This window comes from Sabethes cyaneus, chromosome 1 (genome assembly GCF_943734655.1).
Source record: "Sabethes cyaneus chromosome 1, idSabCyanKW18_F2, whole genome shotgun sequence".
Lineage (NCBI taxonomy): Eukaryota > Metazoa > Arthropoda > Insecta > Diptera > Culicidae > Sabethes > Sabethes cyaneus.
Genome location: NC_071353.1, coordinates 105,027,001 through 105,099,089, shown reverse-complemented (window position 1 = coordinate 105,099,089; position 72,089 = coordinate 105,027,001). Strand labels below are relative to the sequence as shown.

Below are 72,089 nucleotides of genomic sequence, written 5' to 3'. Positions count from 1 at the left end.
AGCTGAAAAGGCTGTTAATCCAATTTCAAAAAGCGCATTACTTGGATATACGCTGACTTTTTTTAGTTTACAGAAGATGTAATTTCCATCGTCGATGTCTTCCACTTGGGCTTTAAGTTTTTTCAGGCATTTTCGGTGCTTCAATTTAGCAGCGGCTGCTCCAGTAATGTACACAAGGCCATTTAAATCCCGAGTTGTGTAAGACCCTGGACTAATACTTTTCAAATCAACAAACTTGTAAGTGAAATTAGTTGGAACGTCGGTGAACTGTGTGGGATCTTCAACGTGTAAGTCGTCATGATTTAGCAGTGGCATAGCATCATCTACTTCGCAGTTGGACCCGAGACACAACTTCTCGTTCGCAGATAATGCTGCCTGCCGGAAAGCTGATGCAAAATGATATGCGTTAGGCGCATCATTGCGACCACATCGACGTCGAATTTCAGAAAATAGGTTTTCGACGCAGTCCTGACATAAAAAATTCGTACATAAATGAGTGCAACCAAACTCAGTTTTTAACTTGTTGTATAACCAAGTTAAAGCAGAGATGTTGCCGATCAATCCATCTACGTAGTTTGGCCTTCTTTGCTTTGAAGTTAGCTTTTTTGAATCACCACGAGCCTAGATAAATGAAGTGTTTATAATATATTTAAATCTTTTATGTATGTTATGTTTAAATTATTTGCCTTTTTAATATTGAAGCAAGTGTTTTTTGTGAAGTACATGGATTCTAAGGTTTCTGTAGCCGCTGCTAAAAAATGCCAATGGCAGGAGTCTTCTACTAATGCTTCACGATATGGCTGGGAATCGCAAGATAATTCAAATTATTTTATTAAATACTAATTAATATACAAATACCTTAGCTTTACTGCCAAATGGCTTAGCATTAAAAATATCAAACAGCTGGTCATGAAATTCTGCATATTCTGCAGTATTTAGCGCAGATTTTGGCATATCGGATTCCTTTACGTAAAATTGTATGCCTTTCGCAACTGAGAGGCTTAGAGTACGAGTTGCTTGTGCCACGTTCATCGCTCTGAAGGGAGCATTGTAGATGCATTTATCAGACAGCTTCGGAACGAGCCGTGGCACTGCATCTCGATCTACGTTGAATAATTTCACAATATCATTAAATGAGCAAATTTTTTTTTTAAAAACCGCGTTGTGCTTCATTAGCATACTCTTTGCATTTTTTATTAAATGCGGTGTATCATACATTATCACGAGTTCAGCTCCATCGATGTTGACTACAGGGTTCGATCGTGTGGCGCCTGCTTCTTTAAACATTTTAACGTTTGTGGTACATTGGTCCATTGTCAGAACTAATGGATACATAGTACGAAGCCTAAGTTCATGGACAGTATCCTTTATCAATTGAAGCTGAATTTTACTTCCTAATGTATGATGAGCAAGAAAGTATCCTACAGCCTGAAATTTTTTATTTTGTTTGTTTATTAAATTAAATGTATTAATAAACAATATTTATTTTACCTGCTTGAATCGTTTACCATTTTTACCTAATGTTGTGGATGCTTCCCAGTGACTATCTGCCAACGTACTGATTCCAGCTATCATTATTACTACTGCCTCAGTCGCCAGTACCATAGGATCGTTTTTTTCAATTTTCTTCTTTTTGCCATGGCTTGGAAAACCAATGAACAAATCAGTCTTAGCGTTGTACATAAGCTCTGGTTTAATAGACATTCCATCAATTGAAATTGTAACAGCTTTTTCTTTTTTGGAAAACTTTTTTATCTTCATTGCCAATTGGTTTAGAATAGTTATATTAAGACCAGGTTCTAACGAAACATCTGAATTCCATCTTCCGATGCTCATCTTTGTGGGCAGACTCAATACATTTGATCGACGCAAATAACGGAAAGCAGATGGTCCATATAAATAGACTCTTCGTGCGAACTTTTTGGTTGCCTCGTTGTAACGACGTGCTTTGGGCTTTTTTGTGGAATTTAGTATACTGTTGAATAATACAGGATTTTTTTTCAGCGCTTGACCAAGTTGTACATCATGATTTTTTTCTTTCTTTAGTAGTTTGACCGTATGTTTCAAAGTAGCTATTTTAGTGTTCTTGTGCATTATAGATTTCATTCTCCAGTTATTTTTACGCACAGAATGTCGCAAAGAACGCTTTACGTTACATAGTTCATCCCGTAGCTCAAAATTACGTTGAAGTTGTGCATGGTACATAGCCTTGTAATCCACCATCGAATTGTTTTCATCTTCTAATCTATTAATATTGTTATTTTCATCGGCGCATTTTGTAATGTATTCGCTACTATTGTAGTTATTTGTATCATATGGAGGATCACTCTCGATTTGTGCTATTTCCTCTTTGATTTTCCGATTTGTATGCAACATGCAAACTGAGGTAGATTTTTTTTCAAGGTCGCAGTGAGGTGCAGTTCTTTCATCATAGTTAATCGAATATGAATTATCGTGCTCAAACTTTGGTATTTGGTCACCGACATTTACTACATCATTTAAGTCATCTCCTATATCAAGTACTTTCGGTTCCGGTAAATATGTTGCGTGTCCATTGAAGTCCCAAGTATTGTCTACTACTTCTAGCTTAAGCCAATTCGAATTAAATATCCTCGCCTGTGACTGCCCAATCGTTTCATCGAGCCTAAAATACAAAGGTATTGCTTAATGTGGTTTGTGAATTGATTGTCGATATTACCACTCTGTGTTATATTCAGAATCACTTTGGACGTGTTGGACCTCTAGGGCGATAGTTTGGTATTTATCCCAAATTTGTTCCTTAATGTTGTGGGAATCAGATTCTACATGGCCATCTGGCCTGAGCACTGATGCATCTTCTCCAGCTTCAGATACCTCCGAAAAATTCCCCTCGGTCGGCGTGTCCCACACATCGTCTATAGCTTCAAGTTTCAGCCAGTTGTTGTCATACTCTCCGGATCTTGATGGAACCGCTGTTTTTTTGAGTCTATAGAAGATAATAAAATGGTTAATTTTGTTTTCAAATTCGCTTTAATCAGTTCTTGTTACTGTTTTTTCAGGAGCGAAGGGTTTTCGTAGCACGTTGAAGCAAAGTGATCAGAGCAAACTTTTAATTTCCGAACAGATTCTATTCCTTCTTTTGCGAAAATTTCGGATAACTGTTCCGAATTGCAAAACTGTACCCAAATTGCACAACTATAAAATAATATTGTTTATTTTCCGTAGCTTATTTAGAAAGAGCATTTTACCTATTTTCATCGCGAGGGAAACCGTGAAAAACTTTATTTAGTTGTTTTGAATCGTTATTTTTACAGCAATAATATTCACATTTTCTTCCCATGATGAGCTTTCTATATACGATTTATAAACAAATTGAACAGGCGGAAAAAATCGTGATTCGCGTGTACGAAGCAAGAAGAAATTTTGCTGGCTGCTCGCACTTAGAAGAAAACTCGTTCAGAACTGTCAACGATGGCGTGATGGCAAAACCAAAAATATTTCCCTCTCTTTTTTTCACACATAAATCTATAAACAAATATCAGCAACTTCGTATTCGCGAATAAACGTCAAATATTTTATACTAGCAGCGCCACTAACGACGTTTTCGCGCGGCGATGGTTTTATGAATGCAGGTTTGAAATGAACGTTTTTCTTGGCGATGGAACGAACCTTCAGTGTTACGTCTGTTAGTCTGTGGGATAACTTTTGCTATTATTCTCACAAACAATTTTACAGTTTAGCATGGAATGTCGTGTGAGTGCAAGGAGGTTTCGAAATTTCTTTTAATGCGTACTTAAGGGATAGATGAGATAGACAATGAATTTCTCAATCGCTTTGCGCGGCGCGATAGCTGCACCAGATGGTGCTAGTGTTATTTGCAAAATGTAGCATTACCATTAGTACGACGTTTTTCTGAAAAATTTGTTCGAGGTGTTACGTCTGTTAGTCTGTGGTTATCCTTTCTCTTTTCTCCTCACACGAAAACCGTAATTCTCGACACGCTCGACCCTCACGTCGATTTCAGCAGGGATAGCAGAAGCTTGCATTTGTCAGCCAATTGAAGATTTTAGCAGTTCGTGACATCGTGGATCGTGCGCATAGATTCCAATGAAAAGCAATGGAAACTTTTGGGAAAATTCATTTTTATGGATTCGTGATAGCATTCTACAAAATATGTGGGTTTTTTCAGATCACGTCACGATAGAAGCAAAAATGTTTACGCTTGTCGCTTCAATTTTCAAAAAGCGCTTATTACTTCAAAATTTCTGGCAACACGAATTTTCAATTTGTAATGTATATAAACAAAAGTTTGACATGCTGGATGCTGGTGAATTTATTTCGATTTGCTTGCATTTTAGTTAAATTTATTAAAAGTGATAGTTGCTCGTAATACAAGTAATAGTACAGTCGAATAATCTTTTCTTGAAGTTTTCGCCAACTAAGTAAACCAAGGAATTGCCTTCCTTTAATCGCGAAAATATAAACAGCTTTTCGATCTGGAAAAAAACAGGTGCGATGGAACGAAAAGTAATTTTCGACTATTTATAGTCATTCAACTTTCCCACTCGTACGACAACCCTTACCTTTTGGTCCTGGAAAAACACGTTTTTTGCCGGCAGGTAAGGAGCGATACCGGCATTTGCGTGTTTTGCTAAATATTATGACCGATGAAACGCCGTGTTGGACCGCCGCTCGGCGTCTTGATGGCCTTGATAGCATCAGTGTATCCGGAATTGTCAAGGCGAGTAAGTTGTTGCAATACAAATTTCAAACCGTTCGCTGTATAAATTTGTGCTATATTTTTTCAGAAACTTCGTCAATTGGTTTCACTTGTTAAGTTGTTTAAAACGGCTTGGCTGCACGAGACTTCTATAAAACTGAACTGGAAGTTTTCAGCATTTTTTTTCGGTACCAATTCAATAGCTTTTTCACCCACGGCTGTGAAATACGACATCGGCCCATAATACATTATGGGTCTTCCAGTCATTCCAGGATGTATACAGCTACACTTGCGCTTTATCAAATCGAGATTGGAATACCTCGATTCCTAACATCCGTAACAGTGTCTTCAGCATGATGAAACATTAGACAGAAGTTTAAGCACCTCAACCGGACGTTAACGATAATGGTGCTAAAAATATAACAACAAGCTCAAGCGTAACGTTTACGAAATTACATTGAAAACAATCGAACTAAAATAAATCGTTCACCTACAAGTTTGAATGATTGTTAAAATAAAGTTTGAAAGAGATACGACTAATACTTTAATAGTTTTCTTACAGATGGCTAGTTTTTGTTCATTAGCAATATTGCATTTAGTTCTAACCAGTGTGTTTAGGAGTGAATTAGGGATGAATGACAAAGTTTTTTCACATTTGATTTATTAGGACTGCATAAACTTTACATCGGGAGATTCATCCGCAGTGCTTTTCGATTGCGTTTACCTTCATTAAATTTGCGCGTAGAAGCGATTTGCAGTTTTTGTTTGATTTTCACGTCGCGCAAAAAGCACTGTATCAATGTATTAAATATCTTGTCTATAAGTAATTCGAAACATTGGCGGCAAACAGACATTTCAAAGGAATCATATTTTATATATTCTTTTAAACGAGTTTTAACGTTTCTTCTATTTTGGTATAAGAATCGGGAAAATTTTTGCTTGAAAGCTGAAAAGGCTGTTAATCCAATTTCAAAAAGCGCATTACTTGGATATACGCTGACTTTTTTTAGTTTACAGAAGATGTAATTTCCATCGTCGATGTCTTCCACTTGGGCTTTAAGTTTTTTCAGGCATTTTCGGTGCTTCAATTTAGCAGCGGCTGCTCCAGTAATGTACACAAGGCCATTTAAATCCCGAGTTGTGTAAGACCCTGGACTAATACTTTTCAAATCAACAAACTTGTAAGTGAAATTAGTTGGAACGTCGGTGAACTGTGTGGGATCTTCAACGTGTAAGTCGTCATGATTTAGCAGTGGCATAGCATCATCTACTTCGCAGTTGGACCCGAGACACAACTTCTCGTTCGCAGATAATGCTGCCTGCCGGAAAGCTGATGCAAAATGATATGCGTTAGGCGCATCATTGCGACCACATCGACGTCGAATTTCAGAAAATAGGTTTTCGACGCAGTCCTGACATAAAAAATTCGTACATAAATGAGTGCAACCAAACTCAGTTTTTAACTTGTTGTATAACCAAGTTAAAGCAGAGATGTTGCCGATCAATCCATCTACGTAGTTTGGCCTTCTTTGCTTTGAAGTTAGCTTTTTTGAATCACCACGAGCCTAGATAAATGAAGTGTTTATAATATATTTAAATCTTTTATGTATGTTATGTTTAAATTATTTGCCTTTTTAATATTGAAGCAAGTGTTTTTTGTGAAGTACATGGATTCTAAGGTTTCTGTAGCCGCTGCTAAAAAATGCCAATGGCAGGAGTCTTCTACTAATGCTTCACGATATGGCTGGGAATCGCAAGATAATTCAAATTATTTTATTAAATACTAATTAATATACAAATACCTTAGCTTTACTGCCAAATGGCTTAGCATTAAAAATATCAAACAGCTGGTCATGAAATTCTGCATATTCTGCAGTATTTAGCGCAGATTTTGGCATATCGGATTCCTTTACGTAAAATTGTATGCCTTTCGCAACTGAGAGGCTTAGAGTACGAGTTGCTTGTGCCACGTTCATCGCTCTGAAGGGAGCATTGTAGATGCATTTATCAGACAGCTTCGGAACGAGCCGTGGCACTGCATCTCGATCTACGTTGAATAATTTCACAATATCATTAAATGAGCAAATTTTTTTTTTAAAAACCGCGTTGTGCTTCATTAGCATACTCTTTGCATTTTTTATTAAATGCGGTGTATCATACATTATCACGAGTTCAGCTCCATCGATGTTGACTACAGGGTTCGATCGTGTGGCGCCTGCTTCTTTAAACATTTTAACGTTTGTGGTACATTGGTCCATTGTCAGAACTAATGGATACATAGTACGAAGCCTAAGTTCATGGACAGTATCCTTTATCAATTGAAGCTGAATTTTACTTCCTAATGTATGATGAGCAAGAAAGTATCCTACAGCCTGAAATTTTTTATTTTGTTTGTTTATTAAATTAAATGTATTAATAAACAATATTTATTTTACCTGCTTGAATCGTTTACCATTTTTACCTAATGTTGTGGATGCTTCCCAGTGACTATCTGCCAACGTACTGATTCCAGCTATCATTATTACTACTGCCTCAGTCGCCAGTACCATAGGATCGTTTTTTTCAATTTTCTTCTTTTTGCCATGGCTTGGAAAACCAATGAACAAATCAGTCTTAGCGTTGTACATAAGCTCTGGTTTAATAGACATTCCATCAATTGAAATTGTAACAGCTTTTTCTTTTTTGGAAAACTTTTTTATCTTCATTGCCAATTGGTTTAGAATAGTTATATTAAGACCAGGTTCTAACGAAACATCTGAATTCCATCTTCCGATGCTCATCTTTGTGGGCAGACTCAATACATTTGATCGACGCAAATAACGGAAAGCAGATGGTCCATATAAATAGACTCTTCGTGCGAACTTTTTGGTTGCCTCGTTGTAACGACGTGCTTTGGGCTTTTTTGTGGAATTTAGTATACTGTTGAATAATACAGGATTTTTTTTCAGCGCTTGACCAAGTTGTACATCATGATTTTTTTCTTTCTTTAGTAGTTTGACCGTATGTTTCAAAGTAGCTATTTTAGTGTTCTTGTGCATTATAGATTTCATTCTCCAGTTATTTTTACGCACAGAATGTCGCAAAGAACGCTTTACGTTACATAGTTCATCCCGTAGCTCAAAATTACGTTGAAGTTGTGCATGGTACATAGCCTTGTAATCCACCATCGAATTGTTTTCATCTTCTAATCTATTAATATTGTTATTTTCATCGGCGCATTTTGTAATGTATTCGCTACTATTGTAGTTATTTGTATCATATGGAGGATCACTCTCGATTTGTGCTATTTCCTCTTTGATTTTCCGATTTGTATGCAACATGCAAACTGAGGTAGATTTTTTTTCAAGGTCGCAGTGAGGTGCAGTTCTTTCATCATAGTTAATCGAATATGAATTATCGTGCTCAAACTTTGGTATTTGGTCACCGACATTTACTACATCATTTAAGTCATCTCCTATATCAAGTACTTTCGGTTCCGGTAAATATGTTGCGTGTCCATTGAAGTCCCAAGTATTGTCTACTACTTCTAGCTTAAGCCAATTCGAATTAAATATCCTCGCCTGTGACTGCCCAATCGTTTCATCGAGCCTAAAATACAAAGGTATTGCTTAATGTGGTTTGTGAATTGATTGTCGATATTACCACTCTGTGTTATATTCAGAATCACTTTGGACGTGTTGGACCTCTAGGGCGATAGTTTGGTATTTATCCCAAATTTGTTCCTTAATGTTGTGGGAATCAGATTCTACATGGCCATCTGGCCTGAGCACTGATGCATCTTCTCCAGCTTCAGATACCTCCGAAAAATTCCCCTCGGTCGGCGTGTCCCACACATCGTCTATAGCTTCAAGTTTCAGCCAGTTGTTGTCATACTCTCCGGATCTTGATGGAACCGCTGTTTTTTTGAGTCTATAGAAGATAATAAAATGGTTAATTTTGTTTTCAAATTCGCTTTAATCAGTTCTTGTTACTGTTTTTTCAGGAGCGAAGGGTTTTCGTAGCACGTTGAAGCAAAGTGATCAGAGCAAACTTTTAATTTCCGAACAGATTCTATTCCTTCTTTTGCGAAAATTTCGGATAACTGTTCCGAATTGCAAAACTGTACCCAAATTGCACAACTATAAAATAATATTGTTTATTTTCCGTAGCTTATTTAGAAAGAGCATTTTACCTATTTTCATCGCGAGGGAAACCGTGAAAAACTTTATTTAGTTGTTTTGAATCGTTATTTTTACAGCAATAATATTCACATTTTCTTCCCATGATGAGCTTTCTATATACGATTTATAAACAAATTGAACAGGCGGAAAAAATCGTGATTCGCGTGTACGAAGCAAGAAGAAATTTTGCTGGCTGCTCGCACTTAGAAGAAAACTCGTTCAGAACTGTCAACGATGGCGTGATGGCAAAACCAAAAATATTTCCCTCTCTTTTTTTCACACATAAATCTATAAACAAATATCAGCAACTTCGTATTCGCGAATAAACGTCAAATATTTTATACTAGCAGCGCCACTAACGACGTTTTCGCGCGGCGATGGTTTTATGAATGCAGGTTTGAAATGAACGTTTTTCTTGGCGATGGAACGAACCTTCAGTGTTACGTCTGTTAGTCTGTGGTTGCGCTTTGGGAGAATTACCTACCTTTTATTTTCTTTTTATGTGATGGCATACATGTATATAGAAATATTTCTTGCATATTATCCGTATGCATATGCCCTATAGATTCGTGTTGATGTTTATTCAATCGGCGGTGCAGGATTTTGCGTAAGACAAAAAGAGAGGGAAGCATTTTTTCTGTTATCACGCGTACGTTCGCAAGGAGATTTCCTGCAAGTGTGAGCAGTGTTCAAAATCTCTTTTGATGCCGGTAACCGCAATAAAGCCTGCTTAGAGCATCTAATCAGCTTTCCATAGTGCTTCAAGTAAATATTTATTCAGCATTGAGAATGCCATTTTAAAGCTGCTATGCTTTGACAATGCTGAATTATATCTGGCAGCATGTAACTTGCAAATATAGAGCAGCTTTCAAGCTTAATTCAGTGCTTAGCGGTTACCTGGGTTGTATTTATATTTGTATATATTGTGCTTCCCGAGAAAATATTTCGTTTTTCAGCTTCATATAGTTGTGCGCAAAGGTAAATCATGTATTATTGACAGTGTAAGCACGTGTAAGTTTTCTATGTTTATGCTCTTCCCAAGCAACCAAAAGTTCGAATATTACTTGACACGCGAACTCGAAAGTTCATAATTAGTTCAGATTCAGTTCCGTGGAACTTTCACGCTGATTAGTAGTGTATATCAAGTATATGTGGAACTAAATGCTTTAAGAAGTGCTGCGAGTACTTCATAGATACTTCAAAGCTATTAGGATGCTACATGAAGTTCTGAAGTAACTTTAGTTGCTAACAAGTTCTGCGTGTTGCTTTTTTGTTTATATTTCTGGTGATCAAACCAGCAGAACCTGAAACTATTGGAGATTAATTTTTATTTCACTTGAATAAATTTAATCCTCGCACATTTCTAATTACAAATATAAATTAGAATGTAATGCTCTTCATTATTGTGTTATGTAGCATATGCTGTCGGTATCTCACTACTACAGTTAATTGCCTGGTTCCAAACTTTATGTTCTATAATTAACTCGCGCTGCATAAAGCTGCTGCAAGTTCCAAATCAAACTTTTACTTAACAACTCATTGGCAAAATTCACATCGCTTGTATACGACAAAGGTGACGCAGTGGATCGGTATAGGTTTACAACGCGGAGCACCCGGGTTCAAACCCAACAGCAGGCAAATGCAACGAATATAGAAGTTAGGTAGAAGTATAAAAATAGAACATAGAAGTGCTGCTAAATTTGTTTTTTCTTAGTTTTTGACAGTTTATTTCGAAGCTGCTTAGCGTTCTATGCAGTGAACCCAAGACAGCTTGAAAGTTCGGTTAATTACTTAAAAGTGACGCTGCTTAGCAAGTTATAGATTGATATACATAAAGCTGTTTAACCCTTGTTAGACACCATTATTCGAACTCTTGGTTACTTGGGTTATTCTTTGCTTAGATAACATTTGTTTTGTTCTATTACGTACAGACTTACAAACAACATAGTTACAATGTCTTACGTTAACCGAAAATGATAAAATTTAAATGCTGATTGCGTTTGTAAAAAATTTGTCCATGTTTGAACGGACAAACACGAAGCAAGCTACCCTAGCATTCAGCTGATGAGCGAGAGAGAAATATTGTTGCTTTTCTCATCACTCTTCCGTTGACAGTTTCTTACGAGATTTCGTGTGAGTGTAAAAGAGATACTTTGACTGCGAGCAACCAGAACAGAGCTGCGCGCAACTGTTAGGCGCACAACTAAACCTACGAAAGAAAAATTATAGATAATAATCGCAATAGTCACTCTAGATTTTCCTATTGAGATTGCAGACCAATGAGGCTTAAAAAGGTGAGGCAGATGAAGACATTTGATGGTATTAGTAGCGAAAAATCAGAAAACGACGTCAAACTACAAAAACGAACCGCGTCGGAGGTCGGACAATGGGGTTTGTTTTTGAAGTTTGACGTCACGCTTCATTGTGATTGGTCGAGTTACGATTCCACCCACACCATGATGAAATTTCTTGATTGCATTAACACCACTTAACCAACTTTACCACACCTGTATATATCACAGTGATTGCTGACAGCTACCGCCCGCTTATGAAAATTTCGGATGCCTGGCAGAAATCGAACAGAATCAATATGGTGCCGGTGGAATTTAACATTCTTAACCGGTTCGTCTACTTCGTTTTTCGCTCGATTTTCTTTATGTCTAGAATGACATTTTTAAGCAAGAGAAACAAGGAGCATCACTTTAGCAGTTTCGGACAAAAGGTAAGAATGTTTACTTTATTTACGATTGAACCTGTCTGCTTTACGCTAAACAGGGCAAGTATTTCGCTTTCGAAATCTGACGCTGACTGTTTGTTTTTATTTGACAGACTTCTTAGGCAACCGTTGTGGGACCAGTACTGCAGGACGATTGCGAAACCAACGGCAATGATGCTTCAGTCTGTACATTTATTTATAGAAGGTGTTAAAATATGCTTGAATTTAAGTTACTATATTTATAATTGATGACATTCTATCCACTTCTATCCTTAAACAAATAATAACGCAAAAGAGGAAGACCAGCTGAATCGGTACGAAACCGATTCTTTATTCGACACGCCTGGCAGAAATCGAACAGAAATCCGGCAGAAAAATCAAAACAAAACCGTTAGGCGAAATTTCTGCCAGAATCGGTTGTTGCATTTCTGCCAGTTTTCACGGGTGACGGCGGCTAGAAATCCGGTAGAATGTCTGGGCAGAAAAAGTTTATCGCTGCCAGATTTTTGTTCGATTTCTGCCGGACGCGCACATGCGGGATTGAGTCGTCGGATTATTGGGTGTCGGATTAGCGGGGGGAAACTGTAAAAGCTGTAAACGGCTTCAGTTTTGTTTTCGTGTGTAAAGTTCGTCGATATTTTTGACACATGTCAAACCATTTTTATGAAAGTCATTGCATTACGTGTGATTTGTTTCGTAAATTTGGGAAGCAAAACTCTTTTAAAATACTCCAATTCCTGCTCATATTCTGGTAAGATATATTTCATTTGATTTTTGCATTAGATTTGAAACAGTAGATCTTACAGAGCACGTTGTGTGAAACAAAAAAATGATGTTAAAGATTACTTCCGCTGCCGGCGTCATCTGTCTGCTGGATGAACCGATCCAGGAGCTAAAGGTGTTTGCGCTGAAGAAATTAGACTCTATTGTTGACGAGTTTTGGCCGGAGATTTCGGAAGCTGTAGAGAAGATAGAAATTCTTCACGAAGACAAAGCATTTGCGCAACATGATTTGGCAGCTCTTGTCGCATCTAAAGTTTACTATCATTTGGGATCTTTCGAAGATTCTTTGACCTACGCCCTAGGCGCTGGGGAACTATTTGATGTGAATGCTCGTAATGAATACGTTGACACAATAATCGCGAAGTGCATCGATCATTACACTCAGTTAAGAGTTCAACTTGCTGAAAATCCCAGCAAGGCTAAACCAATTGATTCCCGTTTGGAGGCTATTGTAAATCGGATGATTCAACGTTGCCTGGAAGACGGACAGTATCGACAGGCGCTAGGAATTGCACTGGAAACTCGACGAATGGATGTTGTAGAGTCGTCTATAATGAAAGCAGACGATATTCCTGGAATGCTGGCCTACGCTTTCCAGGTTAGTGTGATCAATAATTTATTCAGGGAGAGGAATATTTTATGTTTTTTTTTGCAGGTCACTATGAGTCTAATCCAGAATCGTGCTTTTCGCAATACAGTACTACGCTGTCTGGTTGGCTTGTATCGTAATCTAGGTGTTCCCGATTACGTCAACATGTGCCAATGCCTCATTTTCCTAGAAGATCCATTGGCAGTGGCAGAGTTGTTGGACAATTTAACAAAGGGTGGTGAACATTTAGTACTTATGGCCTATCAAATTGCTTTCGACTTGTATGAGTCGGCGACTCAACAATTTTTAGGACAAGTACTACAGGCTTTGAAAGCCACTGCGCCGATTCCTTCTGCTCTCATTTCAAATCTGAAGCCGCAAGGAACTGCAACTGCATCTGCCGGAGGAAGCTCGGTATCAACCGTAACGGAAGTTAAGCAAGAACCGAAGGAGAGTGACGGAGATGGGGATGTTAAAGTAGAGCGCACAGTTGATAGTTTAAACGAGGCAGAGAAGACCCACCAAGCTAACATAGAAAAACTAGCTGGCATTCTTTCCGGGGAGGTTTCCATTGATTTGCAGTTGCAATTTTTAATACGCAGCAATCATGCTGATTTGCAGATTTTACGAGCTACAAAAGAAGCTGTACGAGTGTCGATTTGTCACACTGCAACTGTGATTGCAAATGCTTTCATGCACAGCGGGACTACTAGCGATCAGTTTTTGCGTGATAACTTGGAATGGCTGGCGAGGGCAACGAATTGGGCCAAATTGACGGCAACTGCATCCTTGGGAGTAATCCATCGTGGTCATGAAACTGAATCGTTGGCTCTCATGCAAAGTTATCTACCCAAAGAAAGTGGACCGAGCTCTGGTTATTCCGAGGGTGGTGGCTTGTATGCTTTGGGTCTGATTCATGCTAATCACGGGGCGAATATAATCGATTATCTCCTACAGCAGTTGAAGGATGCTCAAAATGAGAACGTGCGCCATGGCGGCTGCCTTGGTTTGGGATTGGCTGCTATGGGAACACATCGACAGGATGTGTATGAACAGTTGAAGTTTAATTTGTACCAGGACGATGCAGTCACCGGAGAAGCTGCCGGAATTGCCATGGGAATGGTTATGCTTGGTTCTAAGCACGCTCCAGCGATTGAGGATATGGTTGCTTATGCTCAGGAAACTCAGCATGAAAAAATTTTACGCGGATTGGCTGTAGGTATTTCTTTGACCATGTACGCACGGCTGGAGGAGTCTGACTCATTGGTCACAAGCTTATCCAACGACAAAGATCCTGTCTTACGTCGCAGCGGTATGTATACTATCGCAATGGCCTACTGCGGAACCGGAAATAATCAAGCTATTAGAAAGTTGCTGCATGTTGCTGTTAGTGACGTTAACGACGATGTACGCCGTGCCGCTGTCACTGCAATTGGATTTATTCTATTCCGTACACCGGAACAGTGTCCCTCGGTCGTTTCACTATTAGCCGAATCTTACAATCCGCACGTTAGGTACGGAGCAGCAATGGCCCTCGGCATAGCCTGTGCTGGAACAGGTCTACGTGAAGCAATCGCTCTGTTGGAACCGATGGCCAAATTTGATCCGGTTAATTTCGTTCGCCAGGGTGCGCTCATCGCTTCCGCTATGATTTTGATTCAACAAACCGATCAAACTTGCCCAAAGGTTACTTTCTTCCGGCAGTTATACAATCAGGTCATAACTAACAAGCACGAAGATGTAATGGCTAAATATGGTGCCATTTTGGCACAGGGAATTATCGATGCGGGTGGACGCAATGTGACCGTTAGTTTGCAATCCCGCACCGGGCATACAAACTTGCAAGCTGTAGTAGGCATGCTGGTGTTCACTCAATACTGGTACTGGTTCCCACTTGCCCATTGTCTTTCACTGGCCTTTACTCCAACTAGTTTGATTGCATTAAATTCGGATTTGAAAATGCCGAAAATCGATTTCAAATCTGCTGCTCGTCCGTCTTTGTACAGCTATCCTGCTCCTTTAGAAGAGAAGAAACGCGAGGAACGCGATAAAGTTGCAACCGCCGTTCTTTCATTAGCTGCTCGAGCCAAACGTCGCACTGGCGACAAGAAGAAGGATTCTAAGGATGGATCTAGCGACTCAAAGATGGAGGTAGATGAAGAGGTTTCCACTGTCAAAGATGAACTTTCTGCAACGGTCAAGGCTAAAGAGGAAGCAAAAACCACTCCCGTTAAGGAGGATAAAAAGGAAAAGGTGTCTAAGGACAAATCCAAAGACGGAAGCGTTCCATCACCAGCAGCACCGGCAACCGGGGAAGATTCATCGTCGGGAACTACATCTGCATCAGCAACTAAAACTCCAAAAGAACCGGAACCTAGTTTTGAGATCTTGCACAACCCGGCGCGAGTTATGCGCCAGCAATTAAAGGTTATTAGTATTGCCGAGGGAAGCCCATACAACCCATTGAAGGATGTGACTATCGGTGGAATTATCATGATGCAACACAACGCAACCAGCGAACAAGTCTTGGTTGAACGCGTTACCGCATACGGTCCGAAAAATGACGATTTAAAGGAACCGGAAGCACCAGAGCCATTTGAATACATTGAAGATTAAAACTATATGTTGAAAATGAATTTCAAAATATACCTTATAGCATTTTTTCATAATTGTATGGCATAATAACAATAAATAGTTCTTCGCCGTATTTGTTTTGAATTTTCCTTTTTTGTACTTTTGCCGTTGCGAGAAATCTAAGCAGTTTATTTTGTGTGAATATCATGAACAGTCAAACCGAACTAAATAAAATGGAAGCCATGATTCAACTGCGTGATTAATGGCATTAACATCGTTACCGACGACGGCGTTCAGCACTATTTACAATTGTCGTTTGTTCGCTACCACACACGCAAAGCTACCCAAAATTCTCACTCGTCAGCGAATCGCATCGACGTACTAAACCATCACTAAGATCATTTGTCCAGTTTCCCAAATCTGCGAGAGGATTGATCCTTTACACGAAAGCTGATCCATGGAGTACCCTGGATCACGTGATATGCTACGTGCGTGTTTCGGAGGCACCCTCGAATGGTGCATAGGGTTGCGACAGGGGGATAGATTGTCCTGTATGTTATTCAACATCGCTATTGGAGATGTGATCCGGCGAGCGAGTATCAAAACGCGTTCCACTCGTTTCTTCAGAAATAGTAGCCAACTCCTAGGCCTTCATAGCCGTACTAGACTATCATAGACTTTGTATCACCTTCTCATTTTACATTAGTGACAGATGATATAGTCACACGTTGTGCCTATGAAAACGCTCTACGAACACTATGCCAGATTAGTAAACCTTCTTGTCGTCAGGAGCCACTTTATTGACGATTGAATCTGCGAAAAGTGGCGTATCTAAGGTAATAGTCTAAGGATGAAGGAATATTTGTACATGAGACGTGATGCAGCAATTCTCAAAGCGAAGAAAATCAACGACTGTTTTATCCGAGAACAACTGTTTTTGACCGTTTCAGTTTCTGCTTTGGGTCAGTTAGTACCCTGCAATTTTTTGACGTAGGACTACGTCTTTGTTTACTATACTGGGACTGGGTAGCACTTTGTAAAAACGAGAAATAGAAGTGTAACGTTTGAATGAAATATTTCAAACGCTAATAGCTACTATACTACTGAACGAAACATAACAGTTAATATGTCGTTGGATAGATAAAATGTCCAGCAATTTTATAGTAACATACTAATAATAATTTTTTATACGCTAAATAGTGAAAATGTGTGTAAAGATTCAAGGTCGAATTTTTCCATACATTTCCCTTGTTATCGCCTAGCTTCACAGGCACGGACGACAATTAGATACACCAAAGGATTTGGATCCAAATGATAACCTTGAGACCACTTTGTAAGCCACACCCCTTTTCCAATCCAATCGGCAACATCGATGGCTATTGACGGCAACACCGGTCCCAAAGACAAGCAAAATCAGAGGGCAATGGCCAACGTGAATCCCACACGATGCACTTAACATTACATTTTGCATTATCCCCATCGCAGACATGCGAAATTGTTCGATAGCTTGCTCAATCAGTGTCGGACAATCATTTAAGCAGCAGCAGCCGATATGGTTTCCCCCACCACCTACACTAGCTTACAAGCAGCAGCGGCAGTGCCAGTGACTATAAAATGGTACTCTTGGTTCGCCGTCTGCACATTCATCGCACAATCGCACTGACGGACGGTCAGCATTTACCATCGACAGCTATTGGTGGCGAAAGCAACGGCGTTTGGCGGCAAACACCAGCGATCGGAGCCAACAACGATAGCAATCGGGAGGTAACGATAGCATTTTTGGCGGCTATTGGAGGCAAATCCAAGAACCTTTGCGGCATCTAATGTCATTTTCGATGACAATTCGAGGCACCCAATAGCATTTTGGCGGTTATTTTCGCAAACCAACAGCAAATGGAAGCAAATCGACTGACGGGCAGCAGCAAATTCAGCAGTAGGCCGTTGTGGTCTTAAACAGTTCTTATAAGAACTAGAGTAATTGAAGAATCAAAAGAATTTTCTTCACTTTTCTAAATGGTTAACGTTTCAACGTTCCATGGAAAATGCTTGCTCATTCAGCGTCGGATAATCATTCGAGCAGCAGCAGCAGCCGATATGGTTTCCCCCACCACCTACACTAGCTTACAAGCAGCAGCGGCAGTGCCAGTGACTATAAAATGGTACTCTTGGTTCGCCGTCTGCACATTCATCGCACAATCGCACTGACGGACGGTCAGCATTTACCATCGACAGCTATTGGTGGCGAAAGCAACGGCGTTTGGCGGCAAACACCAGCGATCGGAGCCAACAACGATAGCAATCGGGAGGTAACGATAGCATTTTTGGCGGCTATTGGAGGCAAATCCAAGGACCTTTGCGGCATCTAATGTCATTTTCGATGACAATTCGAGGCACCCAATAGCATTTTGGCGGTTATTTTCGCAAACCAACAGCAAATGGAAGCAAATCGACTGACGGGCAGCAGCAAATTCAGCAGTAGGCCGTTGTGGTCTTAAACAGTTCTTATAAGAACTAGAGTAATTGAAGAATCAAAAGAATTTTCTTCACTTTTCTAAATGGTTAACGTTTCAACGTTCCATGGAAAATGCTTGCTCATTCAGCGTCGGATAATCATTCGAGCAGCAGCAGCAATTGATCTGGTTTCCCCCACCACCTCACTAGCTTACAAGCAGCAGCGGCAGTGCCAGTGACTATAAAATGGTACTCTTGGTTCGCCGTCTGCTCATTCATCGCACAATCGCACTGACGGACGGTCAGCATTTACCATCGACAGCTATTGGTGGCGAAAGCAACGGCGTTTGGCGGCAAACACCAGCGATCGGAGCCAACAACGATAGCAATCGGGAGGTAACGATAGCATTTTTGGCGGCTATTGGAGGCAAATCCAAGGACCTTTGCGGCATCTAATGTCATTTTCGATGACAATTCGAGGCACCCAATAGCATTTTGGCGGTTATTTTCGCAAACCAACAGCAAATGGAAGCAAATCGACTGACGGGCAGCAGCAAATTCAGCAGTAGGCCGTTGTGGTCTTAAACAGTTCTTATAAGAACTAGAGTAATTGAAGAATCAAAAGAATTTTCTTCACTTTTCTAAATGGTTAACGTTTCAACGTTCCATGGAAAATGCTTGCTCATTCAGCGTCGGATAATCATTCGAGCAGCAGCAGCAGCCGATATGGTTTCCCCCACCACCTACACTAGCTTACAAGCAGCAGCGGCAGTGCCAGTGACTATAAAATGGTACTCTTGGTTCGCCGTCTGCACATTCATCGCACAATCGCACTGACGGACGGTCAGCATTTACCATCGACAGCTATTGGTGGCGAAAGCAACGGCGTTTGGCGGCAAACACCAGCGATCGGAGCCAACAACGATAGCAATCGGGAGGTAACGATAGCATTTTTGGCGGCTATTGGAGGCAAATCCAAGGACCTTTGCGGCATCTAATGTCATTTTCGACGACAATTCGAGGCACCCAATAGCATTTTGGCGGTTATTTTCGCAAACCAACAGCAAATGGAAGCAAATCGACTGACGGGCAGCAGCAAATTCAGCAGTAGGCCGTTGTGGTCTTAAACAGTTCTTATAAGAACTAGAGTAATTGAAGAATCAAAAGAATTTTCTTCACTTTTCTAAATGGTTAACGTTTCAACGTTCCATGGAAAATGCTTGCTCATTCAGCGTCGGATAATCATTCGAGCAGCAGCAGCAATTGATCTGGTTTCCCCCACCACCTCACTAGCTTACAAGCAGCAGCGGCAGTGCCAGTGACTATAAAATGGTACTCTTGGTTCGCCGTCTGCTCATTCATCGCACAATCGCACTGACGGACGGTCAGCATTTACCATCGACAGCTATTGGTGGCGAAACCAACGGCATTTAGCGGCAAGACCGGTTATTGGTGGCAACACCGATTGTTGACTGCACTGAAGAGGTTGATGTTACTTGTAACCAATGGCCCTTTTAAGGGCCGCAAACTAATTAAATGAAGCATAATCAGAATTTATCTCAAATGTGCAAAATGGTTTTGATTATTATTTGTAACCAACGGCCAGAAACTATTTGAAGGAAGTTGGTTCAAATATCAAACTACGCATAACATATTTATTACAATGATCTGTGGGCTGGCCATTCATTGCTATTTCAACCTTTGTGAAATACAGTAGTGATTTGTTAAAGAATTCGCTATGTCTAAATGGTTGCAGGCGTTATATTTACGTAACCACCGTAAACGTATTCGTGAACAAGTGGCTGGTGTAGTAATTGAACCAAGGATATCCTTAACAGGAGCAGAGCGTACTAGATTATCACGCAAACGAAAGCGTGAGAGTGCTTCTAGTTCGGCAGGTGAAGTTGCAAGTTTGTCGCACGAAGAGGCATCGCCCGCAGATATCAATCCATCGCATACCGTTATAATTCCGTCACATGAAATGACAGGTAAGCATATTTATAGAAAATTATCGCATGCTATTTGAGCTGTTTAGAAAGAAGTTCATAATAAATTTCGTAGCGAAATTACAAAAATACACTACAACTCAGTGCATTGATGGCAACAAATGTTTGTTTATTCGTGAATCTAAAATTGAATCTAAAATTTCAATTTAAATTAGTTGTGAAAATCTGGTGAATACTTAAATTACATAGTGGATCGTGAAACAATGTTCAAACTATCTCTGCTCTATTTACTCTATTTACTGCTAAATTGCTAGGGAATAGTAGGGAAGTGAACTGCTTGTATCCTCATGACTCAAGAAATGCACCGATTTTATTGTCCAGTCCCAGATACACCTGGCTGAGCTTCTATCAAGCAGTTATTAATAATTGTGTAAGACAGATTATCTAGTTTGACATATTATTTAATGAGTATTATATGACACAGTCCTACGTCACCCTTTCGTACAACCCTTAGGGCTGTATACCTTGTAGTTTTTTATTAGATTATAGTCACTTTAACAGCTTGGGTCATTTGTGACTTCTGCGGGGTTGGGATTTGAACCCGGGTCCTCGCCGTGAAAGGTGTGAATGCTAACCACTACACCGGGGCTGACCTTGCAATTCTTTACATAGTTCCAATTGTACTTCTGTTAACGTCAAGTATGCAAATAGCGGTAAAGTAGAGTATAGAAAGAAACTAGTAAGGTGGATAAAACATTAGTTAATTGGTATTTTAACTGGCTGTCCACATGTCAGTTGCAAGACAATTATACTTCAAATTAATCTATCACAATGAATGGTGCTATCAATAATTTCGTGGAAATTGACGAATGCGAATCAATGTTGTAAATGGTAACCCAGAATAGTTATTTATTTTTTCGGTTTATTTGTTAAAAGAGTCAACAGATTTCTGGATCCTAATGACTAATAAAAACTACCAGCTAATGTTCTAAAGCGAGATTTCAACACGTTGCGGCTAACGCCACAGTCAAAACAGGATACAAAACGGTTAAAATTGCGTTATAAGCCAGTTATAGAGCTAAAGGTGCTGTAGTTGGTCCTTCTGTGTGGTATACATAGAAATGAATTGTTCCATGTTAAGCGAGGCGGAGCTGAAATGTCGATTCTCTCAAGTATCCAAGAGCAGTCGATCCGAGACGTCAAAACATAAAAACAGCTTTGATTTCGTCCCGACGTCTTTGCAGAGAGTCCAGGTTGATTAGTCTGCAACGCTGTTCGTAGCTTGGTAGTCTGATCGTGTCGTTCCATGGTAGCCGTCGGAGCGCAAAGCGAATGAACCTCCGCTGTACTGCCTCGATTCGAGTAACGCCATCTTGATAATACGGGCTCCATACGGGTGCGCAGTATTCAAGATTAGAACGAACTAACGCACAGTAGAGTGATTTCAAGCAGTATATATCATTGAAGCTTTTGGCGATACGCATGATGAATCCCAAATTCCTGCAGGCCTTGTCGACAACGAAGGAAACGTGTTGTTTGAAGGTCAGTTTGGAGTCGACTAGTACACCGAGATCTTTGACGCAATCTACACGTCGTAAAGATATGCTTGACGGTCGGTATTCGAAGATTATCGGATTCAGCTTTCTGGAGAACGTAATCACTTCACATTTATCGGGGTTCAATGTTAGACGATTGTTTTTACACCATTCGGCAATTATCGACAGCTGGTACTGGAGTGCGAGAATATCAGACGAGTCATTTACTTTTACGAACAATTTTAAGTCGTCGGCGAACGCAAGCCGAGGACCTTTGAGCGTTATATTGACGTCGTTAATATAGATAAGGAAACCCAAAGGACCAAGATGGCTACATTGCGGGATTCCAGAGAAGGTGGTGAAGGCCTGCGAAATGGAGCCGTCGATAGATACATTAACGAGACGATTCGACAGATACGATTTAAACCACTGGAGCAGCGGCCCTCCAAAGCCGAGTTTATCCAGTTTAGCGATAGCGATTTGATGATTCAGCTTATCAAAGGCAGCAGAGAGGTCCGTGTAGATGACGTCTGTCTGAGAACGGTCGTCGAAGCAGTCCATTATGTGGGAAGTGAGTGTTAGTAGATTGGTGGTCGTTGAGCGCTTGGGCATGAATCCGTGTTGTTCATCGGCCAAATACTGCTGGACGAACGAGGAAATTGGTGCGATCACGACGAGCTCGAAGAGTTTTGATAATGCACATAAGGCGAAGATTCCTCTGTAATCGTCCACGTTTCTTTTATTACCCTTCTTATGAACTGGAAACACATAAGCGGATTTCCAGGCAGAAGGAAATACACCTGAACTAATCGACAAGCTAAACAGACGACGGATTGGGGCTACCAAGGCTTCAATACAGTTCTTCAAAAAGATTGAAGGAATGCCGTCCGGTCCACCGGAGGAAAAGCTTTTTAGCTTCAGAGCGGCCTGGCTAATCATAGCATCGTCAATAGTCAGGTTATTGAGAGAGTCGCCGAGACTGGGAACGCTTTCTAGTGCAGTCGATACTTCTGTGTCAGACAGCCTTTCGTTAACAAAGACACTGGAGAATTTCCGTGAGAATAGTTGACAAACCATATCCATATCAGTAGCAGTGTCGTCTCCAAAGAACATTGCTGACGGAAGATCGTTGTCTTTTCGTTGAGCATTCACATATTTCCAGAATGACTTAGGGCTACGTTTTAATTTGCGCTGGACGTTGTTTAAGTATTTACGGAAGCAGTGACGACTAAATTTTTTGTAACGTCTGTTGAGCGCCAGATAGTGATTTCGCAGCGATTTGGTCTTGTAGCTTGAGTACCTCCTTAATGCAGCTTTTTTTCGGATTTGAGGCGACGCAGCGTAGCGTTTATCCAAGGTAGATACGGTTCTGTGCGTATCGTTTTTTTTAGGCACGTGGCGTCGATAATGTAATTCAGAATATGCGAAAAAGTCAAAGCAGCAGCGTTAACGTCATTAGCATCCAGGGCTGTATCCCAGTCGATACACGTTAAAGTTCTTTGGATAAGGTCGAAATCGGCGCGATTAAAATCGTAGTACACGGGCAGTGGCATATTAGACATCCTGGACGGTGTATGTTGACGAATCGAAATTAGTAACGGTCAATGATGGAGGGCGTCCTTGACGAGAGGAGCCGGTGCCAACACACATTCTGGAGCAAGACTGCGAATGCTGGAGAAGCAAAGATCCAAACAGCGTCCGTTTTCGTCGAGGATTTTATTGATTTGTTGCAAAGTAGCTGTGCTATAGCAGTCGAGCAATTCATTGGTGATCGGGAGAAGTGTTGAAGAACTGGAGTCGACGAACAGATATCCGTTGCCGCGTTCACACCAATTTATACATGGAAGATTGAAATCGTCCAATATGAGCATGTCGTCAGAAGCGCAAGCTGCCGAGGAAATCTCGGAAACCGAAGCCATGTGACCCTTAAGAAGAACGGCATCTCTTATCCGGTCTGGTGGGAAATAGACAGCGCACAGGCATAAACAGCGATCGGTTAATTTTATAGTGACCCAAACTTGCTCGACAGGTAACCAATCGTTGTGTTCCAGGACAGAGGCCTTGAGTTGGCGATGAACTGCTATTACAACGCCGCCACCCGTTGATTTACGACTGTGCACACCTCGATCGCAGCGAAAGACTTCGTAGTTCGGTCCGAAGATTTGTGTAGAGGAAGTTCGATCGTCAAGCCAGGTTTCGATCAAGAAAATTATATCGTATGGACCATCAGCGCATGCTAGCAGGTAGTCGTGGACGCTTGCGTTCATTCCGCCGATGTTCTGGTAATATGCGTGTATGTTATCGTATTGTACGTCGCGCGTGCTGTTCAGTGGCCGGTTAGATGACAAAGGGCTAGAATCGGAAGACAAATCAACGGTGGAATCTGAATTGGCGATAATGCGCTTGCCTGGCCAGGAGTTTTGGAAGCCCCCATTACTATACCCACACGCAGGGCCGGGACGGCTGTTGAACACTGGTGAGAAAAGCTCGACTGCGGCAGGGAGGATGGGAACTTCCATAGTATCAAAGTCGGTGCGTCCCGGTGTCCTGTGGAGTCCAGATTTTGGCATGGCGTCGTTCTGGCGGGTGGCTATGGGCTTTGTCCCTGATGTTCGCACGTTTTGGTTATTTCCTAGGTTGTCAGTTGAGATGGAACGATAGATCGACTCTGAAGCTAGGGTACACGATGCAAAACAGCTTGAGAGAACGCTGGGATCAGAGGCTCGATGACGGGGCATGTCACTCCAGAAACCGTTGCTATGGACGGAAGGAACTTCAGGAAGCGAAGATGAGTTATCGTGTCGATACTTGCCTGTGGAAGCAAGTTGGAAACCCTCATCGCCGACACCACGCACAAAAACGGAACGGCTTTGATGGCGGGAACTGATTGAACGATCGACGAGATAGCGAGGCTTGAGTGGGGCTGGTGGGTTGAGGGTTTCCATCAAACTGTTTGATGTGCGTTCCGTTGGTGCAGAAATAGGGGCGAAAGGCAAATGGTCTTCCAGTGGTCCAGAGGTCGTTGGTCTGAAAGCGCGGTACGCATCAGCAGAGCATAAAGAGGAACAAGATTTATACTTGCCAAGAGTTAGGTTCTGGAAGCCCTGTTCCCCATTAATCGTAGTTGTAAGCAAGCTCCTTAAGTAAGCCAAGCTTGTCAACTGCATGCCAGTTACTTAAAGTCGCCAAGTGCTACAAGTCATGCAAAAATTGTCAAAATGCGAAATCATCGCCTATCATTCAATTCACGAAAATTCAATTTTATGTGCAGTTATTACTTGGTGGCCTTTAAAAAGGCCGATTAGTGGATTTGGCCTGAAACGTTACTTGGAGCTTGCATGCCATGATAATTGTGTGCCTTCTGGGATGGCATTTCGGCTAATTCACTCAGCAACAAGAAACAAACGAAGGTCTAAACCTCACACGCGATAATCGTAACGCACTTGCTCACTGTTGTAGTGGGCCAGGCGGGAGGGGAATGATACTCTCAGATACTCATAAACATACCTACATATGCCAGAAGTGCAGTATGCATTAGTCTTTGAGGTAATGATCTGACATAAAGTAATACTTCATCGAGTAAAACATGTTATCAACCTAACGAGAATTATACGGAATATTGCTACGTAACACTTTCGTACAACCCTTAGGGCCAGGGATGGTCCGATCACTTTGACTAAATTTTGATTCATTTGACAGTACCGTCCCAGCCGAGCCACATATGACAGTTAGTTATGAGACATTTGTAGAACTAGTTCTAATCTACAATTTTCTGAACAAAGTTTTGCTGTATCGTTTGTAGTTACGCCCAGGTAACCAATAAGCATCAGTATAAGCAGTAAATCAATCGTTTATTAGCATCCCTGGCGTTTTATACTGCAGGCTGCTGTTTATCAGCCTTTTGACTGCACATCTATTCTAAATTGGCATCCACAATTCTATTTAAATGCTTCTTGTCGGTAACTAGCTGCAAATAAGCATTGTCAGCACTATAAGAGGGCTAGCAGTAAAGTAGCCGCATATTTTGCCAAAATAGCATTTAAGTAGCATTTAAAGCAACTGCACTTTTTTATTCATATTTTCAAAATCTTTTGATAGGATCATCTTCACAAATCACTTAACCAGACATTTGATTCACACAAACACAATTTACTGGGTTTCCGACAAGAAATATGATGAATTAAAAATTGTTGTCCAAAAACGTACATTTTTCAGCTGCTGAAGGCAATCGCCACCTCGCTACTAACAAATCCATCACATTTTTCAGCACTGATTACAACCACTCTAAAAGTCAAGCACTCAATTGTCACATACCATATTATTCACTATCTTTTTTTCTATTATCTAAGGCTTTGTCACTAGCCGAAAGTTTTATTATTTTATAACAAAACTGAAAACAAATTCTGAATTGACGGAACCTGTTCACCAGTAGCAGCAGCTGCAGCATAACTGATGAACCATCGTGTTGCCAAAACACTTTTTCGGTTCTGGAAATAAGAATTATAGGTTTGAAATTACCTGAAACCTCCAATGGTGAAACCGTGGTTCAATACTTTCAAGAGAAATAATTAATTTTTCTTTATTAAAACCAACAGAAAAAACAGCTTTTTCAATAATTTTCGAAGATTTTCTCAGTGATTTAATGAAGCAACGATGTGTTTCAATGTTATTTGCTTTGACAACACTGTTCTGAGTCGGACCGTGTGTACTGCTATGTTTACCTCTTTTGTTCTCCCACCATCCTTATGAACAGCGAGTGAGACGTCAAACTCGCAGTTTCCTATAAGAACACTAGAGAATAAACGAGACGACGAATACCGTTTGCTGAACGGTGCGGTGAGTGTATGCCCCGATAAACAATTTAGACAGATGGCATTTTACGCATCTATGCCGATATGCTATGCCGATTACGCATCAGATGCCGATTTGTAGGTCGCGGATAGGAACGCGAACTTACTGAATACGGGGAATAGTTCGAGTGATTTTTTATGGGGACGAAAAAAAATTCAGATTTCAGGATTGCTTAACAAAGCACCTTGAGGATGAAAATATGTTCGGTCTGATCAAAATTAGTTCCACCGCTCCAACTTTTAAAGCGAAAAATCAAAAGTTTAGCTGAACAATAGTGTCTTCCAATGGTAACAGCTTGAAGAACTAAAGATAGCAAGAAGATTGGTATGCTGATATCCCCCACTTAGTCAACCCATCGCTTGTAATAAGGTAAAACAATCAGTGGCCCGCTTAGACTGCTTAAAACCGGTTCTTTACCCTACCTTGTAGTTTTTACCGGACTGATTTATAAAACGGAACAGAGTCATTCGGATTGCAATTTATATATTTTTTTTAGTATCATCATGAAATATTGTGAATATATTTTTCTATTTCTAGTACTTAAATCAATTTGTAATTAATGAAATTCCATTTCAATACTGTTTCAAGGTAAGAGTTTCAGTTACAAGTTTTTCAGAAATATACTGTAATCCCTGAAATCCAAAGTAAGTACCTGTACGAAACATATAATCACTGGTTCTTTAAAACTACAAAATAATTGGTGTTAGTTGTTTTCGTATTAGAAAATTAGAGATACATTGTTGGGTAAAATTGAGTTGCTTACGTGAGTAAATTTAAGAATATTGATAGTGCTTTTATAAAAAGGGGTTTGTTAAACTTGTGCAGTTGCAGATTGCCCTATACCTGTAGTATTTCTTCTAGAATAGTACCCGTGCTTCGCCTTTTTCAGTTTTTCTTTCAGTTTACTCACAGATGGTGCTCAAAATGTAAACTATTAATGCATTTAGTCAGTTGGAATGTTAGTGTTTCGGTACCTTCGTTGATAGCTGATATAAACGTGATATCGTTTTTATATAGTCATTAGATTCAATTTGTCATTTTGTAACTGAAAATAGCAAAATACTTGAAATATAAACTCAATCACATTTGGTGATCGACAAATATTTTTTTCAATCTGTATTAATGAGCATATTTCTATGGTTTTTACAGTCGTAGAATAGTTGGCAAATCGTACTTTTCGATACATTTGGCATGAATTGTTTAGCTTAAAATAAAGTCATTTTATTGTTTTGACATTTGGCAAGCAATTCTTCTATACACAGAAACGGGATAAGCATATTTTCGAAAAAAAGCGCAATTGCTGCCACTATTATTTTATTACGTTAAATACGACTAGGATCAATACAGGCGGAACTAACTGAGCTATTATGCCGCTATATTCGCTAGCTAGTAAATATCCAGCAAACGTCAATATAGAAACAGAAAAAAAATAAAACAACTTTTTTCGACGTCTTAAGTCTAAATGTACAAGAAACATAAAAAGTGTTAGTAAGATTAAAATTTGACACACCTTTGCGACTTTAGGCACTTTGAAATTTGATGAAATATAGATGGTTGGGAGGAGAGTAAATAAATATAGCATGACATATGCTTTCTTTCGCATTGTTATCAGAAAAAAAATTGATTAACAAAATAAAACAACATATATATTTTATTTCCGGAGAAGACCATAAAAAGTAAATTTGAAAAATTCTAGGGAATGTTTCATGTTGTAACAATAATACAGATTCATTGCAATTTTTCTTAAAAGTAAAATACCTATTAAAAATAATGTACGCAATAAAAACTAACGATAAACTGCACATTCATTATCGTGTTACATTGTTGTGAAAAAATACATTTAAAAAAAAATCGTAAATATTCTTAGGGCTGCTAAAACTAAAAAATTGATGGACCATTATGATAGCTTAAAAGATATCGTTCTATCTAGATTTGTCAGATTCTGGAAAACTGAGTACATGCAGCATAAGAGTATTATCGTAGGAAATTTATTGTATACATCCTCATGTGTGTTTCTCAGTCGATCAAAAGGGCTTCAAACTTGATATTTCGAATCCTATTTTTGTGCGTCCTACCCGTTTTGGCTAACCTTTTCTAGGCTACGGGTGCATTTCACTCTAATCCACCACTAAAGGACTTATTTGTGGATGTCGTCAACAATATAACAATCGCATAACTATACACTCGTTGCAATATTGTTTCGAATATGTTTCGAATTTATAGCTGATTTGCGATCTTAGTTAAGATATAAGAGAATCTTCAATCAGTGTTCAATTTTAGCCTTAAAGTTTAAAGCAAATTTGATCGTCATGAGTTTTCGATAGGTTTGATAACTCCACAGAAAAGAGCATAAATTGCTGAATGATAAATTAAAATTACATGCAATCAGATTCTAATCGCTGGTGTTTAGTACGGAATAGGAGTAAATAGGGAAAAAGATAAAATAAACAACCCAATAAAGTGTTAAATTTCTACATATCAGATTTGTGTAGTTTTTATTCATATTTGAACCGACATACAGTCAGATTCATTTCCTGCAGATCTATGCTTGAGTTATGAAAATATGAATATAGATAACTATAGTATATTTCGATGACAAATTCAGAATAGATTACGGATCTAATCTATGCACCCAGTGAACTGTTAGCAAATTGAAAATACATTCAGTTTAATTACTACCAACTTTTCAATTCCTTTAATTTGTTGTTTTTGTTTGTTGACCCATTTTATTAATTAGTATCATCGTATATTTGTTATTCAAACTGTTAGAATTAAATAATCGGAAAGCTTAACAGTCAATCGGGAAATTGATGTCCTTCCGTTAGTTAAACCAGTTAATGCAGATTTTAATAAAACCATCTACTTGTAACAGTAGACCAAGTTCAGTCAGCTAACGTATAAATTGTAACGAAATATTACTATAGGTACGTTGCCTTTTTCCTCTAAATGGGTAACGGGCTTAAAGGACGTCGTAAGTCCTTCGCCAATCTCACTCTTTGTTAAGTATGTGTAGGTGTATTATGTACTCGCTGGTCATGATGGTTTTGTTCTGTTTCTAGGCCTTAATTAACCGACAAAGGCGGCCGCGTACCCACTTGAACGCTTTACCGCGAAAGTCATTAAGCTTGGGCGATTGATTGCTAACGGAGCTGGTGCTGTTATTGCTACTGCTGCTGTCACCAGCGACACAGTTACCAGTAATTGCAGGTGGGCCATTTGTTGCCACTGCTACAGACGCAGTTATGTTTAATGTTTCCGCTGGTCAAGGGATGCCAGGTGATGCACCCCAACGTGCATCATCAGATTCATGTGTAAGATACCGAAGACCTACCTGCACCTCTAGTCCGCGTAAATCATTCCACGTTTGCAGATCTTGCAACCAGCAATGCAGTAGGCTTTTGTCCACTGTAAAACGCTTCCTTTGCTTTACTTGCAGCAGATTGTTGATCAAATCGATGGCTTTAAAAAATTGAACGCTGTTGCATTTTATGAACAATTATTATTACATTATACATACCATCGGAGGAAATCTCCTTCCACGGGTTTGGCGGATACATGAAGGCAGCATTTTGTATCTGATCATTGATATCTTCGTCTTCGTTGAAAGGAAATGTACCACTTAGACTGACATATATAATTACTCCAACACTCCACATGTCCAGCGATCGATTGTAACCTTTATTTCGTAGCACTTCCGGAGCTATTGGAGGTAAGTAATATTGCGTTATTGAATTATGCTGAGTTTGATATATCATTGATAACAACATACCAAGATAGGCAGGTGTGCCGACGACCGAACGTCTGAATGATTTCTCGCCGATTATACGAGCAAAACCAAAATCACACAGCTTCACCTGAGGAAATTCGTTATCCGAAGACAATAGAACATTCTCTGGCTTTAAGTCACAGTGTACAATGTTTCGGCTGTGTAGATATTTTAGCGCGACAAGGATCTACAAAAAAAGAATACAATAAGCACGACAGATTACAGTTAGCAGGTTAGATCAGGCAACAGTTAGTGTTATAAAGTGCAACAGTTACTGCATAAATCTTACTTGTGTGATGAGAAACTTTGTAACTCTTTCATTCAACCGACCATTCTGATGCGATAGAATCATTTCCAGCATGTCACCCTTCAATTTTTCCATTACAACGAATATTCGCTCTGGCGTTTCGAACATCCGTTCTAAGTTTACAACACCTGCATGCGAGAGGTTCTGAAGGATAGCAACTTCGTTCTTTAGCTGCGCTTCCTGCTTGGTCGGAAACCGAAGCTTGTCGATAACTTTAATGGCCACCGTTCGATGCGTTTTACGATGTATTCCACCGTAGACAATTCCGAATTGACCGGAACCCAGCACCTCGTCCGGGAAAATCTGATAGAGCTGACTCATGTCGGTTACCTTCTCCTCCGGTTCACTGCCGGCAGTTGATTCCGATCGGGTACTGGTTACCGGCATCAACGCTTGTTTAATAGCTGTTTCCCAACTTTTCGCTAGATAAGCTCCAACTCCGCTATCCGGCGGTGGTAGAGATAGCATCGGATCGCCTAATTGACAAAACAAATAAACAAGATCAGATATAGTTCAATATAACAAATCGTGTCGGTTGCTATGATACTCAATGCTCACCATCCTTCAAATTGTACAATGGATCTTGCCCAACAAAGTAATCCAAGTTGGCAGTGCGAATTTCAAAGCAATGCAGCACTTCACCCTGCATGTTTCTGGCCGAATCCACTGTCAATATCTCGTTGAGCGGTATTTCCCGATAGTACTTGCTTCCCTGGTCTGACACGAACAAGGTAATCGCTTTCGAATCCAGCCGCCAGTAATGACGCTTCACTGATTTGTCCTTGTTTGTGAAGTGTACCAGCCAGCCCTCCTTCACAGCACGGCCATCGCGCCTTTTAGTGTGCTTCACGGACTGCACGATTCGCATAAGCGGAATATTGGCACTAGGGGAAGACGAGGAATCGCTCGATTGTCGTGATTGTTCGCAAATCACTTCTAGTCGATTACCGCCACATTCACCGTCATCGTGCAGGGGAGAAATCAAACCATTGATCTTAACCGGTGGGCCTGTGTTGATTAGGTTTGCGTTTCGATTTTGACTGATGCTGTTGTTGTTATTAATTACACCACCGCAGACATTATCGTCTAGATCACTTTCGTCGCCGGCATCATCCTTGTACAGCACGTCACGTTCGCCACCTGAGCCCCGGTCTTCGTGTGGATCCACCGGTTGTGTGTTTTCACCGGTACAATCTTTCGGTACTAGTTCAACGCATTTTTTGTGTGCATTGTAGTGGCAATCACGGCACTGGACGCCCTGCTTGAACAGTCCACGCAGCAGTTTTTTGCAATACTGACAAACCGTCGGACGGGTATAGGTATGAATGGAAAAACTATGAGGTATTTTGATGCTGCCAATCGTTCCACCGCGACTTCCAAGCGATGGAGATCGGTTCTGGCGGATGCTGGTCGTGCCACCACCGCTAGATACGTTGAGCTGGGAAGATAACAAAGAAAAACACTGTAAAAATGGAATCCTACAATATCGAAAATTTCTTTGTCAAGAAGATATACTTTTTGATCACGCTTTTGTTGAGAAGCAGGAGTTTTCCTTTTTTCGGGTTATCCAATAACATCGCTTAATAGCGTATAAAACTCTGCGTTGGGCCCTTTCGCGATGTCAACAAAGTGTCAGGGAGACCTCAAACATTAGGTCTACCTGACGAGACAGGCAATATCGCCCACTAAAACACAGGTAAAGCCCCAAACATAACCGTCACGTCTATACCCGCAGGCGGAGGCGTTCCGGCCCTGCGCAGACTCCACGTACTGACTCCAAGATCTCTCTGCCAAAGGCTGATGATGATGAGAAGAAAAATGATAGATCGAATTTGTAAATGTGCTTTGGACTTTTTGTACTACTTGAGTTGTAAAATGTGATATAGTGAAGAAGTGGAGTATCAGCCCCGTCTAACACCGGTCCTCAACCGCGCGCTCGCTATAAATTTTCCAACACAAACAACCACAAATGAACTAATAGAAAAGGCAAATTTCGGAGCATTAGTGGTTATCAACTTATCAGGACAAATTTAATCTTTCATTCCCCCAGCATTTATGCACTGTCCCAAGATACAAAGTAAATTGAGTGCAGCACAAGCTGGACGTTCGCGGTAGACGACAGAAGCTTTAAAATATAGAGACGCACCCGCCTTCAAACCCTTGAGACCAAAGAGCTAATGCAGTAAAGCTGTGGGCTTAAACGTCTCTCTAAGACTTGACCCCTCCCTATCGGCGACTACGCGGCCGGCCATCAGAGCAAAGGACAGCAACGGGGCCAGTGTAAAAAGCCTACTGACTCTATCTAGCAGCACCGCCCAGCCGAGACTCGAACACACGACACGAATTGACCTAATTTTCCTATCTGCTACCTAAGCACTTCTATTATTACCCGTAATCATTGTAGAGTGGTCCTTCGGCATCCATGCGGATCTGGTATCCCGCTTACATCCCCTTACTAACTAATTACTAACCTAATCAATCCGACATTTTTCGGAGATATTTGTGACAGCTGTGATAAATAGGGATGAATCCCAGAAACATTCATTTATTAATTATCAGAGATCCCCATACTGGCCTTATTCTTGAACGGAATAAACCACTTTCTGAACAACGCGACAATCATATTTGGTAAATTTTCACCCCGAGTCCCGCTTGAAATCACAAAAGTATTTTAACATATACCCACATTTAGAAGTAAACGTGACCTCTGTTCATTTACTGATTAGTTAAAAATCCCTACACCACGACAAGGTTCAGTTTTATCGTAGGGGCATTTGTTGAGAAGCAGGAGTTGTAACTAAAAGGGGAAACTAGGTGAAGAGCTCAATAAAACACAAAGCCATAGATTTTTGATTCTGAAATTTAGTAGAAGTATTGGTCTAAATCCAAGTTCAACGTGGAAAATTTTCTCAGAGATAAAATCTCTTGATTTTGTAATTCAATGAACAAGCAAGAAAAGTCAATTGCGTGTCGCTGCGTTTATACATGGGTTAATAAAGTAGAATCTTGAATGGAAATGGGGCATCGAACATTGATACAAGAGATAGAGAATTAATATCGATAAAAAATAAACTAGAATAAAAATGTGATTCAATATGAGTCATATATGTGTCAGTACTGAAATTTCTGAAATGTGTATCGCTAAATTTGACAAAAATTGATAAATATCGAAAGCTGCAGTGCGATAAACCGTTCAAACTACCCAAATTCACTGTTGACTTGACACATTGGTCTATCCTGCGAGGCGAGTGACCAAATTTCATTGCGCAGCCACTCGCATCACATCCCGCGAAAGGTCCGTCTGAAGACTTCAATGTCATTCGATTCGATCCGACTAACGCCGTAAATCAAAATTTGCCGTGTTACGTCACTAGCCTCGCAGAATGAGGACTATTATTAAATACGGTGACTTTTGTTCAAAGCAAAGTTACTGTCTCGAGTCCGTAACCGACTACTGGTCTGATTAGCGTTTTGTACATCGTCAGCTTTGTGCGGCAGCGTAAGCTCCTTGATCGAAGCGTCTTGCGAAGGGAAAAGTAGGTTCGACTTCCAACTTGAATGCGTCGTTGGATCTCCTTACTCGTATTACTGTCGACGATTACCAGAGATCTCAAATATATGAGGTAAACTCATCAACCACTTCCAGTTCATCGCCGTCAATAGTCACTGTCCGTGGGTGGCAAACATTGCTTTCGCTGGAGCCTTTCCTACTATATATTTGGACGCAATGGTTCGTAACCCAATCCTCCTAGCCTCCGTTTTTAGTCTGGCGTAGATTGCATCCGCCATCCCACGGTTTCTAGTAATGATTATGAGGTCGTCTGCGAAAGCTAGAAGTTGACTCTTACTGAAGATGGTTCCTCTTGTTTCTATGCCCACTCGCCGGATCCACCTTCAAAAGCGATATCGAATAACATACAGGACAGTCCATCCCCTTGCCGCAATCTTGTCTTCGTGTTCAACTGTATCGTATACTGCTCTAAAATCCACGAAAATATGAGGCGTGGGCACGTTGTACTCCCGACATTTCTGGAGGATTTGTCGGATAGTAAAAATTTGATCCGCAGTAGCACGGGCCCGCAAAAAGCTTGCCTGATACTGTAACAATATACCTGGTTACATGTGTTTATGTACATTGAAGTTTAGGTGCAAGTTCAGGTTAGCCAAATGATAAGTTAGAAAGATTTCGAATGAAACGTTGTGTGGGTACGACTTGCACCGTTACGTGTAAGTAAAAGCGACACCTAGCGAAGAGTAGAAAAAGGTTAGATAAGACGTCATCCACAGTGTTTTTTTCTTGTATGGACTCATCACTGCGACCAGTATCGTTGATCTATTGTGATATCGCCCGGGTGTTTGCTGTATTACATGCACTGCATTTTTTGATATAATTGCTATTGAATAAGCGATATGCTTATTAAACTTTATGTGTGCCTGTTTATAGTGGGGTTCACCCTTTCTTCATTGCTAAATCTACTTTACCCACCTTGCTCGTCAATTTCAGTACTGTCTCCAATTACAGCCTGGCGAGGCTGACCAGTACATTTAACTATAGACGGATTTCACGCCAACTTGACCAGAGGTTGGCATGACCCTCACAGAATTTTATGAAACTTTGTGTTCATGTAAATAAACAACTTTGCATACTTAGTTTTTCGAAAATTGGTCTAGACTAACACACAAAAAGTTTCATTGAAATCTGAGAGTGCTGCCAACCCCATAGACGAATTGGCCAGAAATTCGTCTATAAGATTATTTAAAAAAAACAGTTCCAGAAAATTCCTGTATAATATGATGATAAATAGATAGGTAAATCGGGAAAGAGAAAACGACTAATCAGAGTCTAGCAGTCTAGTCTAGATCGAAACGTGTTATTTTCGATCGCTTGGGAGTTGGAAAGCGTGATCGACTCGTTCACTTTGGTGGAGACCGTACTCGAGTTAAGTTGGTTCGAGCAGTGATTTTTTGAAGGCTTTTGATTACGCGCGTGAAGTATATCTCTGTGCTATTCTGCGTTATTCTAGCTCATAAACTGAACTGCCGCTCACCTAGACTATACTGTCAAGAAAGCAACTGCAGCCATCTGGGCATGCAGTTCACTGTTTGGCAAAACCAGGGGACTAAAACCTCAACTAGCCCTTTGGTAATATACTACTATTGGACGGCCTAGGCTAACTTATGCTGCTCTTGTATGGTGGCCAAAGGTAAACGAGGTGACAGCGCAGGCCAAGCTAAACAAAGTTCAACACCTGGCATGTTTGTCAGTGACCAGCGCCATGCGCACTACACCAACTGCAGCCATTGAGGCAATGTTATGCTTGCTACCTTTACATCTCCATATGAAGAACGAAGCCGATCTCGGTGCACTCGGTTGCAGAGGTGTCGTAACATACTTGAGGCGGATCAAATTGGTCACCTTCGCGTACTAAGGGTGTTCAAACTATCACCCCTAGTAACGACAATCTCTGACTGGATGGAGGCACGGCCTAACATGGATGTTCCGTACAGTGTAATTGTTACTGATCGCGCTGTATGGAGCAATGGAGGGCCTGTTCTTCCATCCGGTAGCATCTGCTTTTTTACAGATGGATCAAAAATTGGGGCTTGCACAGGTTCTGGAGTCTATGGACCCGGAATAAAGGAAGCTCTTCCACTGGGCAAATGGCCCACCGTGTTCCAAGCGGAAGTATATGCAATATACATATGTTTAAATGCACCAAGATATGTTTAAAACGAAAGGACTTTACGGACAGCCAGGCTGCACTACTGGCTCTCAAATCCACCAAATGTGCATCCAAATCAGTTTGGGAGTGCAGCACAACCTTGAGGGAGCTCTCCCGCCAGAACAAAGCTTCATTATTCTGGGTGCCTGGACATTGCCGATACGTATTTCGCCTACGACTTGCAGGCTTCCTCAGTGTCTGTTTTCGAACTAAATTTTGTATACTAATATTTGTATACCCACACATAGATCACGTAACCTTAAGCTCCTATAAAAACTGTAAAATTACTTTGGCTAATTTAGTTCAAAAACAGACACTGAGGAAGCCTGCAAGTCGTAGGCGAAATACGTATCTGTCAAGAATAAAATATACATAGTAGAATTAAATTGAAGTTTTCTTTTTATTTAATTTCCAGGTTTCGTATTCTACTAAGACGCTCCAAAAACTTCAGTTAATCATGGCAACCAAGTCGTCCGAGCCAAACAAATTCATCCAACTCAGAAAGGCCACAACAAGTTTACACAAGGACATCGCTTTTCTGAAAGATGTCTAAAACATCACCGTACCCCAGTTAGTCATAGAATTAAAACCAGCAAATCAACCCCTTTACACATTATTAAACGCATCGAGTGGCAGTGAATGGAGGAGAACATTAGGACCTTTTACAGGAAATTGAACATTAAAACTTTAGAATACCTGGTGATACCTCCACCAAAAACTGGCGCAAGAATACCCCCACAGCTTCCCACTGTTCCTAACAAAAGTACTAATCGCCGCGAAATATGAATCCGAGAGGAAGACAACAAGAAGCAATTCGGGAAAAGAACAAGAAGCAATTTGAGAGCGCGTTGTACACTTCTACGAGCTGCCACAGAAATCTCGGCAAATAGTACACGGTACAACATTTAAAAAGCGAATATGTTGTGGCTTCGATTGTTTACCATATCCTAAGATGCTCAACAACTGTTCGCAAGCAAGGTAGTGGAAGACCAGCCAAAATTATGAACGCAGAAGGACATCGTTCTCTTTCTCGTGCCTTCAAAAACAAGCCCTCTGGTTTGGCTATCAATTTAGATGTGCCAGACGAATGTTTGTAGAAAATTTAGATCCTGTTTCTACAAAAACATCATGCAGATGGACAATACTAGTTTTGGCCGGATAGAGCATCATCGCATTACGCCAAAAAAAACACAATCGTTCCTGAATACGCATTCGGTCCCATTTGTACCTAAAAGTCACGACCCGACAAGTCTGTCTCAGTTCGCCCAATCGAAAATTTCTTCGGGATTTTGAGTTCCTTGGTGTACAAAAATAACTGGAGAGCCACGAATTGCAAACAGTTGATTAGTAGAATCAAGAGATGCATTCGCACAGTTGACATGACAACCGTACAACGCTCCTGTTCGGACATCAAACGGAAGCTTCGCCGAACTGCCGATTACGGATCGTTTTCAAATGTACACTAATTTTTTTTCAACAATGGATAGTGTATCTTTAATTTCGGTAAATCAGATCTTCTTCATGTATCTTTGTCTTTTTTGACAGGTTGAGAAAAAAATTCCAAAATTTTAGTTGTCACCCGTTACTCCAACGCAACAACAACATAGGACAAGAAAAGCCCAGGAACTAGACAACTTTGTAGTCAACAGGTCATCACAACAATTCACCGACGAACAGATCAACACACTAAACATGGGACTAAACTACGCAGTAACAACGACACCAAACATCGAGAACACTATCATCGACATGGAAACAGCAGTTAGCATCTGTGATCTTCAGCCCTCCCAACTAAACCAAGCCAGAACAACGGTCGCCGAGGTCATCAAGGAGAATTATCATCAAAAGAAGAGGAAGTCCACATCGTCAAGGAACTAAAAGAAAAACCAATATACTACGTAAAGGCAGACAAAGGAACCAAGGTGGTTATAATGGACAAGGACTACAATAAACAGATGCAAGATAAAATAAACAACGGCCCATACAGACAGCAAAGAAACGATCCACTACCCGAAATAGTTAAACGAGTTAATCGTACAATTAAAGAATGCTAACCAGCGCTAGGAGACTGCATCGGAAAACTACGGACATCAAACCCTTCATTACCTAGAATTAAAGGACAACCCAAAATACACAAACCAGAAACGGAAGTGCGAGAAATAATCACGGCAAACGGATCACCCTCGGAAAAGATTGCCAAGTGGTTGGTAACCGAGTTCCAAAGAATGCCAATAAAATTCCCGAGCCGTTCTGTCAGCAGCACACGAGAGTTCGTCGAGCACCTGAAAACATCGGGAGAACTAGCAGAAGCCGACATAATGGTCTCTTTCGATGTTACGGCCTTATTCCCAAGTGTCCCAGTGAAAAAATCGATAAGCCTCTTGGAAGACTGGCTATTGAAACAACATGAGGACAACGCATGGAGAAAAAATGTGGGAGGTTATTTAAAGCTGACACGTTTGTGTGAAGAGGAGAACTACTTCACATTCAGAAACAACTATTACAAATAATTGAAAGGTGCACCGATGGGCAATCCATTATCACCGTTCCTGTGTGAGCTGTTTATGGCTAACATTGAAAGCATGCTGAATCAAAATAAGGTGTTCCCAAAAAGATGGTGGCGATACGTCGCGAACTGGAAACCATTCTAGCAGCCATGAATGGCACACAGGAACATACACTTCACACACGAAACAGAAAACGACGGAAAACTTCTTTTTTTGGATATCGTCGTAATCAGACAAATTGAAAGCGCAGAAACAGAAATTGAAATTTACAGGAAACCAACGAACACCAAACGAGTTATACCTAGCTCATCTAACCACTCCCACCAACACAAAATGGCAGCTTTCCATCACATGATACATAGGACACATTACCGTTAAGTGAGCTAGGGAAACAAAAGGAATTGATACACATTTTGGAAATTGCAAAACTGAACGAATACATAGAAAGGACAATCCAGAACATTATTGCTAAGAAAAGAAGAGAAGCATACAAAAAATCACTCACAACACTAACACCAATAACACCAGAACTTAAGAGAGTGGCAGTAGAATATGACAAAAATATAACACGCCCTCTCCGTAGAAAAATGAGGAAATTTGGAATTGACCTAGTCTACATCAGCCGAAACAACCAGCTCAAAAATAAGTTGGGATTAACTGAAGACCCGATTGAAGAATCCGGGATTTATGAAATCAGTTGCCACATTGCGAAAAGGTTTACATCGGCCAGACTAGAAGGAATCTGGAAACACGTATCTACTAAAGAACACTTGGCAGAGGTAAGACAACTTTTTGAAATTATAAATATCGAGGTATCCCTGTATTTTTCTGTCCAAAATACAACATACATCTTCACATATGCCTTTACCAATAACAAAAAATCCCCAAAACTTCCAGCATCCGAAAAAATTACGAAAATCTATTATTTTTCGACCTTTTCAAGTAGGGTCCCCCTTAAAACGGTGCGATCACGCTAATGATTATTTTTTCATGAAATTACACTCAAAACAAGCTCATCGATTTTTCCTTCGCAAAACGCTTTGATCAAGGAGCATACCGCGCCGCTGATCAGGTGGGTTATCCTTTAAGGACTTGATACTGTGCTCACGGAAGACATACGTACACTGCTCGTATTTGAATAAAAGGTGTTGCGGACTATTTTTGACAAAGTACAAATGGAAAGGGAGGAATGGCAGAGGAGTATGAACCATGAACTGCAGACACTACACGGAAAAATTATTATCATACCTTTGGCGAAATTCCCAGATGAGGCTACCAGGCGGCTGTACAGTAAAATTTGTTTTCTTTATGAACACCATCAACATCATTCACAGGAATAGAGGAGTCCAACGCGACCAGATTGAAGCTGACTTGCGCGTGTCGAGTAGCGACAAGAATTATGAACGTAATTATATTTTTACAGGTTTTTGCATTATGGTTAGCCATTACGGGCCAACCTAGTACACATTAAAATATGAATATTGCAGCATTTTGTTGCGTGTATCGTTACCAAAAAGGAATTAGTTTGACAAATAAGGCATCACAGTACCCATCTAGCTAATTGGGAAACATATTGCATTAACTTTTTTGAGATACCTATAAAGTTGATCGAAGACAAATGTGACTCTCTTCTGTATAAACCTTTGACGAATAAGTACGTGAATACGTTGTTCAAAACAATATTGTTATTCATTTACCGAAAGTTGCCTCATGCCTTGAAGAGACATGAATCACGCATCTTACCCAACGATAATCTTTTTTTACTGCCCAGGTAACCAATAAGCATTACCGGTGCTATTTAAATGCATGCCAATAAGCGTTTAAGTCACCTTAAATGCTGCTTAAAAACTATTTTGGCAAAATATACGGCTACTTTGCCGCTAACCTTTTTATAGTGCTGACAATGCTTACATGCAGCTGATTACAAACAAGAATTAAAATAGAATTCTGGATAGTAATCTACAACAGATATGCAGTTAGAAAGCGCCGAACTGTAAAAAATGCCAGGTATGCTAAAAAGCGATTTATTTACTGCTTGTGATAATGCTTATTGGTTATCTGGGTAACTTACTCGATGAGTTTACCCTTATTGTCACTTTCTTATCATATATCAATATATTCTGGACGGTGGTGCGATTTCCTAGAAGGTAGAACTGATAAAGGAATTTCTGCAACGAAATGAACCAATAAAAGAACCAAAGGTATCCATAATTTATTTATTTCAATAAACTAATACAAAATTCCAAATAGTACAGAAAACCAATACTGAAATTCAAATTATACAGCGATAATAAAGATAACATAAACAAGGGAATGTTTTGATGTCGATTATCAGTCCTATCCTTCATTAGCAATAAAAACTCGCACCATCACCAGAAATATATCGCAATAGCGATCGCATCTTAAATAATAACAATGTAAATACTGTTCACTGGACGGAATGTAATAAGTTTTTAAAATGCACCCAACGATCAATGCATTCAATTTTTGATCTCGTTCATAAGTTGCTGCATCTTTCTTACCAGCAGTGAGCCGGATCCGCTGGTCGTCTGATCGTCGGACATAAGTGAGCTACTCGAACCAGCCGAGGGACTTCGGGGTGGCTGCAACATGGTGGACGAGGTGCGTCGATTGCCTCCGGCATTCAGCAATGCACCGGTATGCTCCACCCGGCTGCAGTTGTTTGGCACTTTGATGACACACCGCTTGTGATAGTTTTGACCACAGCCTTCGCACTTGAGACCCTGACGAACTAATCCAAAAAGCATCTCGCCGCAAAAATCGCAGAATGTTGGTGCCTTGTAGGAATGGACCGCTAGGGCATGCGGTCGTACCAGCGGAATGTCATCCGATCCGTGAGCACTGATGGCTGGTTGAAAAAAAAAGGAACGTTATTGTAGGGTCCAACTGTAAAAGGAATGCCCTTACGATTTGCGGTGAGCACGACTTCTACGAGAGTTTCGTCGACAATTTCTGATGCTGAATTAATCATCTGGAGAACGTTGGATGAACTGTAGTCATGGCGGAAAAGTAGTAAACGATCTGAAAGACGATTCAGGCCGTTTTCTGGTATCTGCAAATACAGTTAAGCAAGCAATGTATTTCAATAAGAGTAGTGAGAATATTTGGAAATAAATTTACCTTAGTGTTGATAAAATCACAGGCTAGATCCTTGAGCTTTTTCAGCGTCAGTGCCTGACTGGACACCGTCACGATGTCCCGCAGGTTACCGAATTGGAAGATAAAAGTGATTTCTGGTCCAGCCATAGCTTATGCTTTCGTCGTTATATTAGCTTATCTAATATAAAGAAGCTTGAAATCGGAGCTTCAACGTGTGGTTGCAGAATTGGTCCTTGTCTCGTATTGCTCTGTTGTTTATAAGAGAGAGATTCGCGGGAAGAGATTGCGGTTCTCAAGTAGTTAATTAAGTTGTTCTGAAATAGAAAAAAAGAAAAGAAATGTATTAATACACCTTATTCTCGCATACGTTTACCTCGTGATTCATCCAAACAGTGATGTAGACAGTTCTTATTGTATTTTATGAATGGTGTCGATAAGAAATAACGCGTCTTTGAAGGCTAGCTGATTAGTATGGACTTCAAACCTGCATTGCCCCATCAGAGGTTAGCAATTGACCCCAATCATTAACAGTGTTATCAGGTACACACCTTCAGGAGGTCAATTTAATGCGATCCGACTGAACAAATATCGCAGAGTTGCCACAGTGCTTGCACTGTTTTGTTGGCTTAATCATAAATAGAATTGAACTATCTAATTACTTTATTTTGACACGCCACATGAGAATGGCACAGCATTGAATTCGTAAACGGACAAGATCCAGGATAGTACGTGAAATGAAGGATAAATCTTCATATATTCACTGTGTATTAGATCAGGTATTATCTACAATTCTAAACCAAAATATTTCCATTATGCGACAATGTTGAGTGAAGTTGCGAGACTCAATTTCTGTTAGCAGAAGTGTGTTCATAGAAAAATAGTTATTATTACACAATTAGAATATGGCGCGTTTCAAGCGTGCTCTTAGTACTATTGTGACCAATTGTTGGAATATCTCACTTCAGCACAAATTGAAGAATGATAGAAAAGATAAAGTGCTGGACCTAGACAGTGGATGAAGTTAAGTGCGTGAATTAATTGGATTGTTTTTCAATCTGAAAGCATTTAAAAAAGGCAAATTTCTGTCAATATCCGTAAGCTTTCGTAATTTCTCTCGAACTTATAACTATTTTCTCAAGACTGTAAATACTTTACTATTTTTTATTTTTTATTCAAAGGACGTCAGAACCACCTCTTTTTTTCACTAGAACTAGGCCATAGGCCGAAAAAATAGATGCCATCTCTTAATGGGCCGAAAATACCCTCCCGTGCCCTACTATCTGTTTGTAGTACGATATTTCTCGCCGCCTTAGTGGTGCTACGATGAATACTAAGATAGGTACCGTACAGAAATGCTTAAGCGATGGACTGAACATTTTGAACAGCTTCGAGTTTCAAATGTTAGAGATCAACAAAATCAATAGCACATGACGACAATGGTCCGTCGCATTAATCGCTTCAACTCTGAGTAGGGTTGCCAAGTGGTCGGTTTTTCACTTGCAAAGCCGGTGGCCGGTCAATCCGGCAATATGGCCGGTTTTCCAACATATGAATCCGGATTTGTATTTTTTGCCTGATTTGCCGACTCCCACTTTCTCTCTGTGTCGGCTACATGCTACCGGTGATTGCCCAAATAATAGATCATTAACGCATATTTCACATTCCAGAACCTATAATATGCATTTGCAGAATATGCTATAAATATCAAAATGCCAAACGACCTGCCAACACCCCCCCCCCCCCGCCCCCATTTTTTGATGGCAGGACCGACCGGCCGGTTTTTGTAATTTTCAGACTTGGCAACCCTAGCTCTGAGGCACCATCACTGGATTAAATTACAAGGTACGCGGCGTGGCATCACTTTGCTCTGTATTATTCTTAAAGTACTGCTCATTGGTACTGATTAAGGTAATCCTCAGCCGAATATAAAAGATCGATGCTACTTTCTGACGGTAGCAAGCTAGGTTATGTGCTAGTTGATCATGTGTAGACCAAGGTCAGTTAAAATAGGTGCTCTAGTTTCACAGTTTGTAGAACAGAAGTGCGCGGAACGATTGGTTAGCAACCATCGGCGCTGTTTATACATTCAACAGTTTCCGCTTTGAAAATTTCGGTGATCGTCAAGGGTAACCCAGCGGGGGTGAAAAACAAATTTGAACATCAGAAAACTCTCTTGACTCACCTTGGTGTAGACCATATTACAGCGTTCCGCATTATATTGGAGCATATTCTCTCTTTTGATGACTTTCGTTGACAAAAAACGTTTGACAAACTGGGAAAACATGTTGAGCAAGTGGAATCCTTTCAATATCTTGGTAACCAGACAACGCCACACGGATTAGGTAGGCTTGGGGTGCTTTATCAAACGTTAAATCCGTATTACTGTACGCCTGCGAAACATGGTGTGTCTGAGCGGAGACAACGCCAAAACTGCAGATATTTATTAATCACTGCTTGCGATATATCATTCACGCCTGGTGCCAGACAACTTGAATATACAACGAGAAACTTCATCGTTGATGTCATCAACGGTCAATATCAGAATAAACTCGAGAACTTTGGTGAAAGTGGATCGCACACGCCTTGAGGAAATGAGCGAACGAGATCTGCAGAAAAGCACTCGACTACAATTCGCAAGGACGACGAACAAGAGGATCGTGGCGACGCAGCTTAGCCAGCGACATCCAGACTGTTGACGAAAACTTGTCTTGGCGACAGGTGAATGCCATGTCGGCGGTGGAGAGCTCTGATTTCATACTTTTGTAACATATAAGTATCAATTCAATTATCACACAAAACTAAGATATTGAAAATTGGGGTTGATCAAGGGTCGATTGTAAAGTATGTATGTATTTGTGTGTATGTCGATACGTATGCATGTATGCATGCTTGTAAATAGCATGGTTTAGAGTTAAAAACAATTTATGTAGCAAGCCAGCACAGCTCAGTTAGCTCCGCGGTACGATGCTGGTCTAACAAGTCAGTCGTCGTATGTTCTCATCTCGGTTGGTCAGTGTTTGTTAGTGTAGGATCGTTGCACTAGCCCCGTAACTGTCTTGTGCCGTAACAGCTGGCTGCGAAGTCTGTCGATAAAGAAGGATCAAGTCCTTAAGCCCAAGGCTTTACTTGGTTTCGCAGCAACCGAAAAATTACAAACATTACTTTGAACGAATAACGAGAGCAATATGAAATAGTTATACTAGAGTGACTATATATAGAGTGGCGACAATGTCAAAATTGGAATGATAACTATCTGTCAGTGTCATTCCAATCGAGCAGACGACCTTTCCAACGCGTATGCAGGAAAGAGAAAGAAAAACCGCATTGCATACATTTGGGATGACATGTCGCCACTCTGTATATAGTCACTCTAAGTTATACATATAAATAAAACAATAAGAAGGCAATTGGGGTCAGTCCCAGCGTAGCAGTTAGCATTCACGCCTCTCACGCCGAGGACCCGGGTTCAAATCCCCAACCCCGAAGAAGTCACGAATGACATAAGCTGTTAAAGTGACTATAATCTTACAAAACAAAACAAAAAAGGGTAATGGGGACCTCATCCCACTCTTAGGCGTTACCGGTTCATCCACCCAGGGAGCTTGCCTAGTATGTGGCGGAACTGGACAGTTGGCCCTGTCGAATTTCTGTAAAATACCACAGTATCCGGAAGTAGCTCCGTCAAAGCGAGTAGTGCCGCTTCAAGCACAGCCCAGCAGCCTCCCTTCTATCTTCGAGGAAATGATATACACCCATAATGGAGTTACGATCATCAAGAGTTATTCAAGGGCATGGTGTGTTGCTATCACTTTCTCATGTAGGAGTGAAGAGAGCAACTTGCAAATGATTCTCGGAATTATTGGCATGCGATCGCCCGCGGAGGGCCCCCCGACTGAAGCTGGCCCTGTAATGAGGAGAAGAGCAAGTGGCCAGCGGTTGGAAGTTGAAGTGCAAGAGCGGACTTCCAACCGGGTTCTACCCGAAGACCCAAGTAACAACGGTAGCTGAATTGCAAGAGCAATGGCTGTTTGCGGGTTGGTTTAAGGCGATCAAAGCTGCATAAAGTAAGCACTTAAATGGTGTTTAAATAAGCGATGTTTAAGTTACTTTAAGTTTTTCAAACCAGTTTTCTTCCAAAAGCTGATAAACAAGCTTAATAGCGGATTTTTCCGCTAAACAATTTGCTTCTAAACAGCCATAAACATCAAACTGTTTTACGGCTGGTTAAAGGTGTTAAAGGTGACGTAGAGTGAAAGCTTTCATTAGGCTCTCAGTTTTCAAACTACTTTAAGGCTGCTAAAGGGTGTTAAAATGGCTTTACAAACTTCTACCAAGTTTTCTTTCGGCTCACAGCACACATTCTGTCAGATCATAGAATTTCGCAATTCGGCTGACAGCAAAAGTTTATCAGTTATCGACATTATCGACTGCTTCAAGCTAGGCGGGCTAGGCTTCAGATGTAAAGATATTTTCACTGTCTATTCTGCAAATGCAAATGGGGCGGATCATACGGTGAGTGCTTATGGATCAAAAGATGGCGGGTTCAATTCCCGGAAAAAAGACAAGCATTTTTAATTAGCTTAGTAGCTTACTTATACGAATTAAAGTTATTTGAAATTAAAAATATCGCGTTCGACAATGTTCACGGCAAAATAAACGGCCCCCCCCCCCCTTTAAATTACGTAACGTTAACTAAACTTCTCCCCCCTATCATTGAATGAAAATCGTACAATCCATTTAACTTGCGATTGCGCACAACGCCCAGAGATGAGACGCCCAACTATGTTGGAGAACAGCGTAAGCTTCAGTGGCAGAAACGGTTGGAGCAAAGAATCTTAAACAAACGATTAGCAATTGGAAGACTGATAGCGTAAAGAAATGGCGGTACAACAGTCGGATTGTGCCGCCATGTGGCTGCGATCATACAACCTATTGAGCTTCGTCAACTGGGAGCTCCCCAGCTAACATAGAGAATCGACACACTAATACAGCAGTTAAGCGTTTTATCGAAGCGTCTAAGGCGTTACACTGACTCTGAAAAACGTCGACAACAGAACAAGATGTTCAGTGATAACGAAAAAGCATTCTACGAGCAAATTAGCAACGAGAACCCCGTTTACAGAGATGGCCTACCGGAGATAGGAGATATCACGAATTTTTGGGCCAATATATGGGAAAACCCAGTACAACATCGTGTCGGGCAGTCGTGGCTAATGCGAGAAGTGGAAAGTTGTGGTGGCATCGAAGTAATGCCGGCTATCACTGTCACGGCAGCAGATGTCCGCGAAGCAAAACGTGCCACCAGGAATTGGGCAGCCCCAGGACCAGACGACGTTCAGAATTTCTGGTACAAAAGGCTGGTCGCGGTTCGTTTCAAGATAGCTGAGTGCTTCAATAAGATATTACGAGAGCCTCAGACACTGCCTGATTTTGCCACCCAAGGCACCACTTTCCTCATCCTCAAAGACAGCAACACATCAAACCCATCAAAGTACAGGCCAATCACATGCTTATCAACCTTGTACAAAGTACTTAATACCATCATTGCCGCGAAAATCTCATTCCATTGTGAGCAACAAAACATCCTGACGGAGGAGCAAAATGGATGCAAAAAGAATACCAATGGCTGCAAAGATCAGGCCATCATTGATGCAGTCATTGTGGGGCAAGTGGTGCACAACCAGAGGAATCTCAGTATGGCTAAAATAGACCCTGTAGTCGTGAGGTTCCTGCAGCATGCGATGGGGCAGTAGACTACTACAGTACAACTTAGTGATGAGAAAACTGTGTTGCGCTTGAGAACATTGCGGATTCAAAGAGGTATCTTCCAAGGGGATTCGTTCAGTCCGCTTTGGTTTTGCCTAGCTTTGAACCCCCTTAGCAAAACGCTTAACAGAAACGGTCATGGCTATAAGATTAGGTATGGATGGCGACGGTGAGCATGAAAATGTGACCTATACCTTTTATATGGATGATCTCAAGATCTATTCTGAATCAACAGAACGACTGGGAGTAGCTATCAAATTAGTTGAGCGAGAGTAGCGATATCGGAATTTGGGCTTGACAAATGCCGATCAGTACAGCTTCAAGCAGGGTGCTTGACTAGTTTTGATGGCTACAAGGTTTACGAGGGGGAGATGATTAGGTATATGGTTCGTGACGAATCGTACAAATACTTTGGTTTCAGGCAGCTCACCAGTATTCGCCACACTGACATCAAGATAGACCTGCGGGATATATTTTTATATCGAGTAAACCATGTCCTAAAGTCTTTCCTCAACGTGGGGAATAAGGTACGAGCACGGAATACATTTGCCATTCCCTTGTTGACCTACAGGAGTAGTCAACAGTGACAGGAGTTTGGAGTAGTGAAGTGGAGCAAAACTGACCTAGAAGATCTTAAGAGGAGGGTGCGGCGAGAATTCAAACTAGTGGGTATGCGCCACTCTCAATCGGCACTGGAGAGATTTACTTCATCACGAATAGAAGGGGGTGTAGGAATAGTCGACATTCAAGCACAGTGCGTTGCTCAGGTGCGTCAGCTACGTGAATATTTCGTAGAATGCACAACCCGACACGGAATATACCGAGTTATTTGTGCCGCGGATAGGGGCTACAGCGCTTTACATCAGGCGCAACCAGACAACGACCTCAGATGCAATCTAATGTCTATGGACGAGAAGATTGCATGTTGAAAGCAGAATACAGTACATGGTGCTCACCCAGATAACACAAAATCGTAATAAAAAGTTCACATTAAATCGTTTTCATGTCAATTTCACATTGGAATTGTATAATGATTAGAGTATGTCAAATCGATGTGAACAATAAGTTGTTTTGCAGTCGTGCGTGTGTTCATATACAATTCATGACTGTGAATTATAAAGCAGAATAGACAATTGCAACATTTGATTATATCTATATCATATATTCAGGAGTATTTAGTTGCGTGTTATAAAAACTGCGCAAAATAGAATTACAAATAGTTGTCAAAATTTTCGTACGTATATCGCCTCCACTTTGGTACATATATGTTCTTATATGGCGTGAAATATAACTTTTTCGTTCAGATATGATTTCGTATACCTCAGTTGCAATCGAGATATACAAACCAAATGGTTTACTGGGCACCCCTACCAATTGAACCGACCTTATGTCGACAAGGTCGCATCGAACCTATGGCTCTCCCGTGGAGAACTCTCTCTAGTGGTCGAATTCAACACGATAGCCATTTAACCATTCAAGACGGGATTATGCCGAAGAGAAATTGTAAACGGTATATCTGGCCTCAGGATGTAGAGGATGTATGCCGAATGTGCCATCAACCACAAGAAACCATCGACCGCATTATAGCTGGCTGCCTAGTACTAGTAAATGCAGCCTATACAGAACGCCACAACAACGTAGTAAATGATATAGGATAGATACTCTTAAGTATTTTATGTAATCGAATATTTACCCCAACAAAAAAACGTAGCAAAGATATTGCACCAGAAGTTGGCGATACAATGTGGTTTGTTGGAGGAAGATGTGCCAAATTACCGCTACAAACCAGATTCCGTCTTAGAAAACGACCGTTTGAAGCTATATTGGGACCGCACCGTTCTGACGGATCTTTTTGGACTTTGGAGTTAGCACACGTTCACAAAATTGTTAAGGATAGTTCCAATAGTGCTTTCCGCAACCGGAGTGGTTCCGAAAGTATTGCTGGAAGACCGGAAGGTGTTGGGATTATACCAAGAGCTAGCTGCGATGCAGAAATCAGCGATAATCAGCACCTGTGCAATTGTCCGTCAGTTCCTGGGTTAAGACGACAGATATACCCTAGATGGTTTCGAACTTCGAACGGAGTACGAAAACAGACACTGAGGAAGCCTGCAAGTCGTAGGCGAAATACGTATCTGTCGTGAATAAAATACACATAGTAGAATTAAATTGGATAAGTTTTCTTCTTTTTTAAGTTTAGGTTTCGTATTCTACTAAGACGCTCCAAAAACTTCAGTCAAAATTTGGCATGTGGGTGTTTGTGGAGACAAGAATTTTTTCTGTGATGATTTGAGACCCCTCGCCTCTTTAGAAGGGGAATTATGACCCCTCTCCCCTTTAAGAGGGGGGGCTTCCATACAAATGAAATATAAATTTCCTCATAACTCGAGAACTAATTAAGCAAATGGAACCAAATTTGACATGTGAAGATTTTTGGAGGCAAGAATTTTTTCTATGGTGAATTAGGACCCTTCCCCACTTTAAGGGGGGGGGGGGGCTCCTATACAAATGAAATACAAATTTCCTCATAACTCGAGAACTACTGAAGCAAATGGAACAAAATTTGGCATGTTTTGGCGACAAGATTTTTTTCTATGGCGAATTGCGACCCCTCCTTTCTTTAGAAGAGGAATTATGAACCCTCTCCCCTTTAAGGGGGGCTTCCATAGAAATGAAATACAAATACGAGAACTAATCAAGTAAATGGAACCTAATTCGGCATGTGAAGGTTTTTGGGGGCAAGAATTTTTTCTATGATGAATTAGGACCCCTCCCCATTTTAAGGAGGGGGGCTCCCATACAAATGAAATACAAATTTCTTCATAACTCCAGAACTAATCGAGCAAATGGAACCAAATTTGGCATGTGCGTGTTTTTGGAGGCAAATTGTTTTTCTATGGAGACTCTTCCCCTCTTTAGGAGGAGAATTATGACCCCACCCCACTTCAAGAAAGGAGGGGGTCTCCTTTAGAAATGAAATATAAATTTCCTCGTAACTCGAGAACTAATCAAGCAAATAGAACTAAATTTGGAATGTGAAGGTTTTTGGGGTCAAGAATTTTTTTTTCTATGGTGAACTAGGACCCCTTCCCACTTTAGGAGGGGGGCTCCTATACAAATGAAATATAAATTTTCTCATAACCCTAGAACTAATCATTCAAATGGAACCAAATTCGACATGTCAAGGTTTTTGGAGGTAAGAATTTATTCTATGATGAATTAGGACCCCTCCTTATTTTAGGGTGGGCTCACATACAAACGAACTACAAATTTCCTTATAAGTCGAGAACTAATCATGCAGATGGAACCAAATTCGGCATGTAAAGGTTTTTGGAGGCAAGACTTTTTTCTATGATGAATTAGGACCCCTCCTTATTTTAGGAGGGGGCTCCCATACTAATGAAATACAAATTTCTTCGTAACTCCAGACCTAATCAAGCAAATGGAACCAAATTTGGCATGTGGGTGTTTTTGGAGGCAAATTTTTTTTTCTATGGTGAATTGAGACCCCTTCCCTCTTTAGGAGGGGAATTATGACCCCACCCCACTTCAAGAGGGGGGGGGGGGGGTCTCCTATACAAATGAAATACAAATTTTCTCATAGCTCGAAAACTAATGGACAGAGTAAAAGAAATATGCGTGCGTTTCGTTCAGTAATCAAAATACAAGTGAGTTTTATTTTATGATCGTACCTTATAGCTAAAGTCATGGGTTGCTTTGTTTATTCTATCAAAAACTAATCAATCAAATGGAACCAAATTTGGTATGTGAAGGTTCTTGGAGGCAAGTTTTTTATATTATGAATTAGGACCCCTTCCCTTTTTAGGAAGGGGGGTCTTCGCTGTAGATGGCCAGAATTTTCCAACAAAAAATACAGAATTATATGTGACAACCCTGGTTCCCATACAAATGAAACACATATTTCCTCATAACTCTAGAACTAATCAAGCATATGGAACCAAATTGAGCATGTAGGGGATTTTGCAGGCAGGATTTTTTTATGATAGTTTGAGACCCCTAACCCCTGTGGTAGGGTAATAAGGGCTCTCATACAAACAAAACAGAAATTTTTGCGTAACTCAAAAACTAATCGAACTCGAGAAATTTTACTCTTCCATAAAACATAACAGACAATAACAAGACCACCAAAAATTATCTGCAATCCCCCGCAGAAATCACCTCTGTCTAGATTTATTTGTTTTCCTAGTTATACTGACTTCCATTACTTTCCTTCAGTCGGGTCCGAACGAGCGACAACGAGTAAGGAGAGAATCGTCCCGAGGATCGAAATGGTACTTTCCACGAAAAGGTTTTCCATAAAATGATACATTCCGCGTAAGGTTTTTCGCAAAATGGTATTCGGCGAAATACAATCACGGCGAATATTTAAGTGCTATCCGCATTATTTTATTTTATTTTAATGAGGAGATTGTTTTCTACTTTACTGTGAGAAAAAATTGAAAATTTGTAAATTAAACTACTCTTGCTTTCATAATAATGTAACTGCCAGTAATAAGTTATCTGAGGTCGAGCTCTTCAGAAACTTGCTAAACTCGGGATTGTGATATTTTATATTACGTTGTTTTCGAAAAAAAATCAGATGATGATAACAAATCAAAGTAAGTGACCTGAGAATTCCAAACATTTAAGCACCCCAGAGAGGAAAATATTTTAGAATACAAATACATACCACACTAATTGCATTCAGTAAATAAATAACTCGTTAGCAGAAGTTTCAAAGTATAGTGAAGATGTTTCCGTTTGCAGCACGAGGTGGAGCAGTTAGAGCCAAGTCTGTTCAAGGCTGAGAAGGTGGTTGTGATAATGATGAAAGAGTCCCTGCGGACAACGCTAACGGCATAATGCGTTGATGATGATGAATTAATGAGGAGGAAGAAGATATGACAGAACTTGACTCTATGCAGACCCGCTCTAATTGAATAAGCAATAACAATGAATGTACTTATCTTGAAATTCTCCTTCCTTTTGATTATCCGCTTCTTTGCGTGTGTCAGTCTTGTTCTGCCCGTGTCACCTTGATAACTCGTGGCTTGTGTTAACTTCACGTCGTCCTCTCCAACGTCTTCAACATATGGCTGATCGCTCGTTGCCCCCCACGACAACGTTAGACTCGCCGTGAGAAGCAACGACCGAAATCTGACAACGAAAAAGAGAAGAAAAAGATCACGAGGATTCTATGTCTGTCCATCACCTATGCTACTACCAACTAACTACTCGCTAGGATGGACGCTACTCATCTCTCCAACTACCCATGTCATCACGATCGGCAACTCAGCGCCGTCCAACCACCTACGCTCCTTAAAAGCCATAGCCGCATCTTTACCTGCCATCATTGCAGTATTGTAGCTGTTGGCGTTAATTTTCGAATATTTTGTGCGGAATATTATTCAAGAGCAATATTATCGCTCAGAACTATCGAAAAACTACTTGAACTTGAAAAATAGAGCAGATGCGATATAATGGGGACTGGTACTCGCTCGTATTATTCCCGGTGGCAGTAATTGCCTATTTGTAGCGTTAATCTACCGATTAGCCGGTATGCTCTTCAGAAATGGTTAAATTGAAGCAATTCTGTAACTAATATTTAGTTAGAAGTGGAATTCCAGTTGAAGTCTGCCAGGATTGGGCAATGTACAGAACAAAATGCTTATCGAGGCTATAAAGCTTTTCGAGAGATCCACTGAGTCCAACCGCGCCGACAGCAGCAAGAATGGAGAGGAGCAGGCCAGTGTTGAGCCGCCACCGTCTGACTTGATGGATTCTCCGACAGTGGCTCATCAGCATTAGGAGGGTATTTGGGAGACAAACAGCATCATTCATTATAATTTTATATTCTTAGTTGAATACCGTTAACGCGATTAGTCACAAGACATGCAAATCACACTAATAAAGGAGGGAAATGAGAAAATAACAATAATAATTTTAATTAATTACATCCAAAACAATACAATAGAGGTGACAGTACCAAAAATGATAGTAATAGTGAAGATGATTATAATTGCAATACCAGTAGCAAAAACAATAATAATATATTACTTCAATATTATACACACTTCAATAACACAAAAAACTGACACAGGAAACACAGCTACTGACTATAACTTCCTGCCCATTAATAATTGTAGTTTGGCAGCATAGGTATAAGAGAAAATTCCGACTCATCATAGAACACTCAAACATATATTCATTCATACCTATACACCCATGCACACTCATACATGCGTATATATACACATGTATGCATGCACATGTGTGTATATTTTTCTGTGCTGTGCTGCCCATAATCGCATAACAGCCTATTCTATGGCAATCCCATAGAAAATGTCTCGATTACGCAAATAAAGACATCACATCATTTTTGAACACTCGTTCGTTCTAACTAGCGATAAATTTTAATTTTCATGAGTAAGTCAAAATCTCATGAATGGTGGGTAGGATTTGGTTTCAGTTTTCTAGAGAAATTTCTGTGCATACCAGCATTTCATCTAGGGAACTGAGTAAGCCCTCCTGGTGCTTCGGCCTAAACGGATTTTATTTAAAATCAGATCCGTTCAATTCCGCTTTACGAGACACATGCTACACGTAAAGGTAAACTATGCAATACTACATACTACACATATATTTAACTTATACTATACTAGCTGACCCGACAAACTTCGTATTGCCACAAATTAACCTGTGTTGTACATAAATCATGAATCTCGGATGATCTTTGTCACAATCTCGAGTTTTGCAAGCCCCCCAGTGGGCGGCGCTTCCGACGGCGGGTCACCGGCAACACTCGCGACCGTCTGGTCCTGAATGATCTAGTGTTACTATGGATAGTTTTTGTGGTGTTGTTATTGACTAATGTTTTATGGAAGAGTCTCGAATTTCTCGAGTTCGATTAGTTTTTGAGTTTCGCAAAAATTTCTGTTTTATTTGTATGAGAGTCCATATCCCCTTACCACAGGGGTGAGAGGTCTCTAACTATCGTAAAATAAATTCAAGACTCCAAAATCTCCCACATGCCAAATTTGGTTCCACTTGCTTGATTAGTTCTCAAGTTATAAGGAAATTTGAATTTCATTTGTATGGGAGCTCCCCTCTTAAAAGGGGAAGGGGTCGTAATTCACCATAGAAAAAATTTCTGCCATCTAAAACTCCTACATGCCAAATTTGGTTCCATTTGATTGATTAGTTCTCGAGATAAGAGGAAATTTGCATTTCAGTTGTATGGAAGCTCACCCTCTTAAAGGGGAGATGGGCCATAACTCGCTTTCTAAAGAAGAGAGGGGTCTCAATTCACCATAGAAAAAAATCTTGCGTCCAAAACCACTTACATGTCAAATTTGGTTCCATTTGCTTGATTAGTTCTCGAGTTATGAGGAAATTTGTATGGAAACCCCCCCTCTTAAAGGGGAGAGGAGTTATAATTCCCCTTATAAAGAGGGGAGGGGTCTCAAATTACCCTAGAATAAATTCTTGTCACCGAAAACACCCACATGCTAAATTTGGTTCTATTTGCTTGATTAGTTCTCGAGTTATGCAGAAATTTGTGTTTCATTTGTATGGGAGCCCCCCCTCTTAGTGGGGGGAGGGCTCTCTAACCATCACTAAAACCTTTCCTGGCCCCAAAAACCTCTACATGCAAATTTTCACGCCGATTGGTTCAGTAGTTTTTGATTCTATAAGGAACACAGGACAGACAGACAGACAGACAGACAGACAGACAGACAGACAGAAATCCTTCTTTATAGGTATAGATTACATTCTACATGCGGAACTAAGCTAAACTAAATGGTTGCCGAAGTGCGCGTCAAACCACCTACCCATGGGAGGGAGCTTCAAAGTATAGTGAAGGTGTGATTATAAATACTCATATCCTCAATAATCCAAAAATACAGAATAATGACTATTGCAGTAGAAAAGCCAAGTCACACCGCACCAGTAGGTTTTTATTTTCTAAAAAAATTATGTTATACGACGTTTAGATCCTGAAAAAGCGAAAAAAGTTGAATATTGTTTCCAACCTGGTTGATTCTGAACAATGAAATATCTGGCTAAATCCACTAAATCGTATTGCTGATCAACATTCCTACGGATTTACCTCATTCATATCACTTTCACTTCTATCCCTAGTGTCGCATCGTGTACCAGACGAAATAAGATGTTGGTGAGTCACAAAAATCACGGCACGTTGACATTAACTAACGGTAAACCAGTAATGATCATTATACTCGCTGATCGGGGCAGCCGGTTTGGTGTTTTACTTTCTAGCTCATTCAAGCAGTTCAAATATGAACACTAAATCAATAAACAAGTGCATCGCTCACAAGTAGCACAGTGTTATACACTGTATTAAAAATCGAGAGAATCTTCATTCCACACATTCCAGCCACATCGAACTGTGCCATGACAGCCTGTCAAACAAGAATGATCAGAAGATGATAAGCACACTTCCAATGACGAAAGGTGTCGTGATTTGCCCAATGCATTCGATTGAGATCGCGCTGATGACGGGAGCCTTGAGATTACCCAGTGATTAACGATTACGTAAGCCGCCAGTCAGCACGGCAGCTAGCCCGCGCATGATGATACTTGGTAAAGTGCCTCTCGACAGCGATTGTGACTTCAAACTAACGACTAATTGATGCAAGCAATGCAATGCTTTGCTCATCGTGATAAATTAGAAATGTATACTTTAAACGCGCAGGTATGTCGTGAACTGAAGACAATAGTGTGAGGTCTGGCAATTATATTTTTTAGATGCAATGATGCAAAGGGTTGGAAAAAATATATATATAGAAAAAAATTATGAATTGATTATTACTAATTCTTTCGATATTATTTTTTTATATATTTTTACTGCGAATTGGGTATGCAACAAAAATTTACTCACTTTCAGGCAGATTGAAATTTATTTTCAAAAAGCTTTATCTCCAAATGCCGCTGGGCTACATCCAATCTTTTAATGTCAAAAGAAGGTCCTTGTCCACCAATGAGTATAAATGGTATAAAGAGGTGTGGAACAAAAAGATATTTGATGGTATTAGTAGCGAAAATTCAGTAAGGAACGTCAAATTACAAAAACAAATCGCACCGAACAATGGGGTTTAGTTTTTTTAAGTTTGGCACTTAATCGTGATTGGTCACTTTGCGATTTCACCTACACCATGATGAAATTTTGCACTAACACTACTTTATCAATATCACCATACCTGTATACACCTCATTGTTTGCTTACGGCACGCAATTGTTGGCCAAATCAAGAACATTTTACCCTACTTTTATCGGAGTCATAAATGTATTGGTCAAAAACTCTGGAACTCGGTGGGATAAAGCCGATCTTTTTTCGCAACAAGAAAGTTATATTCATGTTGATCCCGATGGCAATGTATTTAATTGCGGAAAAATTAGTCATTTCACCCTAATTGGTAGCCTAAGTAGCATGATCTTTATTTAACCAAAACTGCAAGGGACATGCAAATGCTATGGTGAACAAACTGCAAACTATTGAAATGCATTTGAAATATTTTTTTTTGAGAAAAAATATTAGCTTCAGATCCAGAGATATTATACTTTTACATTGCTAACCTTAGGGTATTTATTTGACCGTTTATTTGACTAAAACATCAAGAAACCATGAAGTACCGTAAACAAGTACTCTGTCATCGAATTCATGGTAAAAATAGCTTATTTATAAGAAAAACCCGATTTAATCCACCTAGTGGTGAAAGGAATCTTTGTCATACCATCTTATATGTCATTTGATGTGGGCATTTCCAGCTCAAATATTATTTTTGATTTGTATTTGAATTTGTAATTTTTATAAAACTGACAGAGTCAAATTCTATACGCATCACTTTGAACTAAATTCTTAAATAAACTGTTTCTAGGTCCAGCCATTTTCAAGTTATTCAGATGTGAAATCTAAAAATTATCTATTAGAGTTAACACATGCATAGTATCCGATAACCGTGTAATCGACCTTCACGAATTTGAACCAAATTTTGTCCGATTGTTCATTATAGGTCAGAAAGCAAAAAACTTAAATTTGGTGCCGATTGATACCCCCCCACGATTAGTGGTAATACCTCCTTTTTAAAAGAAAAGACCCGTTTTGTCAAACCTTTTTAGTTTTTGCTTACAGATAAACATGAAAATCTCGACCAACATGTCAAAGGTCTAATGTGCAAATGAGAGATTTTCTTTGCGTATCCTCTCTTATGCTTATTACGGTGTCTTAAATGCATTTCAACCCAATTTGTCTAAAGCAGTGATGGCCAAACTACGGCCCGCGGGCCGCATGCGGCCCTTCAAGATGTTTTATGCGGCCCGCGGACCGATTTGAGAAATGGTGGACTTATGAGTAACTTTTTTGATGACACAGGGGTCACTCAAATCAGTCGTAATGCCTCGTGCATTTTGTAGTTCCTAATACTTTCCGGTTTAAATCTTCTGGTAATTCCTAGAAAATGGTTTTTATTGCCGCATATTTCGCATTATGTAATGCGCAGAAATGGCCAGAGGAATTTGCGGCCCGCGACATCATGGGGCGATCTTGTTTGGCCCGCACTATGCCTATGCCTGGGCACCACTGGTCTAAAGGATTAGCTTTCTAATAACACTGGCATCCGTTTCATGCAAAATAGACGCATTCAAGTGCATTTGTCGACTAACATTTGAAAAGAGCGGATAAGCCAACTGTCAAACAGAACGAGTGAGAGTTCATTTTCCTATGCTGCTCCAGCAAAAAATAACTCTCACCCGTTCTGTTTGACAGTTGGCTTATCCGCCCCTTTCAAATGTTGGCGATAAACAATCTTCAGAGTATATTTTAAGCTACTAAATAACTTTATTAAAAGTAGAACATAGGAAAGCAATGAAAACATCGTGTGCAAAATTTTTGAGCAGAACTGATTTGAAAGTGGCCCGCGCAGTTGGCGTCGGGGTACAATGCTAGCCTAACAAGCCAGTCGTCGTATGTTCGAATCACGATCGGTGGTTCGATCGGTGCCGCTACAGAATTAATAAGAAAAGGTATTTTAAGAGGTGTGTGTGTGTGTGTTTTTTTTTTTTTTTTACAAGGTTTCGGAAAACTAATGTTCTTATCCGGAGCCAACCCGGACGTTGTGTGGGACTCTCACCCACCAAAACCTCATCCTTGCCCTCTGCCTACATCCCCCCGGTACCACAATGAAGTATTACATCAGGGGGAGGCTGTGCTCTTGCACTTTTCCAATTATCACGCTTTCTAGCGATTCTCCTACAGGCATATCAAGGGGATGCCGTGCTCATGCACTTTGCAGTTATCAACGCAGGCTAACGTTGCTAGTCATTTGCGCAGCTAGCTCGCAGTACCAATCGAGACGTGTACCGATTAGAAGGTGCCGACAGTCATAACGTGCCCCCCGTCACAGCCACCCTCGCGGGATTTCTTGACCTGACGTGACGTGTACCGATTAGAAAGTGCCCTCCAACATGACGCGCACTCCGTCACAGCCACCCTCGCAGGGTTTCTTTGCTATGCCTATTTCAACAAGCACCGATCTGAGTATTGGGACTATTTCGGGATAAATCCCATCCCCACACATATGAATCCAGTCTAGGGTTTTACCGCGCCCCGAATCGCGTTACTTTGGGGCGTCATATGCGGCTCGGAGAGGTTTGTTCCCTAGGCCACCTTTCATCCAAAATAACTTAACTGACGATGCTAGCTCGCTGCTCCGCTCTCCACTTACGCTGCAGATCAGACATGATGCATGCGATTGCGCTATTGACAACATTCCAGATGCTCTCGTTGCGACACATTTCCTTCACCATATTTTCGACGTTAAGACCGGAAGGCAGATCATCCCTCCATGCTGCAAATCTGGGGCAGTCAAAAACCACGTGCTCTGCTGTTTCTTCCACGTTCCCACATTCCGGGCATAAGGGTGACCTGGCGTGCCCGAACCGGTAAAGGTATTGCCTGAAGCAACCATGACCAGACAGGAATTGCGTTAGGTAAAAGTTTACCTCCCCGTGCTTCCTATTCACCCAAACCGAGAGAGTCGATATGAGCCTGTGGGTCCATCTACCTTTCTGTGCCGTATTCCACTCCTGTTGCCACTTAGCCAATGATTCTGCTCTCATCAGCTTTCTGATTCCTCAGACCTCCTTTTGTCTATAGCACTCGTAGTCCTCCATCAGGGTGATGTCGATAGGAATCATCCCAGCGATTACGCACACAGCTTCTGATGAGATAGTCCTATACGCGCTCACAACTCGAATGGCCATTAGTCGGGCCGTACTTCTCAGCTTCGCTCTGTTGCGCTGGGTTTCGAGCGCTGTAATCCAGGCTGGTCCGCTATACCGCAGTATCGACGATGATACACTGGCTAAGAGGCGCCTCTTGCTACTGCTTGGTCCAAAGTTATTCGGCATAATCCTAGACAGTGCACTGATGGCTTTCGCTGCCTTTTCGCATGCGTAGTCAACATGACTGTTGAATTTTAACCGATTGTCGATCATCACGCCCAGGTGCTTCACCTCGCGTTTTGAGGTTATGGTATGTTCGCCTACGGTAATCCCCACGTGTTGGACTGCTCTCCGATTACTCACCAGTAGTATCTCCGTTTTATGGTGCGCTATTTGCAGTTTCGCGTTCTGCATCCAACTCTCCACCCTGCAGATTGACTCAGCCGCCAACGCCTCCACTTCCTCTAGTGATTCGCATGTAACCGTCATCACGATGTCGTCCGCGAAGCCGACGATTTCCACTCCCGTTGGTAGCTCTAGGGTTAGCACGCCGTCGTACATACTGTTCCAGAGAGATGGGCCGAGTATTGACCCTTGTGGAACGCCCGCCGTGATCACGGTGGTTTCCTTTCCGAGGTTCGTCCGGTATACTAGCACCCGATTCGTGAAGTAGCTCTTCAAAACGCGACACAGATAGTCGGGGACTCTCATTCTATGGAGCGCTGCTGCGATGGCTTCCCAGCTGGCGCTGTTGAATGCATTCTTAACGTCGATAGTGACCACTGCGCAGTAGCGGTTTCCTCTACGTTTCTGCTTGGACGCCTTCTGTGCTGTCTCGACGACAGTCCGGATCGCATCTAGTATGGACCTTCCCTTCCGGAACCCAAACTGCCTTTGTGTCAGTCCGTAGTCGCCCTCCGTATATATGGATAGCCTGTTCAGGATAATCCTTTCTAGCAGCTTTCCCAGTGTGTCCAGCAGGCAAATTGGTTGATATGATGCTGGATCCCCCGGCGGTTTTCCTGGTTTTGGCAACAGTACCAACTTCTGGATTTTCCACTTGTCTGGAAAGTGTCCCTCGTTTAGGCAGTTTTGCATCACCGTGCGGAACATGTCTGGAAATGCATGGATTGCCTCCTTAAGAGCTGCATTGGAGATCCCATCCGGGCCCGGCGCCTTCTTCATCTGCAGGTCTTTCGCGATTGAAACAAGTTCGTCGTTGGAGACTCTTCTCTCGTCAACGTTCTCATCCTCTAGGACCCAGTAAGGGGTAGGGGGCCAGGACGTTGGCTCGTGTTCCGGGAAGAGTCCTTTAACTATTATTTTTAGCTTATCTGGGCATCCTTCGGCTGGCATTGCTGGGCCCCTGATCCTTACCATCACTATTCGGTATGCATCGCCCCAGGGGTTGGAATCGACTGCTCTACAAAGCTCCTTAAAGGCGTTTGTTTTGCTCTGCTTAATCGCGTATTTCAGTGCGGCCTTGGCAACGCGGAGGTTACTTCTTCTTTCCTCTCTAGTCTCGGTACTTCTTGCTCTCTGGAAGCATCTTCTAGCTCTGTTGCAGTTAGCTCGTAATGCATTGAGTGACTCGTTCCACCAGTAGACCGGACGCCGTCGGTTTCTAGGCTCCACCTTCCTTGGCATGGTTGTGTCGCATGCTCTGGTTAGCGCCTCGGTCAGCTCGTCAGCATCACCATTCTGGGCTTCGCTGTGTGGTCGTAGTGCCTCAACAAAGAGGTCCTTGTCGAATGCCTCCATTTTCCACTGTCGCTCTCGAATTCTTCCTGTTTGTGCTGCCACGGGGTTCCGTTGACCAATAGTGTACCGTATAGCTTGGTGATCACTGTACGTGAACTCTTCGCACGCTCTCCAGTTAATGTCGGTTCTCAGCGACGGGCTGCAGAAGGTGACGTCGATGATCGATTCTCGGCCATCTCTGCGGAAAGTGCTGGTGGTTCCAACGTTGCTCAGCTCTACTTCGAGCGTTGCCAGTGCTTCAAGTAGGCTGGCTCCTCTGGCGTTCGTACATCTACTTCCCCATTCGGTTGCCCAGGCGTTGAAGTCGCCTCCTATGACGATCGGTCTTCGTCCAATGAGCTCACCAGTTAGTTCGTCCAGCATGCGGCAGAACTGTTCCAGCGTCCACCTTGGGGGAGCATAGCAGCTGCATACGAAGACTCCGTTAATTTTGGCGACCACGAAACCCTCGTATCGGTTTGTAACCACCTCCTGGATGGGATATCTGCCCGTCACCAATATCGCGGCCATTCCTGCTCTGTCTGCTATCCAGTTACCGTTATCGGAGGAAATTCGATACGGCTCCGCTATGATTGCAACGTCGCACTTCGTTTCTGTTGTCGACTGCCACAACAGTTGCTGTGCAGTGTCGCAGTGATTGAGGTTGATTTGAATCACCTCCATTATTGTAGGGCTGCCTTTGCCTTCTGGTACACCGGGCATTTAAAGCCTCCCGTCACGTGGTCGTTGTCTTCCTTGCACAACATACACCTCGGTTGCTTATTGCAGTCCTTCGCAACGTGCCCCTCATTGCCGCATTTCCGGCACAGCTTCGATCTGTCAGGTCCCGGACAATTCCTCGCCTGGTGACCAAAGTCCATGCATTTAAAGCATCTCGCCATTTCTTTGGGTTCACGTGGGATGGCTCTAAAGCTAACCACCGCCCATCCAATTTTGACTCTGTCCACCTTCAGAAGCCGGTTTGCCGCCTCGATAGATAGACGAATCGACGCCGTCTGCGTACTGCCGTATGCCTTCCGCAGCCGAATAGACATTGGAACGTCGCCCAGGTATTCCGCTCTTGTTAGCACGGCTTTCACCTCACTCTCGTTGTGACCTCGTCCAGGTTGTGTGTGTGTGTGTGTGTGTGTGTGTGTGTGTGTGTGTGTGTGTGTGTGTGTGTGTGTGTGTGTGTGTGTGTGTGTGCGTGTGTGTGCGTGTGTGTGTGTGTGTGTGTGTGTGTGTGTGTGTGTGTGTGTGTGTGTGTGTGTGTGTGTGTGTGTGTGTGTGTGTGTGTGTGTGTGTGTGTGTGTGTGTGTGTGTGTGTGTGTGTGTGTGTGTGTGTGTGTGTGTGTGTGTGATGTCAAGTGGCGCTGGACCCTTTTATGATGTCAACAAAGTGTCAGGGAGACCTCAAACATCAGTTCTACCTGACGAGACAGGCAATGTCGCCCACTAAAACACAGGTAGAACCCCAAGCATAGCCGTCACGCCTATACCCGCAGGCCGAGGCGTTCCGGCTCTGCGCGGACTCCAGGAACTGACTCTAATATCTCTCTGCCAAAGGCCGGAATGTCATATTTTAAATATTGATATTGATGATGATGACGATGATGATGATAATAATGATGATGAGAAGAAAAATGATAGATCGAATTTGTTAATGTGCTTTGAACTTTTTGTACCACTCGAGTTGCTAAATGTGGTAAGTGGTATAGTAAAGAAGTGGAGGATTCGTCAGCCCCGCCTGACACCGGTCTCCAAACGCGCGCCCGCTTTCGATTTTCCAACACAAACAACCACAAATAAACCAATAGGCAAGACAAATTTCGGAGCATTAGTGGTTATCAACTTATCAGGGCAAATTTAATCTTTCATCTTCCCAGCATTCATGCACTGTCTCAAGATACAAAGTAAATTGAGCGCAGCACAAGCTGGACGTTCGCGGTAGTCGACAGAGGCTTCAAATATAGAGACTCACCCGCCCTCCAACCCTCGAGACCAAAAAGCTAGGTCAGTAAAGCTGTGGGCTTAAACGTCTCTCTAAGACTCGACCCCTTTCCATCGATAGACCCCGCGGACGGCCATCAGAGCACAGGACAGCCACGGGGCCAGTGCAAAAATCCTACTGACTCTATCTAGAAGCTATCTAGAGACTCGAACACACGACTCGAATTGACCTAATTTTCCCATCTGCTACCTAAGCACTTCTGTTATTACCCGTAATCATTATAGAGTGATCCTTCGGCATCCAACCGGATCTGGTATCCCGCTTAGATCCTCTTACTAACCCTTAGCCCCCGACCGACCCAATCAATCCGACATTTTTCGGAGATACTTGTGACAGCTGTGATGAATAGGGATAAATCCCAGAAACATTCATCTATTAATTATCAGAAATCCCCATACTGGCCTTATTCTTAAACGGAATAAAAGCACTTTCTAAACAACGCAAAAATCACATTTGGTAAATTTTTACCCCGAGTCCCACTTGAAATCACATAACTAGTTTGACATATACCCACATTCAGAAGTAAACGTGACCGCTGTTCATCTACTGATTAGTTAAAAAGCCCTAACGACAAGGTTCAGTTTTATCGTAGGGAAGTGCCACAGTCGCCTGTTTTTTGGTCCGATATTTAGATTCATAGTTATAAACAAATAAGTAAAAACGTAAGTGAGATGATTTTCTCCGGAATCGCTCAACCGATTTCAACAATTTCCGTATCAAATCGTACTTTGTGGTAGCCAAAGTTTTCGTAGGGTTTTATTGAAAACAATTTAGCAATTCAAAAGTTATGCTTAAAAATCTGCTTTTTCAAGCGGGGTCAATTAGCCGAACGTTTTTCAAATTGGTTTAGGCGCTACTAGTTTGACAGACGTTTAATTTGAAAGTTATGAGCAATCGCTTACAACACAATAAAATTTACAATAATTTAAAACGATTTCTACTAGATAATGCATCAGATTTCCATTATTTTAGCATCAAATAAGAGGGTTTAACGCTATGAATACATTTCCTAAATTTGACAAAAAACGATCTTATTGGCAAAAGTTATTTAATAAAAATTTTCAAGAAATTATTTTTAGAAAACTAGTGATAGCAAACTACACTGCACTGTAATATACAAGTTTATGTTTTGTTGAATGCGTAAAAAATTAAAGGTCTTCACAAACGCACTTAAAAATCAGTTGTGTTGAATAACTTTGTTCACGATGTCTTTTGTTTTAAATGTTCCACTAAGTTGTTCAGTATGTATAGTGCTGAAAACTGTTTACCGCTAGGATGCATATTTATGATAGCTAAAGGCCCAAACAGAATGCAACGTTAACGCATACGTCAGCGTCAATTTGACAGTAAACCCACGGAAAAACTGTCAGAATAACGCTGACGGACGCGTTGACGCAGCATTCTGTTTGGCCCTTAACACAGCGACAAACAGTTAAATAAAGTGTCATTGATTTGTGGGATTTCAAAAGGATTACGCTCAGAAAACAGAGAAATGTTCTCGAAAATTTATCATTATGTTCTGACAGACGCAAAAAATGAAGTGAAAACACTTTCACGAACATAATTATTATTTTGAGCATAAAAGCTGCTTTTCAAATAACACAAATCAATGACACGTGTTTGAACTCTAAGTTCTGAAGATTGATTTCTATATCAAATGGCAATGATGGTATAACAAAGGTTTTTTTTCACCACTAGACAGTTGGGTTCTTTAATCACCTATGATATTAATTACAATTTAAATTGCATACAATTCTTTGATGCGCATCATATTATTATTTGACTTATTAATGAAACCGTGTAAAATTTTTGCATAATTACGTTTAAATTTCGCTTCACACTTGTTAAAAGTCACGTTAAAAAGGGCTATAAATAATCGTATTCCATTAAAACTTAAAACACAGCAATTGAATAACGTTGGATGCTTTAATTTCTTCAAAGCATCATTAAACAATTTAGGTATGTGCATATGCATCCACATATTCATATTCCCTTCCGTTCAATACAGTCACTCACCTGGGTTTGCTGCAGACGGTAGTGTATTTCACGACGGAGACGTGACGGTGGGAGGAAGATACACCTCTTTTTCCAGCTTTCTTTTGCTGCTCAGGATCGCAGTACGATGATGGATACACGTACAGGTTTGGGAATGCCAACGAGGCGAAAAAATAGAACACACAGCACAGACAGTGCTGTTCGCTTGGCTCGCGTTTCACTGCTGGCTGGAACTGTTTACACTGAATTCCTGCACTTTCTTTTTTGCCACTAAACACTTGCGGGAAAGATTTTTTCTCTATGTTAGTTGTGATTGTCGAAATTATAACTTGCGCCTTTGATGTGCAGACATAACTGGGAAGTGGATATGGGATTGCGACCTTCTCAAAGGGTTTGGTTTGTACGGATTATTGGAGAGGCTAGGGTTTCTTTGTTTCTACTTTTTCGGTATCATCCGCTGTAGCTGAAGAACACTAATCAACATTTAACGCCATTCTGCATTGCCAGACTGCCGTTCACTACTCGTTCCCTGGGCATTGAATTTTTGCAATGCATTATCAATTCGTTACTTTCATCACCTTAGTATTGTTCAGCGTAAAAATACATTCTGTAGATACATTCGAGATAATTTCACCACACTTTTATGTCCAGTTGGGAGCGGTTTTCAAAGGAATAAACTTTTACGACAGCTGCTTAGAAAAATAACCACTTCCACACCAAAACACTGGAGAAATGAGATTCCTCACGGAGTTAGCAGGAATTATATTTTCACAGTATAAATTTGTAATGTAGAAAATAATTAAAATGATACGCTTCGCCACAAACGTTATATTACTGGATGGGAATGGAAATAGTCTGCTCTGTTTGCTAGAAAACGAACGTCGCGCTTGCAACCTCTTGCGACGAAGAAGCGAAAACAACTATAGCTGTCATACAATATGCAGTGTTGGAAGTCAGTTGTTGAGTCATGCCAAGCAGAGGCCAAGCAAAGTGCCAAGTCGACGACACGAAATCCGCATAACTTGCGCACGATGTCGAGGGGCAAGACACTGTTGAAAATATATTAGTTTTCCCTTAATAGACCTTTCCATTTATGTGTGTGTTGGTGCTTGAAAATGAGGCAAACAGGCATCAGCTCTTCACCAAAATGAGGCAAATATCATGTATATACACGCGTATTTCGTGTTCACTAGTGTGGGTGCTTGACCTGTCAGAACAGAAAGCTCTATAAAGACCCCCATACACGTACGTACATGTTGGCCGAAAATGTTGGTGAATTCATGTTCGTCCAACACACTCGCCGGTGTGTGAGTGCCACGAACCAAACTGACAGAAGAAAATGTTCGGCTCGCCGCTCGACCGGAATGACCATCCAACATTTTGTTCATTTCCAACCCAACATATGCGTATACGTGTATGGGGGCCTTAAGGTTTTGCACGGGCGAGCATAACCTCACTTCTTTGACGTTTATCAGTGGTTTGTTTACATGGACTTAGAACGTGGGTTAACATGTTGAAAGTGAATATTGCTTAAGGCCTTAACGGCAAATCAGAAAAGCACAAAAACTGCCATTCCGAGTAGTTTGGAGGGCGACACTGCTGGATAATACGCTTTTAAAACGTTTAACTTCAATTTATGCATATCGCGTTCACCTAACAAATAGTAAACACACCACGAGTGGATGTCAAATGGGTGAATTGCGTTCATTCCGGTTCATTCGTGACGTCACCTTGCAAAACCTTATATATTTACCGTTCCCATCAGCCATAAAGGAAGATAGAATTAACAAAATGGCGAATGTCGCAAGCGTAAACAAACCGAATGAGGGTTGCTTTTCGTATGCTTACATTTGCGACATTCCCTCTTTTGTTAATTCTATCTAGAAATATGTATAAGCTTAAGCCACTGACGAACTGACATGCCACATAGAAGAAAATCCTTTAAAAACCATCGTCCTACACATTTTGCTTGCACACTAGCACCCTCTGTTATGCATGTTGCGGAGTAGCATGCATTTGCAGGGTTTTATGCTGTAGGATTTTTACATTTGTGTGGTTTTATATACTGAAAACTTGAAGCAACACTCGCGCGCCGTGGTGTGGTCATGTTGCGAAACATGCTTTTATGGAAAATGAGTGGTTTTTGATTGGACGATGGAATTAACGCGAGTGTCTCGTCTGTTTGTCTGTGCTAGCACCCTCTGTTATTATTATTATTATTATTATTTATTGAATAAAATTCATCTGACAAAATATTGTCTTAATGAAAAATAAAACGAACACAGGATCATGATAGTCTTCTCATAAAAACATGCAATGGAACAATAATGCCAAAAATGCTGTATTCGGGAATGAATGCACTGGCAATGGCACGGATTGGCTCATTTTGTCCGTATTGTCCGTATAGTTCGGAAACTGTATACCCAGATGCTGACGAATCCTCATTGTCTCATCATGGATAATGAGACTTAAGGTCCAGACACAATGCATATGGATTTTACTACGTTGCGGCAATTTACCAGTTTTTCCATGGGTTCTTGGTCAAATTTCCGCAACGTAGTAAAATCCGTATGCATTGTGTCAGGGCCTTTACGTCAAGGCGGACTTCCGACAATTTCCGAGGCTACTGTTCTTCACCGCCGAACACAAGTTTGATGTTCCAGAGGAAGTAAGGAAGCAGACACTTCCAAAGCTTGCAAAGAAATACATGATTTGGCAAGCGATCTGCTCATGTGGGAAACGGAGTGCGCCATTCGTGACTACCGGAACGACTGTAAACGGGGAGATCTATCTCAAGGAGTGTCTACAGAATCGTCTGATTCCTCAGTTGAAGCAACACGAGGACCATACGATCCTCTGACAGGATCTAGCTTCCTGCCACTATTCAAAGGATGTCCTGGAGTGGTACGAAGCCAACGGAGTCACTTTCGTATCCAAGGACAGTTTTCTATGGTGTACTGAGACCCCTTATCAAGCAAATGGAACCAAATTTGGCATGTGGGGGTTTCAGAAGACAAATTTTTTTTCTATGGTGAATTGAGACCCCTCTCCTCTTTAGGTGGGGGGGACTCCCTTACAAATAATATGCAAATTTTCTCATAACTCGATTACTAATCAAGCAAAAGGAATAAAATTTGGCATGTGGGGGTTTTAGGAGGTGAGAATTTTTTCTATGGTTTACTGAGACCCCTCCCCCTTCTAAGAGGGGGGCTCCCATACAAATGAAATACACTCAAGTACTTTTTTTACACGGTTTGGTTTTTTGAGTATTAAGAACGGGGTAACTTAGAGACCATTCATTTATTTCTCAATACCTTTGGGAGTAACTCGACATTCCTCACGTAGATTGTAAATAGTTCCTTAACTGCACCGTTTTCGAGTAATCGAAAAAAACAAACCGTGTAAAAAAAGACTTGAGTGAACAAATTTCCTCATAACTCTAGAACTAATCATGCAAATGGAACCAAATTTGGCATTTGAGGTTTTAGAAGGCAGGAATTTTTCTATGGTGTACTGAGACCCATACGTCTTTTACCAGGGGAGCTCCTGTACAAATGAAACACAAATTTCCTCATAGCTCAAGAACTAATTAAGCAAATGGAACCAAAATTTGGCATGTGGGGGTTTTTGGAGGCAATTTATTTTTCTATGGTGAATTAGGAGCTTTGCCTTTTTTTAAAAAGGAAGGATTCCATACAAATTAAATACAAATTTCCTCATAAATAGAGAACTAATCAAGCAAATGGAACCAAATTTTGCATGTGAGGATTTTTGGAGGCATGCATTTATTTTATGATAGTTTGAGACCCCTCACCCCTGTGGTAGGAGGATAAGGACTATTTAAAAATAAAACAGAAAGTTTTGCGTATGTGCCATATTTTCGGCTATACAACAAGCGGTAAGCTGTGAAAGTAAACTAGTAAAACCTTCTCGGAGTAAAAAACAGTGAATCGACGCCGCTAACTTACATGCTTGTTGCCATTCATGTCAAAAGAGAACGACATTCGAATGGCATGTCATATTTGCGATGAACGTGCTTTCGCTTTAACGTTATTTGTGACCAATGACCCTTTTAAAGCCCACAAGCGAGTTAACGTAAGATTATTGAAACATGTTAAGCTACGCATAATCATATTTAATACAATAATCTGTGGGCTGGTCACTCAATACTATTTCAACCTTTATGATGCACACAAGTGATTTTTAAAAGGAATCTCTATGTCTAAATAGTTGCAGGCGTTGCACTTATGAACCCCCGTCCACGTATTTTCAAAAGTCACCATTGCATTCAATGAAGAATAGAATCTGAATATTTCGCTCTTCTCTTTCAAACATTCACTTAAACAATGGCACTCATGGATTCTTATAAACATACATATGCCAGAAATGCCGTTTACATTAGTCTTTGACCTAATGATCTGACATAGTCCTATGTCATCCTTTCGTACAACCCTTAGGCCTGTATACCTTGTAGTTTTTTTTTACTAAAAAACAACATATACATAACAACATATAAATTATAATATAATTGATACCTTTTGGGTAATTCGGCTGTGTCTAGAATGCGATATATATAACTAATTGCATTTGTATCACGGTACGCTGTAACTGCAGTAACTTCCCGAAATGACTGTTCACGCCGTATCATCAATTGAACACTTCCGGTTGTCTCATTCCGAATGATTTCAGCATACCAATGTCGAATGATACAACGATAGGGAAAATGAACGTTGCACCAAAGTTGGGTTTTTAAGTTGTAAAATCATAGTGATAGGATGAGAAAACATAGGTACTACTTATGATTTTTGTTATAGTTTCTTTTAGTCCCACTATACATATAAACTACCGATATATCGAGAATTTTTTGGTTTGCCCAACATTCAAACAATTATGGTTGATTATGCTGCTTCTCTCCATGTGGTATTTGTTAATTCTATTGGGACTGAGGCAGTAAATATAATGCGATGCATCAGTCGGTGACTGTAGTTCAAACTGTAACCATCCATCACTGTACGCGCTAGTCAATAATGGTATTTCAAGTAAGCGACATTCGCGAACCCGTTGATCAAGTAATTATACTTAAGGTGCCGAAATGATTGGACCACTGAGAGTGATCTTTGCCAGAAATCAATTGTGTTGTTACTGAGATCTGCATAATAGGATGATGGGGTGATATACAAAGTATTGTGTTGATATCAAATCAATTTAGTTTCAGTGAGAGAGTAATATTTAAATTGTGACATTTAAAAAAAGCAAAGCCTAGGTGCTACATTCCATTATCGAAACTTGGCCTTCTGTTTTTATACGACAGACTTCGCAGTCAGCTGTTAGAGTACAGGACAATTGCAGGGCCAGTTGCTACGATCCTATTGACTCTAACAGCCTCTCCCAGCCGAGATTCGAACATACGACGACTGCCTTATTAGGCCAGCGTCATACCTCGAAGCCAACTGGGAGGCTGGCAGTGGCATTTATGAATAGAAAATTGTCAATCGTCGTGATTAATTGTTGTTGCCGATGTAGTTAGCGTGAAAATTATAACAAAACTGAAAAAGCAGTGGGTGGCATAACAGAGAATCCGGGTGAATTGGAGTTGGCTCGTTGGTAACAGGAAAACGGTCAGTAGCGTGCGTATCATAGCGGTGGTTATTAAAAAAGAAGCCAAATATGGACGATATTAAAGCGGCTTTGGCGGATGCAGATCCGTTCAGCAGTTGGTGGCCATTTGTTATTTCCGGAATCGTGTTTGTGATTGCTACCGTCAGGTTAGTGTGAATACTATTATTCTTGAATCATAAACTTTCCATTATTTTTATTGTCAATTGTTGATTGAATACTGATTTAAAGATCACAGTAAGTGGTCACTAGAACCGGTAAAAATCGCCAAAAAGTTATTTTCCAACCCAAGAGTTATTCAATCTTCATTTGAAAGAAACTTACTTAAGGCAAATTATACTAATTGAATATGAGTAACTTAAGCGGGCATAGTACTTCTTCAATTCTAAAAAATCGAAATTTGTTTTATTGTTTATAACAAAAGATTAACATTTTTAGCATATGTGTTTGAAGCCGTTTTGATGAATTCCAATAAATGACAAAGTTACAGCGCATAAAAACTTCAATGCCGTTTTTCTCGGAACTAGGTTTTCAAAGCCGGTACCATAAATATCTCAAGAACGGCGCAAGCGATTCTCTAGCTTCTGTTTGTGTTACAAGGCTTATAAAATTGTTTTGTCTTTGACCCATCCTTTTTTCGATATTGCAATTTATGTATTTTTTAGAAAAGTCTAAAGCCGGCTAAAACACTGACATTTATGTTTGAATGTCCGCCATAACAAATGCGTTCGAATTTCAAAAAAAGGATGGGTCAAAGATAAGCTAATTTAATGTACTTTCATGTCGTTTTGAAATTTTTCATTTCGGATAAGCCCTCGAGCGCCAACCCATGGTACCGCAGTTCATGTTTTTTTCGGATGATCATGTTCAAGGAGCCATAGGGGAGGGGGGAAGAGGTTCCCATATGTAAACAAAATTTAAATCTATACCTATAAAAATGAATTTCTGTCTGCCCTATGTTCCTTAGAGAATCGAAAACTACTTGACCGAT

General features: G+C 40.9%; 3 protein-coding genes across 3 annotated transcripts in view; 2 read left to right on the top strand and 1 right to left on the bottom strand.

The window, feature by feature from the left end:
- The first annotated feature begins 12,247 nt into the window (after positions 1-12,247).
- Positions 12,248-15,646, top strand: LOC128735380 (26S proteasome non-ATPase regulatory subunit 1). Its single transcript, XM_053829898.1, has 3 exons — positions 12,248-12,326; positions 12,382-12,956; positions 13,014-15,646. Exons 2-3 carry the CDS (start codon positions 12,405-12,407, stop codon positions 15,561-15,563), a joined length of 3,102 nt encoding a protein of 1,033 aa, XP_053685873.1. The 5' UTR covers positions 12,248-12,326; positions 12,382-12,404; the 3' UTR covers positions 15,564-15,646.
- Positions 15,647-27,979: 12,333 nt separating this feature from the next.
- On the bottom strand, positions 27,980-66,355 carry LOC128740306 (serine/threonine-protein kinase D1). Its single transcript, XM_053835848.1, has 9 exons — positions 65,504-66,355; positions 41,749-42,041; positions 41,536-41,680; positions 41,130-41,476; positions 30,936-31,815; positions 30,360-30,853; positions 30,074-30,257; positions 29,822-30,004; positions 27,980-29,763 (listed from the first exon to the last, which is right to left on the bottom strand). The coding sequence occupies exons 2-9, from the start codon at positions 41,872-41,874 to the stop codon at positions 29,567-29,569; spliced, it is 2,556 nt and encodes an 851-aa protein (XP_053691823.1). The 5' UTR covers positions 41,875-42,041; positions 65,504-66,355; the 3' UTR covers positions 27,980-29,566.
- A 4,685-nt stretch (positions 66,356-71,040) lies between these two features.
- Positions 71,041-72,089, top strand: part of LOC128732623 (retinol dehydrogenase 13) — a 5,871-nt gene continuing 4,822 nt past the window's right edge. The window contains exon 1 of the mRNA XM_053825914.1: positions 71,041-71,247. Coding sequence (XP_053681889.1) covers positions 71,150-71,247 — 98 coding nt within the window. The 5' untranslated portion in view covers positions 71,041-71,149. The remainder of the gene's footprint in view (positions 71,248-72,089) is intronic.

Excerpts from the sequence above, each read along its gene's own strand:
- LOC128735380 (XM_053829898.1), top strand. The coding sequence starts at position 12,405 with ATGATGTTAAAGATTACTTCCGCTGCCGGCGTCATCTGTCTGCTGGAT. Across the intron at positions 12,957-13,013 it reads TGCTGGCCTACGCTTTCCAG|GTCACTATGAGTCTAATCCA; the intron begins GTTAGTGTGATC and ends TTTTTTTTGCAG.
- LOC128740306 (XM_053835848.1), bottom strand. The coding sequence starts at position 41,874 with ATGGCTGGACCAGAAATCACTTTTATCTTCCAATTCGGTAACCTGCGG. Across the intron at positions 41,681-41,748 it reads GTGATTTTATCAACACTAAG|ATACCAGAAAACGGCCTGAA; the intron begins GTAAATTTATTT and ends CTGTATTTGCAG. Across the intron at positions 41,477-41,535 it reads AGTCGTGCTCACCGCAAATC|CCATCAGTGCTCACGGATCG; the intron begins GTAAGGGCATTC and ends TTTTTCAACCAG.